Source organism: Cetorhinus maximus, chromosome 7, assembly GCF_964194155.1.
Source record: "Cetorhinus maximus chromosome 7, sCetMax3.hap1.1, whole genome shotgun sequence".
Lineage (NCBI taxonomy): Eukaryota > Metazoa > Chordata > Chondrichthyes > Lamniformes > Cetorhinidae > Cetorhinus > Cetorhinus maximus.
In genome coordinates, this window is record NC_135885.1 from 56,080,412 (window position 1) to 56,152,500 (window position 72,089).

The window sequence follows — 72,089 nt, forward strand, 5'->3', positions numbered from 1 at the left end:
AGTCGCTATGAGAAGCCTGAAGGCCCACTCCTGGCCCCTGAGGACCAGCATGCTGACCATGCCCCCGTGTCACACCCTCTCTGTCAAGCAGGCATCAGCGCAGTTACCAGCACCTCGATGAGAATAAGGGAGGCGTCAAGCATCTCAGCGCACATTTATGAGGGCACTTCACACTCATTTGAGGTGCAGGTGGAGGCAGAGAGTGCCCAGGGCACCGAAAATCAGGGGACTGCTGGGGACCAGGACAATGCTCAGTCGATGGCTGATGATGGGCCTCTGGAGTCATCCATGAGGCAGCAGCAGCTGGATGTCCAGCAGGGTGTGCAGGAAGATCTGGCAGAGATACATGAGGGTATGTGTGCCATGGTGTCCGTTGTGGAGGTGTCCTTGTGGAGCATGACAACTGCGTTGACCCTCATGGCCGAGTGCAATGCCTCCTCCATGGAGACAGTGACGACTCTCATGGAGATGCTCCTCCAGGGACTCAATCAGGGGTTCCTAGGGATGTGCTCAGACCTGCAAGCCCTCACACAGGCAATGACCTCAGCTGGTCAGTGTCAGTGTGGGAGATGGATTGGGCACCCAGTATCCCAGCTAGATGCCCATCCATCAATGGTGAGCAGGGAGGTCAAAAGCAACCTCATGTTGGCTCATGAGCTGCCTGTTATCTCTGCGGGCTCCTCTCAGGGTGCTCTGGATGATGGCAACAGCTCCTCCGCCCCTCTGCCAGTGACTCTGACATCTGCTGAGCCTGCAGCGACTGGGGAGATGCCAACCATGGCACTGGCTGCTCCCTCCCAGGCAGGGCCAGCACAGGCTCCACAGGCCAGAGGACGCTCACGAAGGTCATCAAGACCAACAAGACAGCAGAGTGAGCAGGCTATCTCCAATGTTGGTGCCAGTGAGGGGGGAAGCACCAAGACATAGCACCGGCAAGTGAAAACTTAAAGCAACTTAAACACTACACGGCTTGATAACAGGCGATATTTGTTTCCCCCATTTTTCTGTTTTTTTAATGGTGTGATGTAAAACATTTCTGCAATGTTTGTCACTCAGCAGTAAATGAGATGTTATTTTGTGCATCTGGCCTCTGGATGCTTCATTTGTTCTGTAGGCGCGGGGTGAGCCATGATATTATAATGGATGTGTGACTCCTTAAACTTTATTGCACTGGCACATAGCGTATGTTGTTGACCAAGGAACTGTTCCTGTCAAGGATCGAATCTGGAGCCTGCAGCCCTGGCATGTGATGGTGGTTCTTATTTGATAGGCTAGCTGAAGGAGCATTGGGTCAAAGTGTCCTGAGTGTCCCTGCCTCCCCGGAGGTTACCCAGGTCAGCGTCTATATCCTCAGTGTTCTCCTCGGACTCACTACTGGACTCATCATCTGTTGCCTGTGCAGCTGTGTCAAGATCTTCTTCCTCCACTGCGTCCCCCCCTTTCCAGTGTCAGATTGTGGAGAGCGCAGTATGGAACCACTATCAGCGACACACGATCTGGGGGATATTGGATTGCGCCCCCTGAACGGTCCAGGCATTGGAAATGCATCTTGAGAAGACCGATGGTCCTCTCAACGCCTCCCTTGTGGAGCATGGCTCTTATTGTAACACTGCTCTGCCTCTATTCTTGGGTGGCAGAGAGGCGTCATAAGCCACCTTTTGAGGGGTAGCCCTAGTCACCCAGCAACCATCCATCCAGCCGGGCTGGAGCACTGAAGCGCCTCGGCCTGGGAGTGTCTGAGTATGTAAGGCTCGTGGGAGCTGCCTGGGTACCTTGCACAGACTTGCAGAATCTGCATCCTGTGATCACACACTATCTGCACTTTCATGGAGTGGAAGCCCTTCCTGTTGACGAAGGCACCGGGCTCACCTGCTGGTGCCTTGATGGCCACATGTGTGCAGTCTACTGCACCCTGGATACAGAGAACCCAGCAATTGCTGCGAAGCCTCTGGCTCACTCTGCCTGGCTGGCCTCGTCTGTATAGTAATGAATGAAAGTCAAAACACGCCTGAACAGATCTTCTGTCACTAGTTTGATGCAACTGTGAACAACTGACTGGGAGACTCCACACAGATCCCCCACTGAGCCCTGGAAAGAGCCAGAGGCGTAGAGGTTTAGGGCCACCATGATCTTCAGAGCCACTGGCATGAGGTGTCCACCCACACATTCGGAGCTGATCTCAGGGCCGATCATCTGACAGATGGAGGTCAGTGTTTCCCTTGAGAGGCGGAACCTTCTTTGGCATTGCACCTCAGACATATTGAGGTAGCTGCATCGCCGCCCCTAAACCCTGGCAGTAGGATAATGACGTCTTCTGCGGCCCCTTCTGCCTTGGCCTTCTTGTTGGCCCTGCGCCCTTTGTGCATGCGCCTCTCCTCCAACAGGTAGCTCCCGTGGAAGCTGCATAGGGACACCTCGCCTCCTCCCCCTTCTGGCCCTCTCTTCCTCTTCAGAGGAGGTGCCTCCAATGGAGACTGCAATCCCCATTACCAGGGTAAGAGAAGGCAGCCTGATACCTGGAAGGCCCCACACGGTGTGAACCGTCCGGGGACCTGGAGGACAACACTGAATCCTGAAATGAAGCCTCTAAATGCTCTGAATGCAGCTCTGAAGCGAAATGAAGCTGTCCTGTTCACAGAAGCAACCAGCAGCAAGTGACATTCTAAACTCCTCACTAATCACTTTGACAAGGCCACTGACCCCTCTTATCCCGCCCGTGGATAACGTTTTGCAAATTGTAACCTGCCCGCCTGCCTGTTTTGTCCATGCGATGGCCTGAAAATTGCATGGACTACGTAAACTCGGAGTCAATTGGTCTCTCAAAGGCCTTAACTGGCCACTTAATTAATGGCGGGCATGCCTCCATCTTCATCGCGCACCCACCTAACGAAATATCGCGAGAGTGCGCTTTGAAGTCAAGGCGCTCGTCCAACGTCAATGTGCTTTATTTCACGCACGGGCATGTCGGGCGCGTGCCCACCAATGGTAAAATTCTGCCCTGGATGGGCTTTAAATTGATTAAGAGGAGGAATTAGAAAGGCTGGCTGTACTTAAAGTCGCTAAGTCACTATGACTGATCAGATGCATCTGAAAATGCTGAGGGAAGGAAGGGTGAAAATTGCAGAGACACTGGCAATAATCTTTCAATCCTCCTTAGATACGGGGGTGGTGCCAGAAGACTGGAGAATTTATTAAAAAGGTGCAAGGAACCAGCAACTACAGGTCAGTCAATTTAACCTTGATAGTGGGAAAGCTTTTAGAAACAATAATGTGAGGCAAAATTAACAATCACTTGGACAAATGTGGATTAATTAAGGAAAACCAACACAGATTTATTTAAGGCAAAATATTTTTAATTAATTTGATTGTGTTTTTCAATGAAGTAACAGAGGTTTGATGAGGATAATGTGCTGATGCGGTGCACATGGACCTCCAAAAAATGTTTGATAGAGTGCCACACATCAAGCTTGTCAGCAAAGTTAAAGTCCAAGGAATAAAAGGGACAGGGGCAGTGTGGATACAAAATTTGCTGAGTACCAGGAAACATAGATTGATAGTCAACAGATGTTTTTTGGACTGGAGGAAGGGATATAGTGGGGTTCCTAGGAGTCAGTAGCAGGACAACTGCTTCACCTGCTCTATATTAATTACCTAGACTTGGGTTTGCAGGGCACAATTTTGACACAAATTGGATGACACAAAACTTGGAAGTATTGTGAACTGTGAGGGGGATAGTGATAGGCTTCAAGAGAATGTGGATAGATTGGTGGAATGGGTGAACACATGGCAGATAAAATTTAATGCAGAGAAATGTGAAGTGTTACACTTTGGTACAAGGTAATATATAACAATGGGTGCAATTCTAAAAACGTGCAGGAGCGGAGGGACCCAGGAGCATATGTGCATAACCATTGAAGGTAGCAGGACAGATTGTGAAAGTGGCTAATAAGGCGTACAGTTAACAAGGCAGTTGACAGGGTGTAGAAAATATTTATCAGAATGGTTCCAGGAATGAAGGACTTCAGTTATGTGGATAGATTGAAGAAGCTGTGCCTGTTCTCATTAGAGAAGAGAAAGTTGAGAGGAGATTTGATAGAGGTGTTCAAAATCATGAGGGGTCTGGACAGTGCAGATGGGGGAGAAATTGTTCTTACTGGTGGAAGGGTCAAGAAATTGAGGACATTGATTCAAGGTCAATGGCAAAAGAACCAAAGGGGACATGAGGAAAAACTTTTTTTACGCAGCATGTGGTTAGAACCTGGATTGTACTAGCTCGGAGTGAGGTGGTGCCAGATTCAACGGTAGTTTTCAAAAGTGAATTGGATTATTATCTGGAGAGAAAAAAAAATTGCAGGGCCACAGAGAAAGGGCAGGGGAACGGCTCTAACCGAGATGTTCTTGCAGAGAGCCAGCACAGCAGACATGAAGGGCCAAATGGCCTCTTTGTGTGCTGTAACCATTCTATGACGCCATGACAATTATGCTACGTCCAAATTTCCTCAATTTTTTACACAGTTCTAACTATCCCTGCACCCAAAGGTATCTCAGTTTATTGTAATGTCTCTGTCCCCAGGTAAGGAGGCATACTTGCAAACTTCCTACAATTCCACTGTTAAAAACAGCAGTAGATTTATGGCCGGAGTTTTTTAACAAGAAACAAAATCACTTTTTGGTGTTTTATTATGATTTTTAAAGTTCATAGTCATTGAAACCATTCCAAGAATACATTTTTATGGCATCTACATGAGTCACTTTAAAATTAAAAAAAGCTCCATGATTTAATGTTTGTAAAGATGCTATGCCTAAGTTGTATGAATGATAGATAGTTTGAAACTTTAAATTTCATACAAAAAAAGAAATATATTGTGCGAGGGCCATTTGTTATGTGATTGTTTAGGCAATTTCTCTTACTTGCCTAGATTAATGATATTTAGGCACAAGGTGACATCAGAAAAACGGACATATGAAACGGGCCTGATTTTCCAATTACGCCCCAGCACAAAATTGCATAACCTAATGGCGAGTTTTATATTGAAAGAGTAAGGGGGTTAGTTTCCTCGATTTTATTAACATGTATTTAATTTAGAATATCCCTGTGAAATTATTTTTAACATATTAACGTTATAGTAACAGAGCTTTTAATGTGTTTTGACTTGGAACAATGCAGAGCTGAGGTGAAGGAGAATACCATCAATGGAGCTCCCCACCCATCCCCAGGAAGGAAGTGCCACTATAAATATACTCTCTGTAAAACAAGCTCCAGATGAATGTTTAGATCAGTTCAGTAAGATTGCTTCATTGATTCAATCAGGCAGTGGAATTTAGCAATCTCTCAGACGCCTGGCAGCAATGGGATAGAGAGAAAGAAAACAAATTCTCTCTTGTTTTTAGGTTTGCCTATTTCGCTCATCTTCCTCGCAGTTTAATTCATTGGCCTGCCAGTGGATGAAACCTCTTCACCCTCAGTCTACATTCTTGTCTTAATTTACCTGGACTAATGTTGAGGAAGAAAAGACCTGCATTGCCTTAAATAAACTTGGTTCAGTTTCCTTGAATAAAAAAATCCACATCTGATGATTGTCATCTGTTTTGTGTCATTTTAATTCAGAACTTATAGAAAAATTGTCCCTGATCATATTCCTAAATACCTCCCCTTACAGATTGACTGTCATAACTTATTCACCATTTTATTAAGTAACTAACATAAAAGTCACAGTGAAGGATCTCTGTCCCATCGAATGAAATAATTTGTACTTTATTGTGCAGTCTCAATTCTTGTTCAGATATAATCTGAGATAGATGCAGGACCTCCTGCAGAGCTCCCATAGTGCAACCGACCCTCATAGGATCACTGCTCTCATAGTAAGGCAATAGTTTTAAGGTCTATACCTAACTTTTAAATGTGCTGGATTGATTTTGAGACCCCAAGAGGGTCAGAGAGGAATTTTTCAGAGTCATTTTTCCCTTTTCTCCCTTATTGATCTTGTTTTGTATCTCCTGGGAGATTGCATGACTATGTGAGAGGGTGGGTGAGAGGGGAAGTGTTCAGTCATAATGGTCCAGCCATCTTGGTAATGGACAGGCTTGAAGGGTCAGTTGGTCTTTTCCTACCCATCAATTTTGTACGTTTGTGGTATACTTGAGTGAGATTACTAATTTATTACTGGTTATAACCTATTTCTAAAAGGAAGTTGGTTGACAATGCAGAAACTGTTTGACCTGGATTTTCCACTAAAAGTAATGACTATCACTGATCACTATTACTAAAAGTTAAATTGGACATCAAATACCAGTGACCACACATGCGCAGTTAAAAATGGCAATCAAGAAATTGCCATCCAAGTTGCTTTGCTCCTCTCAAAGCTTTGCTATATCAGTACCTCACAACAGACCTGCCACTGAAATACAAGGAATGGTGTGAAGTTGCTGTGCTTGCATGATATTTAGCCATTAAACATGTCAGGAAAGGTTAGGCCTTGCTCATTCCACTGTAAGTAAATTTTTTAATAGCATGTTAGGTATTAATTAATGAAAAACAACCATTCTAGCATAGAAAAATAACTTTTAGAGGTGTGCAGTCTCATTCCTTCAGGTTTAAATTATTGTTGGAGAGGTTAAAAACACAGTTAAATACATCCACTTTTTAACTTTTTCTTCTTATTTCCCTCTCTTAATCCCATCTCTGTTTCCCTCTCTTTGAGTGGAATCTTGTGCCCTCCCCATAGCCAGTTTGGAAGCAAGAGGCATTCAATCAGGTGGAAGGATGACAGGTGAGGATCTCGCCATATTCCCGCCTCCACCCCAATTAAGTCCAGGTCAGGAAGGTCCTACTGCCAATTGAGACTCTTAAGTAGGAAAGTAATGCCCATCTTGCCTCCGCTGGTATTGACCCAGCAGCAGGCAGAGGCTAACTGTGCAGGGACCATGACAAGCAAACTCTGGCACGTTTGCTTGCCGGATTCTAGGGGAACGGAGGATCCCTCATTCATAGGTATTTGGGACCTGACATTGGGAAGGGGAGACCCATTGTTAGCCATCACCCTGCACTTGCTGCCAAATTCCTTCCACCACCCCCTCCCACAACCCCCTTCCAGCAACCCCCTTCATGCCCTCACTCACCTGTGCTTGGATCACTCCTCGATCTGAGACCTTCACAGAAAGAAAAGCCAGTTTGGACCAGTCCTCTTATTTCCCAGTTTTTACTGTTTTCTCCTTCTGGGTTGGGTGGGTGTTGTACTGGCAGAGGACATCATCTCCCCAGTGGTGCTGCTGAGTACAGAAGAGCGGGTGGCCTCTGATCGGCCAGCAGCTCTCAGCAGGCAGGACTTCCCCTCTGAGGTCCTTGGCCCTGAATGAAGCAAAATATAGCCTTCCCAAAAAGAGGTGACAGGGTGGTCTTGCAGGGGCCGAGTCCCCATCACCTCCACAAGATTTTGTGTTTATCACAAGATCTGGCAGGAATGAAACATTCTAACTGGCCCTTCCTGGGTCAGACTCTTAGTGGGTGGTTAACATGAGTCCTGATTCTACCTTATGATCCCAAGTACATTTTTTTCTGGTGTGCATGGCAGAGAAGTAGCTGTAGCTTCACTATCAGGTGAAGACTGGGGAAATGGAGCTGGGATCAGAAGAAGCCCAAACAGTTACCTGCTGTAAAAACTGATCCAGCCACGTACCTGCTGTCAGTTGGGGGCCTCCAATTCACCACCCTTCCTGCCAACTTCTGGTAAGTTGACTGGTGATGTTTAAGTGAAGACCAGGCCTCATTTCTGGAGCGGTTTATGACTGCTACCTACCCACTCAAAATCCACCCGGGGTGAATTGGGACCCATGTAGGTACCAATGACATAGGCAGGACAAAGAAGGAGGTGCTGCATAGTTAGTATGAGGACCTAGGCATCAAATTAAGAAGCAGAACCTCAAAGGTCACAATCACTGGATTATTACCTAAACCACCTGCAAACTGGCATAGGACAAATCAGATTAGGGAGATGAATGTGTGGCTCAAAGGCTGGCATGGGAGAAATGGGTTCCAGTTTGTGGGGCACTGGCACCAGTACAGGGGAAATTGGGGTCTGTACTGTTGGGATGATCTATACCTGAAACGTGCTGGGACTCATGTCCTTGAGAGCCACACAACTAGGGAAGTAGAGAGGGTTTTAAACTAAATAGTGGGGGAAGATTGATAAATCAATTTGGGAAGATGTGGTAAATCAAAGAGCAGACACAAGGCAAAAGAAAAAGGTATTATTACAGGAAATAAAAAACAGATTATGACAGGAAAGGATAGAGAGTACAAATCTAACGGTAAACGAATGGATGAAACTAGAGGTTATAAAAAGAATAAAAGGATAAAACTAAAAGCTCTGTATCTAAATACACGAAGCATTCAAAACTAAACAAATGAACTGAGAGCGCACATAGAAATAAATAATTAGGATTTGATAGCCATTACGGAGATATGGCTGCAGAAGGACATGGATTGGGATCTGAATATTGAAGGGTACAGGGTATTTAGGAAGGACAGAAAGCGAGGGAAAGGTGGAGGGATGGCTCTGTTAGTTAATGATGATAGTAGCACAATAGAGAGGGATGATCTAAGTTCAGGAAACCAGGATGTGGAAATGGTTTGGGTAGTGATGAGAAATGGTAAAGGCAAGAAGTCACTTGTGGGAGTTGTGTACAGGCCCCCTAACAGTAACCACATGGTAGGGTGGAGCATGAAGGAAGGAATAATTGGAGCTTGTCAGAAAGGCACAGCGATAATCATGGGGGATTTTAATTTACACGTAGACTGGAAAAGCCAGATGGGCAAAGATAGCCTAGATGAGGAGTACATTGAATGTTTTCAGGATAGTTTCTTAGAACAGCATGTTCTGGAGCCAGCCAGATATTGTGGTCTGATATTGGGCAATTAGATGGGGGTAATTAATGACCTCATAGTGAAGGCACCCTTAGATAGCAGCGATCATAATATGATTGAACTTCACATTCAGTTTGGGGGAGAGAGGAGTGGATCTGAGACTAAGTTTTTAAACTTAAAAAGGGCAATTATGAAAGCAGAGCTGGCTAAAGTGAATTGGCAAATTAGGTTAAGGGATAGGTCAATAGAGATGCAGTGGCTAATATTTAAGGGGATTTTTCAGAATGCACATAATAGATACATTCCAACAAGTAAGAAAAAGTCCAAGGGACAGACACACCATCCGTGGTTGACAAGAAAGGTTAAAGATGGTATCAAACTTAAAGAAAAAAACATATAATTGTGCAAAGACAGCTGGCAGGTCAGAAGATTGGACAGAATATAAGGAACAGCAAAGAATAACTAAAACACAGGAGGGAAAAATTAGTGTGTGAGAGAAAGCTAGTCAGAAATATAAAAAGAGATAGTAAGAGTTTTTATAAATATGTTAAAAAGAAAAGAGTTAACAAAGTGAGTGTTGGCCCTATAGAAAGTGAGTCTGGAGAATTGATAATGGAATTGAACAGGTGTTTTGCATTAGTTTTCACTATAGAAGATACAAGTAAGATCCCAGAAGCAGCTATAAACCAGGAAATGAAAGTGGGGAAGGAAGTCAGGAAAATTACAGTCACCAGAGAAGTGGCACTGAGTAAATTGTTGGAGCTGCGGGCTGACAAGAGCTTGGGTCCTGATGGACTTCATCTTAGGGTCTTAAAAGGAGTGTCCAGTGAGATAGTTGATGCATTGATTTTAATTTTCCAAAACTCTCTAGATTTAGGGAAGGTCCCATTAGATTGAAAGATAGCAAATGTAGCTCCATTATTCAAAAAGGGAGGGAGACAGAAAATGTGAAGCTACAGGCCAGTTAGCTTAACATCTGTTGGAGGGAAAATGTTAGAAGCTATTAGAAAAGAAGTTATAGCAGCGCACTTGGATAAGCTTAAGTTCATCAGGCAGGGTCAACATGGTTTTGTGAAAAGGAAATCATGTTTAATCAATAACTTATTGGAGTTCTTTGAGGAAGTAACATATGCTGTGGATAAAGGGGAATGCACTGTACTTAAATTTCCAGGAGGCATTTGATAAAGTGCCATATCAAAGGTTATTGCAGAAAATAAAAGCTCATGGTATAGGGGGTAACATATTGGCATGGAGAGAAAATTGGCTGGCTAACAGGAAGCAGAGAGTAGACATAAATGGGACTTTTTCAGGTTGGCAAGTTATAATGAGTAGTGTGCCACAGGGATCAGTGCTGGGACCTCAGCTTTTTACAATTTACATAAATGACTTGGATGAAGGGATTGTAGGGACGGTTGCCAAATTTGCTCATGACACAAAGATAGGTAGGAAAGTAAGTTGTGAAGAGGATATAAGGAGAGTACAAAAACATATAGGCCAGAATTTTTCTGTTGGCATGCAGGGCCAGGCCCCGCAAACCCACGCGCTATCACGATATTTGGGAAGGCAGGCGCGCTATAAGTTCAGATGCACGCCTGCCATCAATTAGTAGGCCAGTTAAGGCCCTTGAGACAGTAATTGATCTTGGCTTTTTGCAGCTCATGCGATCTTCAGGATGTTGCACGGGTGCAACGGGCAGGAAGGTCGGAGACATTTGTATAAGCCTCATCCATGGGTGGGATAAGAGGGGTGAGTGGGGTTGCAAATGTGATGTTTGAGGGTTATAAGTGTGAAAGTAACTTTTGCTTGCCTGAGTGAGCAGGAAGACTTCAAAACTCATACCAACTGCTAGGTCAGGAGTAAAAGCCTTGGTCAGGACTCTACAGTAGAAATTATATCTGGGGCCTGCAGCTTTCAGGAAGCCTTCCCTTAGCCTGGGGATGGGAGTTGTGCTCTCCACTGGAGGCACTTCCTCTGAGGAGGAAGGGAGGGCCAGAAGGGGGAGAAGGCCAGGAGTGCACATTCAGTCTCCAGGGGAACCACCTTTGGGAGGAGAGGTGCAGGCACAAGGTACGCAGGGCCAACAGGAAGTCCAAGGCGGAAGGGGCCGCAGAAGACGTCACTATCCTGCTGCCAGGGTTTACAGGCAGCGAAGCAGCTACCTCAATATGTCTGAGGTCCAGTGCCGAAGGAGGGTCCATGCCTCAAAGGAGACAGTCACCTCCATTTGTCAGATGATAGGCCCTGAGATCTCTGCAAACTGTGTGGATGGGCACCCCATGCCAGTGGCTCTAAAGGTCACAGCTGCCCTCAACTTCTATTCCTCCGGCTCTTTCCATGGGTTGTTGGGCGATCTCTGCAGAGTCTTCCATCAGCTGTCCACACTTGTGTCAAGCAGGTGACAGATGCTCTATTTAGGCATGCATTGACTTTCATCGACTACCGCTGGGACTATGCCAGTCAGATAGAGCAAGCCAGAGGCTTCGCAGCCATTGCTGGGTTCCCCAGCGTCCAGGGTGCTATAGACTGTACACATGTGGCCATCAAGGCGCCAGCAGGTGAGCCTGGTGCCTTCGTCAACAGGAAGGGCTTCTACTCCATGAACGTGCAGATAGTGTGTGATCACAGGATGCAGATTCTGCAAGTCTGTGCTAGGTACCCAGGCAGCTCCCATGACACCTACATCCTCAGACACTCCCAGGTGCCAGGGCTCTTCAGTGCTCCAGCCCGGCTTGATGGATGGCTGCTGGGTGACAAGGGCTATCCCCTCAGAAGGTGGCTCATGACGCCTCTCCACTATCCAAGAACAGAAGCTGAGCAGCGGTACAATAGGAGCCACGCCTCCACAAGGGCTGTGGTGGAGAGAACCATCGGCCTTCTCAAGATGCACTTCCAGTGCCTGGACCGTTCAGGATCTCCAGTAACCCCGAGATCGTGTGTCGCTGATAGTGGTTGCATACTGCGCTCTCCACAATCTGGCACTGGAAAGGGGTGACGCAGTGGATGAGGGAGACGTGGACACAGTCGCTCCGGATGCAGACGATGAGTCGAGCAGATAGTCCGAGGATGAGCATGCACAGGAGAACACTGAGGGGGTAGACGTTGACCCAGGCAAACTCCAGGGAGGCAGGGACACCCGGGAGGCTTTAATCCAAAGAACCTTGAGCTAGCCCACCACGGATGGACCTTCAACTCATGCCAGAACTGCAGGCTCCACATTCGATACCTGTGTGCTAAATCTGCCTGGATAGGAACTTTAACTAAGGCCCTTGTCAAAAAAGCTCAATGTTAAACAACTCAACATCATGGGTTCCAGTACACATGCAGAAGTAAGGAATCACCCTGAGGCATGGCAATATGTCAAAATTTATTGAGTAAACAAAAGTAAATTCATAAAGCAAAAAAAAGTGTTGGACATCACACCAAGTCTTCCTGAAACTACTATAGGCCAACATAAAAGCACCAGTGAGAAACCCGTGGTGTGCCTATGGTGCCTTAAATTTACGCTTATGGGTGCTATGTCTAGGTGCTCTCCCTTCACTGGCACTGGCATCTGAGACAGCCTGCTCACTGTGCTGTCCTGTTGGCCTCGATGACCTTGGCGGATGTTCTTTGGCCCGCGAAGCATTTGATGGCCCCACCTGGGATGGAGCGGCCAGTTCCACAGCTGGCTTCTCCCCAGTTACCGCAGCCTCATCGGATGCCATGGTCACTGGCAGAGGGGCGGAGGAGCTGCTGCCCTCCTCCGGAGCACCCTGAGAGGAGCCTGCAGAAACGACAGGCAGCTGCTGTGTCGACTGTAGATGGATGGGCACTGAGCTGGGATACTTGGTGCCTAGACCATCTCCCACACTGACACTGACCAGCTGTGGCCAATGCCACTGTGAGGGCTTGCAGGTCCGAGCGCAACCCCAGGAGGCCCTGATTGTTCTCCTGGAGGAGCCTCTCCACAAGAGTCACAACTCTCTCCATGGAGGAAGCATGGCGCTCAACCATGAGGCTCATTGCATTGGTGATGGTCCACTTGGACACCTCCAGCACGGGCACCATGCCATAAATACCCTCATGTATCTTTGCCAGATCGTCCCGCATACCCTGCTGCACTTCCAGCGTTCGCTGCCTAATGGACGACTCCAGAGGCACATCATCAGCCACCGACCGAGCAAGTACCTGGTCCCCAGCAGCCCTTTGACTGCCGGTTCCCTGGGCACTCTCTGCCTCTGCCCACACTTCAAGTGATTGTGAAGTGCCCTCACCACCGTGCCCTGGGACACTAGCCGAAGATCAAATTCCCACCGAGGTGCAATATCTGCGCCGGTGCCTGCCTAGCTGAGATGGTGTGACGCTGGAGAATGCATTTGCTTGGGGGCTTCATGGGTGAGAGGTGGGCCCTCTGTCTCCTCCTCCTGGCCCTGCTCCGGTGATGCTGAAAGGGAGAAAAAAGATTAGTTACAGTGCAGACAATGTCAATTTGCATGCCGCTCCCCCAGATCATTGTGCGCTCATCCTTCCATAATCAAGGGCAAACCCATGTTGCTAACTTCAATCATGGAGCATTCAGCAGTGCCATGGCTTCTGTGACACACATGGTGACCTGAGTGCTTGTCAAACATAACTCCCCGTGGCACCCCATCCTCACCGCCACCGGTGGACCTGGGGACATGGCGCCTCTCAAGATCCATGGCCTGCTGTTCGAAAGCCGTTAGGATGGCCAACTGGGCCTGCCCTCCACCAGTCCACATTCGTTCCGATGCATTGTGCGCAGTCTTTTCCTGAAAAGGAGAGAGGAGCATTGATTAGTCCAGTCTGCACCTGAATTCCCATCGCATCCCTGCCAACCCAGCCAGAGTGGGACATTGCTGGACTGCAGTTCTTCGTCACCCTGCAGCTGCCGCACACTCAGCCAAACAAGCCAGGGCCGACCACCCCCCTCCCCACATTGCCCAAATGCTGCCTCTTTCACATGTGGCACCACAAGGTGTCACTTTACTAAGCAAGGAGGCACAAGCACATGGAGCGCAAACACCAGAAGATGGATTGTTGCCCCTCCAACTGGAAGCTCCCCTCCCAGCATGTTAGCACCCTGACTTTGACATGCTTCGCAGTTCCAGCACTCTGCCTAGATGCAGACCCTTGACTTTCAGCCCCATTCTATATTCTGGGTGTCAGTGTCACACATGCTGCGGATGCAGAACAGATCCTCGCTCAACCCTCTCAGGTTGAACTGGGCATGGGCAATCTCTGCTGTTACACCCAGCGAGGGATCCATGCCGTGAGGGATTCAATGACGTTACTGTACTCAGAGTTGGCGGGGAGTTGGGGGTTTGGGGGAAAGAGTGACAGCTGCATTAAATGACTTGAGGCAACATGGTGCTCACCCTTTCTGAGCGCAGGAGATCATTGAACCTTTTGCGGCACTGGAGCCATGTGTGCTGCACCACATCATGGGAGCTAACTCTCTCAGCCACCTCCTCCCACGCACGTTTGGTCAGGTGGGGGAGCCTCCGCCTCCTGTCCCTCGGAAGAAGGATCTCCCACCACGCTGCCACCTCCTCCAGGAGGGCAGCTAGGCACTCATCTGAAAAATGAGGGGCACACTGCCCTGCTGGTCTACCCTCTGGCCTGCCCTGCCCCGATGGCCTACCTCCGAATTGCGTCACCAACATTGCCCCTCTGCAGAGCCCTTCTCCCAGCCATTGTGAGCAGCCTTTCCAAGACTGCCAGGCCTTCATTTATACAGGCCGCCGGGCTGCCATTGGACCCGGTGGTCTGAGCGCGCCTGCCACTGCCCGCCCTCTCCCGCTATGCACAGGAGTCGTGAAGTTCGCTGAGCAGGCCTTAGTTGTCCCACCCGTGTAAAATGGTAGCGCAAACCCGATCATGGGCAGTGATTGGATCTGCGCCCGCCCGTGCCTGCTCCCAACCAGCCCGCCTGACATGGGGAAAATTCTCCCCATAGGTAGGTTAAGTGAGTGGACAAAGATCTGGAGAATGGAGTAAAATGTTGTAAAATGTGAAATTGTCCATTTTGGCAGGAAGAATAAAAGAGAAGCATATTATCTAAATGGTGAGAGATTGCAGAGCTCTGAGGTGCAGAGGGATCTGGATGTCCTAGTGCATGAATCACAAAAGGCTAGAATGCAAGTACAGCAAGTAATTAGGAATGTTAATCGAATGATAACATTTATTGCGCAGGGAATTGAATACATGAGTAGGGAGGTTATTCTTCAGTTGTACAGGGCACTAGTGAGACCAAATATGGAGTACTGTGTACAGTATTGGCCACGTTATGTAAGGAAGGATGTAAATGCTTTGGAAGCAGTTCCGAGAAGGTTTACCAGACTAATACCTGGAATGGGCGGGTTGTCTTATGAGGAAAGGTTGGACAGACCTATATCCTCTGGAGTTTAGAAGAGTAAGAGACAACTTGATTGAAACATATAAGATCCTGAGGGATCTTGACAGGGTAGATGTGGAAAGGATGATTCCTCTTGTGGAAGAATCTAAAACTAGGGGTCACTGTTTATAAATAAGGGGTCACCCATTTAAAACGGAGATGAGGCGAAAGTTTTTCACTCAAAGGGTCGTGAGTCTTTAGAACTCTTTTCCTGAAAAGGTGGTGGAAGCAGAGTCTTTGAATATTTTTAAGGTAGAGGCGGATAGATTCTTGGTAAGTAAAGGGGTGATAAGTTATCGGAGGTAGGTGGGATATAGACTTCAGGTTACTATCAGATCAGCCACAATCGTATTAAATGGCGGAGCAGGCTCGAGGCACTGAATGGCCTACTCCTGCTCTTGTTTGTGTGTTCGTATGTCATAAGCTGTTAATGCTGCTCATCAATTGAGATAGTAGTCATCTATCTTTCTTAGACCGCTGTCTACAGAGTATCAAGTGGTGCCGCCTGGATAGTCCTAAACTATGAGATGAATTCTCTGTCTGGCATGATTGGTCCTGCTGCCACAGAGCAAGTTGACAGGGCCACAAAATCAGATCGGTCTCCAGTTTTGCCAGTGGAGAATGATCATGTCCTGAATCTTAATTTCCATAAACAGGTGAGTTTTTGTCAGGTTAGAATGCAAAACAATTTGAAACAGGAACCCAACCCGCCTCAAATCTGCTTACTTCTAGTTTCAATGGAGAAGGGCGAGGGGCAGGTAATTTAAATATTATAATGAGGTTGCCTACCTTCATTTTAACACTCATTCTATTTCTAACTCATGTCAGTCGGGCTTGGCAGGCCACTGAAGGCAGCATGCAGTTGAAAGCAGGCGAGAAGAGCTGAAACCTTGAGGTAGGTGCCTTTACAGCACTGCATCTGGGCCAGGAGGAGCAGGAGGGCTTCCTAAAGACCCCGCACGCTACCCAGTAAACCCTGTATCCATCCTGCAATCTGTCATGTTCCATGCCTCCACCATCAGACCCCCCGCAACAGACTACCATGGTAACCCCTGACAACCATCACAACACGTTTACCACGATCTGCTTGCCCCAATTACCGTCTGTGTTCCCGACCACCATTAGACCTCTTCCCGCACCCTCCCACCCCACCCCACCCCCAACCCCAACCACTATCAGCGGGCATCGTCGCAGATGGGACGGGAAAATTTGGAGTCAATTGACTTTTGGCCACTCTCCAAATTTTCCTGTCCCACCTGGGTTGTTGCCTGTGGCTAGTGGGACCAGAAAATCCCAGCCTTGAGGTCATTATGAAAATCTACCTCATAAAGAACCATTAAACTGCAAAGTATGATAGCTAACTAGCAAAAATACAGTTCCATCGAATCATACAAATTGATACAGCCTAGAAAAAGACCATTTGGCTGTGCCAGCTCTTTGGTAGCATTATCCAATTAGTCCCATTCCCCTGCACTTTCTCCAGAGTCTTGTAAATTTGTTTTCCTGCAAGTATTTATACAATTCTCCTTCAAATGTTCCTGTTAAATCTACATACGCCAGCCTTTCAGGCAGTACATTCCAGATCACAAAAACTCGCTGTGAAGAAAAATGTTTCCTCATGCATCCTCTGGCTCTGTTGCCAATCACTGTAAATGTGTGACCTTTCTGCCTCTGGAAGCTGTTTCACCCTCTTTGCTCTGTCAAAACGTTTTATGATTCTGAACACCTCTATCAAATCTCCTCTTTACCTTCTCTGCTCTTAAAATGTTTCATGGAGCGGAATCTTGTGCCCTCAGTTTGGAGGCGGAGGCATTTAATCAGGCGGGAGGGTGGCAAGAGGGTCCCTGCCACCTGCCCATCTCCACCCTGATTAAGTCAGTGGCAGGAAGGCCTGCAATTAATGTCCACTTAAGTGCCTCAGCCGCCGCCCCTAATATTAACCCAGCAGCAGGCAGGGGGCATGTCATGAGTGGAACATGACAAGCAAACTAGCAGGATTCTGGGGGGTGGTCCTCCCTGGTGCCTGATTGAGGGACCTGGCATCGGGAAGGGGGACGCCTGCTGAAAGCCATCCCCCTGCCCTTACTGAAAACCCCCCTCAGCCCCTCCCCATGACCCCCACCCCTCGACTCCCTTCTCACCATTCTCACATGTGCCTGGGACCCTCCTCTGTCTGAGAACTTGTGTGGGTGTAGTACTGCAGTAGCCTCTTCTTCCCTGGTGACGCCGGTTAGTAGAGAAGAGCTGCCAGCCTCTGATTGGCTGACAGCTCTCAGCGAGAGGGGTTAAGGAACCTTGGGGAAGGCCCAGCACTGGCCTGTTAAATGCCTGAGTAGCACAAGATATAGCAGGTCTTCTCAAAAAGTCACAATGCAGGGATACTGCCTGCTCTCCAGCCAGTGATCAGGACCCCTGTTGCCTCCACAAGATTATACCCATTGGGCGGAATCATCCCAGTCTTGCACTAAGTGCAGTAGCGGGCGGGAAAAAGGACGGTATACCCGCCAGCCTCAATAGCGGCTTTTCGCGCCATATCATCCCATTCCCGCTGCATCCTGCCTCATTAATTATATATTCCCGGGAAACACGTCGCCCCGCTGATGGGGCAGCCTCTGATTCACCCGCCCCCTCCGTCACCTCAGGCCTTCAGTAAACCAGGTAACCACAGTTGGATGAATGTGGTATTTAAAAAGAGTATTCCATCACCAGATTTTCATCTTCCTCTTTCAAAGCAATACTACAGAGTGATGAGTGATCAGTCTCAATCTCATGTTTTTCTGGTCTAATTTTTTCACTGTGCATTCATTATGAGTGGACTGCCCCCATTCTAGATGCCCTCTTGCTAAACAGGTGGACTTTTCAATCTCTGTGAAGAGTGTCAAAAAGTCAGGGTTGAAGTCGCAACTCAGATCTTCATTACAGTTGGATAGTTTCAGGGATTAATTTCTAAAGTCACCTTTGGATTGGATTTTTGCTGATTCACATCTTTCACTTTCCTCATAAGAATGAGGTCTATACAAGCTCTTCTAGTTAAAAGGTAGAATTCCTGCTTCAGTAGAACATACAATGTTTCCCATATCTGCTTCCCCTTGTACTGGATTGTTACCTGTAAGTTTTCCTTGACTTTTAGTTCAATCCCTCCTGGACCATATAGCTGGGTTCCTGTTAGTTGCAGGCAATATGTTGGTAACCATGGTTTGTTGTCTAATAAAACTGTTACACTCTCTCCGGTATCTAGTTTAAAGTCAGTGATATGTCCATTGACATATACGTCTGCATTCCAGAATATGTGATTGGGGTCATTGATCTCACCCAGGAAATATTTTGTTTTTCTTCTGGTGGAAATTCTTCAACTTCATTACTAACATTATTTGTGAAGACTTTTTCTTTGAAACCTGTGAAGTTAGAAGTTTTACCTCAACACATCTTCCCGAAAAGGTCAATTCTTCTCCAGAGAAAGTATTCTGCAATGTTTGCAGGACACTATTTGTGCCTATGGGTCTCTTTGGTGCAACAGCACAGACAGGGTTTTATGGCATGTTGTACTTTCCCTCCAAATTGTACCTTCTATCCTGGCACTTCTTTTACATTCCTGGGCTTAAGGAACTGTGTGGTCACTGAAAATTTCCTCAGCCAAGGTTTTTCTTCACCTCTCAGTATTGCCCTGTTCTGTTTATGGACCTCTGTTTGTCTCACCAGCTGTGTTGCTTTTTTTAAGACGAGGTCTTCCTTTGCTTGCAATTAATCTGATAGGGATTGATCAGTGACACCAACTACAATACAGTCTCATATTAATTCTGTTTTTAGGTCTCCATACTCGCCTCTTTCAACCAGCCTGCAAAGGTCATTAATAAAAGTATCTATTGGTTACTAAGATAAAAGCAAAAAACTGCGGATGCTGGAAATCCAAAACAAAAACAAAAATACCTGGAAAAACTCAGCAGGTCCAGGGTCATTCGGACTCAAAACGTTGACTGTGCTCCTCTCCGCAGATGCTGCCAGACCTGCTGAGTTTTTCCAGGTATTTTTGTTTTTGTTATCTATTGGTTTACCTGGTTTCTGGACCCTCTTGTTGAATTTGGCCCTTTCCAGAACCTTCTTGTTCTTCAGGTTGAAATAGTGATCAAAGGCTTTTAAGACTTCTTCAAATTTATCAGAGATCTCACTGATACCCTGTCTTGCAATAACATTATTTGCTACTGTTCCTATGGAATAAAATAAGGTGTTGACCTGTTCAGCTTCGGACTTATTGTTTAATCCTGGAGCAATTCGGAACATCAAGAATCTTTATTTCCAAAGTGCCCAGTTTGGAGTTTAATTTGGCCCTTCCATGTGTCCAACACTCTTAGGTAGCATAAATTTAAATAAAAATCCATGGCTTTTCTAAGCTTTTAGGTTTTCCCCATAGTTTTAAATGTTCCTTGCAGTATTTGAAGCCTTCCAAGCTGTTCAGCCTCTCACCAAGATCCACTGCAGTTATTGTATTGCCCTGGGGAATCTCTCAGGTAGACTTGGTATTTATTTCATGAGCACTGTTAAAAACTGCTTTGCTTTAAGTTATTTCAATAATCCCTCACTCCCTTCCTCTGGAGCAGCGAGTATTTGCAGGCACATTTTTTTCTTTTGTGCTGCCTTGCAGCCACCATGTGTAATGGCGCCAACCTCAGACCCAGACTGCAGGGTTCTCCGTAACCTACCCTTGCTAAGGATCTGGTTTTCCTAGTGCTGTCTGCCCAGTGTACCGTTAAAATCAAGTTTCACCCTTTTTTAATGTTTCTCACCAGTTCCACGACCTTTGCTTAGCTCTCCAAGTCAGAGCCTACATCGCTGGATCAGGATTTTCTTCACAGAACCCCATGTGCTGTGGTGCAGTCTTGAGTGACTTTGAAAGTTGATTATCTGACTCCTCCTGCCTCCACTTTATCTAAGAAGCAGCTTTGGAGTTCTTCGACAGTGTGTTCCAGAGTTCTGCAGTTTTGGAGTCACTTTTACAGGCTGATGTTTAATCTTCTTTAAGGTTGAATTTTCAGTGTTTTGGGGTCCATTATCACTATCACCATGTATATATTGGTTAGTCTAGCTTCAGAATGATTACTGAGATATTGGTATGTACAAATAACAACTGGTCTATTTTATACAACTGAACTATGTACAGTGAAACATGGCTAGGACCAGAATTTTGGCGTTGGGCGTCATGGCGAGCGTCAGCAGACAATATGGCGAGAAGGCCAAAAATCAGTTTTACACCATCGTGAAACCAGTTTGTGATCATCCACTTCACCCGTCAATGGCATGCCGCCTTTCCCACCATCCAATGTTGGGAAGGTCATTTTAATACATTTGCATCTAATTGTAAGCACTGCTCACTGGCGAGCTGAACTTCAAGGGGAACTCAGAGGTGAATGCACACTAACATTGTGCAGCGCTCATGAGGATCGACTTCAAGGAAGAGGCGTTGCGCATTCACGCGAGAGCACAGGCAAGTCGCATTTTCCCGGCTGGCTGACAGTGCAGTGCTGGGGCAAGGGCTGCCCTGCAGTTGGTGCGAGTTGGGCGAGGCAAGGCAGCATGGTTTGATTGTAGTGCACAAGCACAGGTGGAGGGGGGAAGTGAAGTAGCCACGCATTAGGGAAACCTTGTATAAAGTGAGCATTCCTCCACAGCTGAGACACTTCAGGCACAGTTTTATTGACATGCTTGGAGTCGGGCCTCTAGCTTATCTGCCCAATCAAGCAACGCAGAGGCATGAAAGTGTCACCAAATACTCCTGAACTTTGCACCCCTCGGGTACAGACTGCAAATTAATGAGCGTTTTTAGTGACTGCAGAACAATTGGATGACTGGGTAAGTTGTACAATCTCCTAGCATGAGGTTGCCATGGAGCAGTCACTAGTGGAGGCGCTCACGGGCCCTTGCAATGTCTTCATTAAGTTTTGGACCAGTCTTCCCCATGGTTCAAACTAACAGCACAGCATTGCAGCGCGGGTTAGGAGAGTGCCTGTGCCTGAGCTGAGAGCATAGTATGCAGTCCAGTGGGTAAAGCTGCCACCAGTCAATCAGGTGGGGTAGGGCAGAGTTGGTGGGGTTTTGGGCAGCCATGCAGCGCACTAAACTCTGGCCTTCCAAGTTTTGCCCAGCACTCTCTGGCATGTGATAAGGGGCCTTGAGACGGAGCCGGGGTTGCACACATAAACATGATAGGTCCCTGGGAGATCGATGCTAACCCACATGTCTCTCTCTTTCAAAACAAAAACAGAAATACCTGGAAAAACTCAGCAGGTCTGGCAGCATCGGTGGAGAAGAACAAAGTTGACGTTTTGAATCCTCATGACCCTTCAACAGAACTAAGTAAAAATAGGAGAGGGGTGAAACATAAGCTGGTTTAAGGGGGGGGGGGTGGTGGGGGGAGAAGTCGGGGGGGAGGGTGGTTGTAGGGACAAGCAAGCAGTGATAGGAGCAGATAATAAAAAGATGTCACAGACAAAAGGATCAAAGAGGTGTTGAAGGTAGTGATATTATTTAAAAGAATGTGCTAATTAAGAATGGATAGCAGGACACGCAAGGTACAGATAGCTCCACTGGGGGTGGGGCGAAATAAGACTAAAAGGGCATAAAAGGTATAGATTTTAAAATAACGGAAATACTGGCACACTGACCTCTACCTCGCGGAGGCTGAGCGTCAACTCGCAGACACTTCCTCCTACCTCTCCCTGGACCATGACCCCACCACTGAACATCAAGCCATTGTTTCCAGGACTGTCACTGACCTCATCTCCTCTGGAGATCTTCCTCCCACAGCTTCCAACCTGATAGTCGCCCAACCTCGGACAGCCCGCTTCTACCTCCTACCCAAAATCCACAAACAGACTGTCCCGGCAGACCGATCATGTCAGCCTGTTCCTGCCCCATGGAACTCATTTCTCGTTATTTTGACTCCCTTCTCTCTCCCCTTGTCCAGTCCCTTCCCACCTACATCAGTGATTCCTCTGACACCTTACGTCACATCAACAATTTCCAGTTCCCTGGCCCCAACTGCCTCCACTTCACCATGGACGTCCAATCCCTCTACACCTCCATCCCCCACCAGGATGGTCTGAGGGCCCTTAGCTTCTTCCTTGAACAGAGGCCCGAACAATCCACATCCACCACTACTCTCCTCCGCCTGACTGAACTTGTTCTCACACTGAACAATTTCTCCTTTAACTCCTCTTACTTCCTCCAAATAAAAGGTGTGGCTATGGGTACCCGCATGGGCCCCAGCTATGCCTGTCTCTTTATGGGGTATGTGGAACATTCCTTGTTCCAGTCCTACTCCGGCCTCTCCCACAACTCTTTCTCCAGTACATCGATGATTACTTCGGTACTGCTTCATGCCCTTGTCGGGACCTGGAAAAATTTATTAACTTTGCTTCCAATCTCCACCCCTCCATCATTTTCACATGGTCAATCTCTGACACTTCCCTTCCCTTCCTTGACCTCTCTGTCTCAATTTCTGGTGATAGACTGTTCACCAATATCCATTACAAGCCTACCGACTCCCACAGCTACCTCGACTACAGCTCCTCACACCCCGCTTCCTGTAAGGACTCCATCCCATTCTCTCAGTTCCTTCGCCTCCGTCGCATCTGTTCTGGTGATGCTACCTTCAAAAACAGTTCCTCTGACATGTCCTCCTTCTTCCTTAACCGAGGTTTCCCACCCACGGTCGTTGACAGGGCCCTCAACCGTGTCTGGCCCATCTCCCGCGCATCCGCCCTCACGCCTTCTCCTCCCTCCCAGAAACATGATAGGGTCCCCCTAGTCCTCACTCATCACCCCACCAGCCTCCGCATTCAAAGGATCATCCTCCGCCATTTCCGCCAACTCCAGCATGATGCCACCACCAAACACATCTTCCCTTCACCCACCTGGCGGCATTCCATAGGGATCGTTCCCTCCATGACACCCTGGTCCACTCCTCCATCACCCCCTACTCCTCAACCCCCACCTATGGCACCTCCCCATGCATACGCAAAAGATGCAACACCTGCCCCTTCACTTCCTCTCTCCTCACCATCCAAGGGCCCAAACACTTCTTTCAAGTGAAGCAGCATTTCACTTGCATTTCCCCCAACTTAGACTACTGCATTTGTTGCTCCCAATGCGGTTTCCTCTACATTGGAGAGACCAAACGCAGACTGGGCGACCGCTTTGCAGAACACCTTCGGTCTGTCCGCAAGAATGACCCAGACCTCCCTGTCGCTTGCCATTTTAACACTCCACCCTGCTCTCTTGCCCACATGTCTGTCCTTGGCTTGCTGCATTGTTCCAGTGAAGCTCAACGCAAACTGAAGGAACAGCACCTCATCTTCCGACTAGGCACTTTACAGCCTTCCGGACTGAATATTGAGTTCAACAACTTTAGATCTTGAACTGCCTCCTCCATCCCCACCCCCTTTCCATTTCTTCCCCCTCCCTTTTGTTTTTTCCAATAATTTATATAGATTTTTCTTTTCCCACCTATTTCCATTATTTTTAAATCCATACCTTTTATGCCCTTTTAGTCTTATTTCACCCCACCCCCACTAGAGCTATCTGTACCTTGCATGTCCTGCTATCCATTCTTAATTAGCACATTCTTTTAGATAATATCACCACCTTCAACACCTCTTTGATCCTTTTGTCTGTGACATCTTTTGGTTATCTGCTCCTATCACTGCTTGCTTGTCCCTACAACCACCCCCCTACCCCCCCCACCACTTCTCCCCGCAACCCTTCCTTAAACCAGCTTATCTTTCACCCCTCTCCTATTTTTACTTAGTTCTGTTGAAGGGTCATGAGGACTCGAAACATCAACTTTGTTCTTCTCCGCCGATGCTGCCAGACCTGCTGAGTTTTTCCAGGTATTTCTGTTTTTGTTTTGGATTTCCCGCATCCGCAGTTTTTTGTTTTTATTTTTGTTTTTATGTCTCTCTTTCATCCTGCCGAAGTAGTACATCAGGAGCATGGAGCCTGGTGACCTATCTGTATGAGTCATGGCTTACAGGGGGCAGAGGCAAACGAGAAGAGAATGATGGAGGTGCCTGGCAGGGCAGAGGGAGGAGCAGCACCCTCAAAAAGAAGGGGTGGCTGGGGCTGCTGTGCACACTGATGAAGGCTCACTGCGAGCTGTTGTGGGTTGGCGCCCAGCTAGACCCAGGGTCTATAGATGACGCCTATCATTCCTGCAGATGACTGAGAACCAGTATCGCTGAAGACTGAACATGTCCAGGAAACTGGTCGGTCAGATCCTGCTGCAAGATTTGGTGCCAAGGGGACATGGATAGCATCCACTGCCAGTAGCCAAGAAAGTGACCACAACGCTCATTTTTTACTCCAGTGGCTCCTTTCAGGGCTCCACAGGTGATCTGTGCAGGATTTTGCAAGCCTCCATGCACAGGTGCATCCAAAAGGTCATGGACACCAGATTCGCAAAGGCACACAACTTGGTGCATTTCACCCAGGATCAAGAAAGGCAGGAAGAAAGAACACTGGGATTTGCCCAGGTCTCAAGTTTCCCACAGGTACAGGGTGCCATCGACTGCACTCATATGGCCCTCAGATCTCTGTGGGCAACAAGCAGTCAACTATCTCAAGTGCAAGGGTTTCCACTCGCTGAATGTTCAGCTCCTGCGCGACCACCACAAACACATCCTATAGGTCAACGTACGATTCCCAGGCAGTGTCCACGATTCCTATCAGTAGGTCTCAGATTCCATAGGTTCCACAGAGGCTGCATGGTTGATGTTATGTTTTAATACTGGTACTGCCAATAGCTTTTTAAAGATTAATCAATACTCACAGTAGGCATGGAGGTGGTTGAAATTTGTGCTTTCATTTATTTTACTTCAGCAACTGAACTAACAAAACAAAATGGATTCTGCGATCCCATAATGCACTGGCTTGCAAAGTACAGCAAAATAAACAAGACACACAGTACAAAACAGTTGGCTCCTCAGGGACAAGGGCTACCTGCAGAGGACGTGGCTGATGACGCCCATGCAGGGGCCCAGACTGCAGCAAAGAGAAGGTACAATGAGGCTCATGCTGCAACTCACGCCTTGGCGGGGCAAAGCAACAGAATATTGAAAATGAGGTTCCGTTGCCTGGACTGGTCTGGTGGAGCACTGCAATATAGTTCACTTGGAACTATATTGCCATTCCTTCACTGTTGCTGGGTCAAATTCCTGGAACTCCCTCCCTAACAGCACTGTGATGTACTTACACCACATGGACTGCAGTGGTTCAAGAAGGCAGCTCACCACCAACTTCTCAAGGGCAACTAGGGATGGGTATTAAATGCTGGCCTAGCCAGTGAAGCCCACATCCTGTGAATTAATTTTAAAAAAGGGTGTCACGCATCGTCGTCACCTGTTACGTCCTTTACAACCTGGCGCTGTAATGGGGAGAGGAGCTGTCTGAGGAGGAGATGACAGAGCTGCACAGCTCCTCCGATGAGGAGGACATGGATGGGAATGAGGGTGATGAGGTCCTGGAAGGCGAGGAGGTCAATGATGAGGCCACCGCATTGTCCAGTTGAGGCAGGCGCACTCGGGAGGCCCTCATAGCCGTTAGATTCATGGAGGATGATGACAACATGCAGTGAGGAGACACATAGATGCTCGCATTGCATCTGTGAATGTTTGACTCCAGTCCGGCTGATGGTAGCTCCCATACCCTCTATGATAAGGCTCCTGTCATGGAGATGCAGCAGATGCTCATAGTCCCTACATTCCAGGAGGGCGATGACGACGTGCAGTGGGGACACTCCATAGATCCTCACATAGCTTATGTGAATGTCTGACTCCTGTCTGACTAATGGCAAATTGCTTGCGCTCTGTGAACAGGGTCATATCATAGAGGTGCGATGAGGAAATTTTAACTTCTCCTGATCCTATGGCATCCTTCACGAGATGAACCCTTCAGGACCACACGGTCCCCGGTCACAGTTGCTGATGAGATGGGGCCAGCCGCACCTCAAAGGTGCTGGGAACACACAGAGAGAATGACGGAACTCTGTGCCGCTGGCCCAGGACATTCTGGTAGCAGTGATGAGCCCCATCAAGATGCAGGTACAACTGATGTGTCCAGTGAAGGTGCACCATCAGTGTGCTGGGAAGGTTGCACAAAGCACAGGGAAGAGACCTTCTACTGAGACACCTGCCTTTATCTTGTGCAGGAACCAAGCTTTCACAGCTCATCATAACAAGGAGCCATAGGCAAGGAGACATTCTTGGGAGTTTATTTATAATAATGAACAAGTGATAAGCACCCATGCCCAGGCTGGGCAACTACATCTTCTTAACCTTCCTAACCCTGCTGCTATGTCTTGGTGCTCCCCAAACATCCACAGCGGAGGTGGAGACAGCCTGCTGGCTGCTATGCCCTGCCTGTGATGACCTCGGCAGGAATCCTCAGGAGGGCCGAGACATGGAGGGATCCAGCCTGTTTTCAGGGTCCTGCTGTGTGGCAGTGACACCCTCCTCGGCCTGTGGTTCTGGAGCTTCTGGGGTCACAGGAAGAGGGGATTCGGATGGGCTGGACACTCCCAGGGTCACATGGGTGGATGGCCCCAGGGTGTGCACCTGCTGATGGGCCTCTGGCTGGCTACTTGAGGAGAAGGGGTAGCTGGAGTGAGTTCAAGCTGCCTAGCTCCGCTCTCACGCTGACACTGTTGGAGGTCAACTATAGTATCAGTGATGGAGTTCAGCCCGTGCAGCAGCACAGAACAGACTTCCTGGATCAAGGTCTCCATGGCAGCTGCCATGCTACCATTGTTGATCTCAGTGCATCGGCATGCCAGCGCTATCACCTCAGAGTGAAGGTGGATGAACTCCTCTATTGTGCCTTGCCATCTGAGGAGTGCAATGGACATCCCTTCCAGATGTTCCCCAGCTTGTTTGCAGCTTCAGTAACTGAGGTATGTCCGAGTCCAGAGTATCCTCATCTGACTCAGACTCAGCAGATTTCTGGCCTCCAACCATCCTCCGAATGCCGGATACCTGGGAAGTCCCTACCGCCACCTGCTATGGATCAGACAGTACAATGTGCTTACCAGAGACAACTCTAGAACTAGGTCCCACCGACGTGTGCGCCTCTGCGCTGGTGGGGGGTGTGGGTGAGCGCTGTGACAGGTCTTCAATGAGGGTGTCATCAGATTCATCTTCCAAGGTGCCTTCGGGTCTTGAGTCAAGGACCTGTATCATGGAGCCTTTCAGCTGCTTCCCAGATCTGCCTGCAAAAGCAAGGGGAGATAATTAGTGCATAGCAGGGGGCTGCAGAACAGGGGAATTCACTCACAGCATGGTTGTCTGATGGATGTTGCACTGCTGGATCCTCACTTGGTTGAGCACTGCCAACCTCACCATCAGCACAGGAACAGGCCAGATCCTCACCGGCCAGCTGGATGACTCTATTTTCAAAGTCTGTGAGGGCCTTGATGTCAGGCTTTCCTCCAACAGTCTGCAACCTCTTGCTTTTGTTGTGTATCAGCTTGTCCTGCATGAATACAGAAGGAGACAGCATAAGCAGGACGCCTGCCAGGCCAGATGAGAAGGATGCCTGTCATGTGTAGTAATGAGTGGTGCCATGGATGGGTTGAGGACATGGAAGGGCAGATGAAGGCATGTGTGTGAGAGAGTGAATGGTGATATCCCTTGAATTGGCAGTGAGTGAGGTCCCTGTAGATGTGTGATGGGTTTGTGAGTGTGTGAGTTGAGAGTGATGTGAAGAGTGACTTACCCTAGGCGGAATGGGGGAGATCATTCATCCTCTTTCGACACTGGGTGTCTGTCCTCTTTTACAGAGCATTGGTGCTGACCACCGCTGCCACCGCCTCCCATGGTGGATTTGTCACTTTACTTTCTAGCCTTCGCCCAGACCTGGGGTAGAGGACATTGCAGCGGGCCCCCATTTCACCACGTAGGTGCTAGAGGGAGGCGTCGCTAAATTTGGGAGCAGCATGTTTCTTAGCTTTTACAACCATCAGTTCCCAGCAGCTTCCTATTCCTTGGAGGGTGCTATCTCTGTACAGGGGCAGTCTTTAAATACGGCTCCGATTACTGAAGGCCTGAGGTGTCAGTGAGGCGGGCGAATTAGAGGCTGTCCCGCCAGTGACCTGGCATGTTTCCCAGGAATACATTATTAATGAGGCAGGATGCACCGGGAATGGGACAATACAGTGCAAAAAGCCGCCATTGCGGTCGGCGGGTAAAACGTCTTTTTTCCTGCTCGCAACCACACTTAGTGCAAATCTAGGATGACTCCGCCCTAAGTGTTACACTGCTGAAGCCATGAACATTCTCCCTTTCCTTTCCTAGTCATTTGCTCTCTTACATCATTATAGGAGGTGCTATTTACATAGTCCCACACATTAACCCTTACAAACCCTAATAATACAAAACTCTCACCATAACAGATGCTTTGGTTTCAGATTCCAGCAGTCAGCTTTCACATGACCTGTTTTTTGGCAAAAATAGCGTTTTGGACTCCCTGAATCATTCTTATCTCCCACACAGTCTCTTTCACTACTCTGAGAAGTATCTATCTTTTCATTTCTGCTGTTCCCCTCATTGTAATTGGTGTTCTGTTCAATACTGACTCATTAATCTCTCCAGCTACTGTGTGGGTTTACAAACAACGGTTTGCTGCCACCTATGTGTTTGTGGGATAAGTCAGGGCAGTCAGACAAAAGAGCTAGCTCTCTCATTTTAGAAACATTACCATCTTCTAGGTCGGACTGAATTCCAAAAGGAATAGGGTGGAATTTTCCATGCCCGCTGGTGTCGGGCGTCATGGCGGGCGTGAGCAGGCAATATGGCGGGAAGGCCAAAAATCTGTTTCACGTTGTCAGGACACCAGTTTGTGATCGTCCATTCCGTCAATGGCAGGCTGCCTTTCCCGTCAGTGCATGTCGGAGCTTCATTTTAATACATCTGCATATCATTATAAGCCCTGCTTGCTGAATCATACCCCCCCCACCACCAGCTATGCTGGATCATTCAGGCACTTCAGCGTCATTGCACGCCGATGTGTTCACAACTGAAGATAAGCGACTTGCCCAAGCTGCACTTCCCTCAGGACCTTGAGGTTTGTTTTCCTACCTTGCTTCGGCCAGCACTCACAGTCATCAGTGCCAGGCTTCGCAGGCAGCACCACATCACTTTTACAGAAGCTCATGGGCAGGTCTCTACTTACTTATGAAGTGGCCTCCGGCAAGGGAAGAGGCTGCAGGGCGAGGGCTGTACTGGGGAAGAGGGGGTATCCCAGGGTGTGTGTGGGGACACATGTTAATCTGTGCAAGTGGCCTCATGAGGGTGGGGGCTGAGGGCGCAGTGGTATTGTCACTGGACTAGTAATCCAGAGACCCAGAGACCCAGAGTAATGCTCTGGGGGCCTGGGTTCAAATCCCGCCACAGCAGATGGTGGAATTTGAATTCAATAAAAATCTGGAAATAAAAGTCTGATGATGACCATGAAACCATTGTTGATTGTTGTAAAAACCCATCTGGTTCGTTAATGTACTTTAGGGAAGGAAATCTGCTATTCTTACCTGGTTTGGCCTACATGTGACTCCAGACCCAAACAATGTGGTTGACTCTTAAATACCCTCTGAACAAGGGCAATTAGAGATGGGCAATAATTGCTGGCCTAGCCAGTGATGTCCACATCCCATGAAGGAACTTTTAAAAAAGGAGGCAGTCTCCAGAGGAGATATAAGGATGTGTGAGAGAGTAAGTGGTGATGTCCCTTGAGCTGGCAGTGAGTGAGATGCCAGTGAATGTGTGATGGGCTTGTGAGCGTGTGAGCTTTGAGTGATGGGATGGTTGCCTTACCTGGCGGCATGGATGAGATCATTCTTTCTCTTTCCACACTAGATGGTGAACCTCTTCTGTGCAGCGTTGGCACTGACCACCACTGCCACCACCTCCCAAGCTGGAGTGGTGACACTGCTGGGCCTCCTGCAGCCAGAGTGGAGGTAGAGGACATCACAGCGGGCTCCAATGGTTTCCAGAAGACATCCCAGGGATTTGTCATGAATTGCGAGTTTGCCGTCTTCATGCCTTTCGGGGCCATGTCTTCTGTGCAGCAGTCCTGGGCTGGAAACACTCAGAGGTGTGCACGTGGCTACACTTTAAATATGGCATCCGGTGTGAGGAAGTGGTGAGGTGATGGCGTGGGAAGCAAATTGGAGGCCGCCTGCCGGCAAAACAGCGTGTTTCCTGGGAATACATGATTAATGAGGCAGGATTGGGACGATACCGTGCCAAAACCTGCCATTGTGGCCAACGGGTAAAATGTCCTTTTTCCCACCTGCTACCGTACTTAGCGCCGAATGATTCTGCCCACACTGTTTTCAATTCCTCCATTAACAACACATCTCTAAGGTTTCCAAAGTCCTGTACAAGCTTCATTGGTCTATGCAATCAATCAATCGCCATGGGCAGGATTTTACTTTTGTCGGGTGGGCCTGGGAGCGGCCAGGAAAAGGTCCACCGCCCATGATCAGCCCCCGACCCTGAATTCACGCTGACTGGCCAATTAGTGAGGGAGGGAGGTGGGCGAGCGCGGAAGTCTGCGCATGCACGCGGGAGCACGTGCTGAAAGCTCCCTGAGGGCACAGAGCTGCCTCAGGGAGCTGAAGAATTGGAGAAATAAAAATAAAGATTTAAAAGATGATATAAACATGCCCCCACATGTGACTCAGTCACACGAAGAGGGACATGTTTGAAATGAAGTTGAAAAAATTTTTCCCCCAACCGAAAGGTCGTGAGAGTGCACGATGACATTGGGACGTCACTGCCTGTGATTTTGCGTCTGATCACATTGGGAGGGGTGGCCGCCCGACAAAAGTAAAGTCCTGCTCCACCTCTTTTTCTCTTAACAAAGTCCACGAAAGTCTAATTCCTTCTCATCCTCAAGTTTCTAAATTTTTGTTTATAAGCTTCTGGAAATCGTTTATATGCATTAAACTCAGCAATCTTAACTGTATCATAATCTGCAGACTGTTCATCTGAAAGAGTCAAATAAACCTCCAATGCTTTTCCTACCAAAACACTTTGTAATAAGTTGGTTTAAAAGCCACTCTAACAATTTTCTCAAACGAGACAAAATGCATTTCAACTCCATCTTCACTGAATTTAGGCATTCAGCAAATATTCCCTGCTAAATCAAAATCAGGGTTTAAATCTGACCACTTGTCAAACCTGCCTGCAATTCCTTGTACATATAATCATATCCTTTCTCTATCCAATTGAAATTTCCTGGCTTCTCTTTCCTTTGCAATTCAAGGTTTCCCTTTTCCCTCATTCTTTGAAACTCTTTCTTTCTTTTTTCCTTCCCTCTGAAATTCTAATTCAAGTTTTTGCATTTCTGACTCTAATTACAGTCGTTTCATGTACAACTAAATCTCAGCCAACTCTACCTACATTTTATCTGGATTACCTTTTTCTTTCTCAAGATGAACCAATACTTCAACTATTTCTGCTTTTCTAGTGCCTACTTTTAAATCTATTTCTAACTCTTCTGCCACTGCTTTTAAATTAACCTTTGTTAACTGATGCAAGGGACTCAAAGACAAAGCCTTGCTTTTGAGGAAAGCTTTGGTAATAGACACAATTATTCTTACAGCAAAGGTCACTGTGAAATCTTATACATGTAAACTCTGGCTAAATCCACTTTACCCATCTCAACTTGTGGATTCAAAATCCCACAAAGAGCCCCCAATTTTGTTATGATCTCTGTAGAGGCTGTTAACTTTTAAAAAGACATTTGAACTTTCAGTTATTAGCTGAAAGGAAGGCACGACAAGATTTCACATTTTAAAATTTTTCTGTAATAAATGACTAAAAAAGCACCATCGGCTAAACATTATTTTCTTTTTATAGGCAACTTATACTTTCAACTACAGGAAGGAACATTCCCCTTTTACACTTACTACACATTGCACTCTCCACACAATTATAATTTGCTCCCAGTTTCCAATGGGTTCCCATATCCCCATTTCACTGAGCAATAACTTTCAGTAACCATATTGGTTTTTGGAGGGTCTCTTAAATCCACCACCAGCAGTAAAGCCTGTTACAATGATTCGTCTTCCCCCTGGCTATGCCAGAATTAATCTCCTGCAATCCTTAGATGGCTGCAGGATGCATCTCTTCAACCAGAGACCATCCCCACCCTACATCTGGCTTTGGTAGCACACAAAACCAAGCAATCCTTCTCTCCACTGACTATACAAAACTTCTGTTTGTCTGTGATATTCATAGATTTGTAAGGAAGCCTGTAATCAGATCTCAAAAATGGCTTCTGTTGCTCTCTTCCCCACAGAAACATGAAACCTATTATCCTCCCATCTGAGTGGAAATGCTAATTATCTATCCTTGATCCCAATTCCCTTTCAAGTTTGAAATAAATGAGCAGTTTACAGCAGAATTGTCCACAAGCCGGTTTGCAATCTTTTGAAGCTGCAACACATTTCTGGGATTTTGGGAGATTTACAGCAGAATCATCCCCTCCCGCCAGTGGCGAGGTTCAAGGCAGACAGAGACGGACAATATGGCAGGGAGTGCAAAATTAGTTAAAGTACCCACCATCATGGCGGAATAATAATGGGTCACCATTTCCACCAGAGGCCATTGGAACAGGGTTGAACAGACTGGTTTCAGGGGTGATGTTTCCTCTGGCTGGGGGGTCTAGAACAAGGGGTCACGGTCTCAGGATGCAGGATAGGTCAGTTAAGATGGAGATGAGGAGAAACTACTTCACTCAGAGGGTGGTGAACCTGGGAATTCTCTACCACAGAACAGCTGGAAGATTGGAGCGGCTGGGAGGCTGGAGAAGTTGGGAGACTGGAGCAGCTGGGAGACTGGAGCGGCTGGGAGACAGGAGCGGCTGGGAGACTGGAGCAGTTGGGAGATTGGAGCAGTTGGGAGACTGGAGAAGCTGGGAGACTGGAGCAGTTGGGAGATTGGAGCAGTTGGGAGACTGGAGAAGCTGGGAGACTGGAGCGGTTGGGAGACTGGAGCAGTTGGGAGATTGGAGCAGTTGGGAGACTGGGGCAGTTGGGAGACTGGCGTAGTTGGGAGACAGGAAAAGCTGGGAGACTGGAGCAGCTGGGAGACTGGAGAAGGTGGGAGACTGGAGCGGCTGGGAAACTGGAGCGGCTGGGAGATTGGAGTGGCTGGGAGACTGGAGTGGCTGGGAAACTGGAGCAGCTGGGAGACTGGAGCGGCTGGAAGACTGGAGCGGCTGGAAGACTGGAGCGGTTGGGAGGCTGGAGAAGTTGGGAGACTGGAATGGCTGGGAGACTGGAGCGGTTGGGAGACTGGAGCAGTTGGGAGATTGGAGCAGCTGGGAGACTGGAGAAGTTGGGAGACTGGAGCGGCTGGACGACTGGAGCGGCTGGGAGACTGGAGCAGTTGGGAGATTGGAGCAGTTGGGAGACTGGAGCAGTTGGGAGATTGGAGAAGCTGGGAGACTGGAGCGGTTGGGAGACTGGAGCGGCTGGAAGACTGGAGCGGCTGGGAAACTGGAGCGGTTGGGAGACTGGAGCGGCTGGAAGACTGGAGCGGCTGGAAGACTGGAGCGGCTGGAAGACTGGAGCAGCTGGGAGACTGGAGCAGTTGGGAGATTGGAGCAGTTGGGAGATTGGAGCAGTTGGGAGACTGGAGAATCTGGGAGACTGGAGAAGCTGGGAGACTGGAGTGGCTGGGAGACTGGAGCAGTTGGGAGATTGGAGCAGTTGGGAGACTGGGGCAGTTGGGAGACTGGAGTAGTTGGGAGATTGGAGCAGTTGGGAGACTGGGGCAGTTGGGAGACTGGAGTAGTTGGGAGACAGGAAAAGCTGGGAGATTGGAGCGGCTGGGAGACTGCAGTGGCTGGGAGACTGGAGCGGCTGGGAGACTGGAGAAGGTGGGAGACTGGAGCGGCTGGGAGACCGGAGAAGGTGGGAGACTGGAACGGCTGGGAGACTGGAGTAGTTGAGAGACTGGAGAAGCTGGGAGACTGGAGCGGTTGGGAGATTGGAGCAGTTGGGAGATTGGAAAAGCTGGGAGACTGGAGCGGTTGGGAGACTGGAGCGGCTGGGAGACTGGAGCGGTTGGGAGACTGGAGCGGCTGGGAGACTGGAGCGGCTGGGAAAATGGAGCGGCTGGGAGACTGGAGTGGCTGGAAGACTGGAGAAGCTGGGAGACTGGAGCGGCTGGGAAACTGGAGCGGCTGGGAGATTGGAGTGGCTGGGAGACTGGAGTGGCTGGGAAACTGGAGCAGCTGGGAGACTGGAGCGGCTGGAAGACTGGAGCGGCTGGAAGACTGGAGCGGTTGGGAGGCTGGAGAAGTTGGGAGACTGGAACGGCTGGGAGACTGGAGCGGTTGGGAGACTGGAGTGGTTGGGAGACTGGAGCGGCTGGGAGACTGGAGCAGTTGGGAGATTGGAGCAGTTGGGAGACTGGAGAAGTTGGGAGACTGGAGCGGCTGGGAGACTGGAGCGGCTGGGAGACTGGAGCAGTTGGGAGATAGGAGCAGTTGGGAGACTGGAGCAGTTGGGAGATTGGAGTAGTTGGGAGACTGGAGCGGCTGGGAGACTGGAGCAGTTGGGAGACTGGAGTGGCTGGGATACTGGAGCGGTTGGGAGACTGGAGCGGTTGGAAGACTGGAGCGGTTGGGAGGCTGGAGAAGTTGGGAGACTGGAACGGCTGGGAGACTGGAGTAGTTGGGAGACTGGAGTAGTTGGGAGACTGGAGCGGCTGGGAGACTGGAGCGGCCGGGAGACTGGAGCGGCTGGTAGACTGGAACAGTTGGGAGACTGGAGCAGTTGGGAGATTGGAGAAGCTGGGAGACTGGAGCGGTTGGGAGACTGGAGCGGTTGGGATACTGGAGCGGTTGGGAGACTGGAGCGGCTGGAAGACTGGAGCGGTTGGGAGGCTGGAGAAGTTGGGAGACTGGAACGGCTGGGAGACTGGAGTCGTTGGGAGACTGGAGTAGTTGGGAGACTGGAGCGGCTGGGAGACTGGAGTGGCCGGGAGACTGGAGCGGCTGGTAGACTGGAGCAGTTGGGAGACTGGAGTAGTTGGGAGATTGGAGAAGCTGGGAGACCGGAGCGGTTGGGAGACTGGAGCGGCTGGAAGACTGGAGTGGTTGGGAGGCTGGAGAAGTTGGGAGACTGGAACGGCTGGGAGACTGGAGTAGTTGGGAGACTGGAGTAGTTGGGAGACTGGAGCGGCTGGGAGACTGGAGCAGTTGGGAGACTGGAGTGGCTGGGAGACTGGAGCGGTTGGCAGACTGGAGTAGTTGGGAGACTGGAGTAGTTGGGAGACTGGAGCGGCTGGGAGATTGGAGCGGTTGGGAGACTGAAGCAGTTGGGAGACTGGAGCGGCTGGGAGACTGGAGCGGTTGGGAGACTGGAGTAGTTGGGAGACTGGAGCGGCTGGGAGACTGGAGCAGTTGGGAGACTGGAGCAGTTGGGAGATTGGAGAAGCTGGGAGACTGGAACGGCTGGGAGCCTGGAGTAGTTGGGAGACTGGAGCGGTTGGGAGACTGGAGAAGTTGGGAGACTGGAGCGGTTGGGAGACTGGAGAAGTTGGGAGACTGGAGCGGTTGGGAGACTGGAGCAGCTAGGAGACTGGAGCAGCTGGGAGACTGGAGCAGGTGGTTAGTACGCGGTGACTGGGTTTTGGGGAGCGGTTGTCATGGAGGACAGGGAGGGGAGAGAGACGTATAAAGAGGTGGGGCAGATGTGGAGCCAAAAGTAGGTGGGGGGGAGCGGGGTGTGGGGGTGGGGGATGCGGGGTGAGGGTGGAGAATGAAGCCTTGCAGGGGTCTTGGTTGGTCCAGTGAGTGAATGGTCCAGGAAGAGTTGCAATGGTCGTGGGGCAGCAGAGAACGTTGAGTGGGGAGGTGGAGAAGGGGCCCATGAGTGGGGGGGCATTGTAGAAGGTGACTGTGAGTGAGGGGGGGTTTGGAGAAGTTGAATGTGAGTGGGGGTTTGGAGAAGGGGAGCGTGAGTGGGTGTTTGGAGAAGGGGTCCATGAGTGGGGGTTTGGAGAAGGGGACTATGAGTGCGGACGTGGAGAAGGGGTGCGTGAGTGGGGAGGTGGAGAAGGGGAATGTGAGTGGGGAGGTGGAGAAGGGGAGCGTGAGTGGGGAGGTGGAGAAGGGGAATGTGAGTGGGGAGGTGGAGAAGGGGAATGTGAGTGGGAAGGTGGAGAAGGGGAATGTGAGTGGGAAGGTGGAGAAGGTGAATGTGAGTGGGGAGGTGGAGAAGGGGAATGTGAGTGGGAAGGTGGAGAAGGGGAGTGTGAGTGGGGAGGTGGAGAAGGGGAATGTGAGTGGGGGTTTGGTGAAGGGGAGAATAAGTGGGGAGGCGGAGAAGGAGAGCGGGAGTGGGGAGGTGGAGAAGGGGAGCGTGAGCTGGGGGTTGGAGAAGGGGAATGTGAGTGGGGAGGTGGAGAAGGGGAGTGTGAGTGGAGGGGTGGAGAAGGGGAGTGTGAGTGGAGAGGTGGAGAAGGGGAGCGTGAGTGGAGAGATGGCGAAGGGGAGCGTGAGTGGAGAGGTGGAGAAGGGGAGCGTGAGTGGAGAGGTGGAGAAGGGGAGCGTGAGTGGAGAGGTGGAGAAGGGGAGCGTGAGTGGCAGTTTGGTGAAGGGGAGCGTGAGTGGAGAGGTGGAGAAGGGGAGCGTGAGTGGAGAGGTGGAGAAGGGGAGTGTGAGTGGGGGTTTGGTGAAGGGGAGCGTGAGTGGGGGTTTGGTGAAGGGGAGCGTGAGTGGGGGTTTGGTGAAGGGGAGCGTGAGTGGAGAGGTGGAGAAGGGGAGCGTGAGTGGAGAGGTGGAGAAGGGGAGTGTGAGTGGGGGTGGAGCAGCAGCTGGCTGGCTGGAGCAGATTTGAGGCTGGAGCCTCCTTACCTGCCCCATCTCTTTGTGCCTCTCCCTCCCCCCCCCCACCCCCCGTCCTCCATGACCCTCTGTCCCAAAGCCCAGTTGCCGGGACTCATCCACCTGGTCCAGTCGTCCACCTGCTGCTGCAGCCTAACAGAAGCACTTAACACTAACGGAAGCAATAAAAACCAAGCGGACCTCCGTAAAGTGCAACTATACCTATATTTACATGTGTTAAACAACAATGTTCAAAAATAGCGAGCCAGTGCCACCAGAGTGTACTCAGAATTTCTTAATTTTACATTGCCTGCCAGTGTGTCTATTTGCTTCCCCAACATCTGCGGCAGGGGTGGAGGCAGTCTGCTGACCACTAAGCCCTCTTGTCTCAGACAAGCTTGGCGGGCATTCTCTGAAGGCTCAAGGCCTGGAGGGCCCCAGCTTTCTTTGGGTCTCCTGTTCTGGTACAGGTGCACCATCAGTGATCCCAGAAGCTGGAGCTGATTGGGTCATAGACACAAGAAACTCGGAACGCCTGGACACCCTTGGAGAATGCTGAGTGGTGGTCCCAGGGGTGTCTCCCTGATGCTTCTCCTTCCTTTGGGCGACCAAGGTCTTGACTCCTTGAGGGCAAGGGCCACTCAGAGGGAGGTCGAGGTGCCCAGGTGCTCTTGCGTAGCCACTGCAAGAGCTCACCCATGGCTACAGCAATGGCGTGCAGGTCTATGTGCACCTCTGGCAGAAACTGGGCATTCTGCTGAAGCAGGTCAGCCATGGTGAGCCATTCTCCCCATGGAGACCTCAAGGCACACAATGTCGGGTGCCACTACATCAGAACGCAGGCAGACAGACTCTTTTGCCTCATGTGCCACTCTGTTTAGAGCTTCTGACACCTCTGCCTGATGTTCCTCTGCCTCTTGCTGCACCTCCAGCATTTCATCCATGACTGCTCCTAGAGACTCATCACCTGATTCTGAATTAGCAGATGTTTCTTTCCCAGCAATCCTCCGAGTGTCATTTTTTAAAAATTCATTTTATGGGATGTGGCCATTGCTGGCTAGGCCAGTATTTATTGCCTATCCCTAGTTGCCCTTGAGAAGGTTATGGTGAGCTGCCTTGTTGAACCACTGCAGTCCCACAGTGCTGTTAGGAAGGGAGTTCCAGGATTTTGACCCTGCTACAGTGAATGAATGGCAATATATTTCCAAGTCAGGACGGTGAGTGACTTGGAGGGGAACATCCAAGTGTTCCCATGTATCTGCTGTCCTTGTCCTTCTAGATGGTAGTGGTCGTGGGTTTGGAAGGTGCTGCCTAAGGAGCCTTGGTGAATTCCTGCAGTGCATCTTGTAGATGGTACACACTGCTGCTACTGGAGGGAGTGAATGTTTGTGGATTCGGTGCCAATCAAGCGGGCTGCTTTGTCCTGGACAGTGTCAAGCTTCTTAAGTGTTGATGGAGCTGTACTCATCCAGGCAAATGGGGAGTATTCCATCACACTCCTGACTTGTGTCTTGTAGATGGTGAACAGGCTTTGGGAAGTTAGGAAGTGAGTTACTCATTGCATGATTCCTAGCCTCTGACCTGCTCTTGTAGCCACAATATTTATATGGCTAGTCCAGATCTCTTTCTGGTCATTGATAACCCCAGGATGTTGATAGTGGGAGGTTCAGTGATGGCAATGGCATTGAGTATCAAGGGATGATGGTTAGATTCTCTTTTGTTGGAGATGGCCATTACCTGGCACTTGTGTGGCATAAATGTTACTTGCCACTTGTCAGCCCAAGCATGGATATTGTCCAGGTCTTGCTGCATTTGGACATGAACTGCTTCAGTATCTGAGGAGTCGCAAATGGTGCTGAACATTGTGCAATCATCAGTGAACATCCCCACTTCTGACCTTATGATGGAGGGAAGGTCATTGATGAAGCAGCTGAAGATGTTTGAGCCTAGGACACTACCCTGAGGAACTCCTGCAGTGATGTCCTGGAGATGAGATAACTGTCCTCCAACAACCACAACCATCTTCTTTTGTGCTAGGTATGATCCCAACCAGCGGAGAATTTTCCCTCTGTTTCCCATTGATTCCAGTTTTACTAGGGCTTCTTGATGCTCAAGGTCAAATGCTGCCTTGATGTCAAGGGAAGTCCCTCTCACCTCACCTTGGCTTTCCCTGCCTCCTCCTTATGTGGACACAATTCTGCACCGTGACCACCATAGTATGAGACCCTGAGCGTGAGGCCCAGCCTAAACTAGGTCTAATACCCACCGAGATGTGTGTCTGTGAGCTGGTGGAGGGTGCAGGTGACTGCTGTGATGGCCCTACAGGTGAGAATTCGTCATCATCATGATCCTCCTCGGTCCTCTGTGGGTTGGAGCTGTTGCTGGACTCAGGTTTGGTGTCTGGCCTCACCTTCTTCCTGCTGGAACCTGTAATGGAAAGAGGAGAGAATGAGTGACTGGATGGGCTGCCTCCTATGTTGCACCAACATCACCTTTGGGTTTCTATATGCAGAGATTAAGCATGCCTTCTCACTGGATGGCGGGGTTAGAATGGCCTCACCGTCACCACAGGAACGGTTATGGTCCTCCCCTGCCAGCTCAGCAGCCCGCTCTTCGCAATCTGAAAGGCAGCAGAGATTGGACATGCCCCACTCCCGTCTTCTCCCTCTTGTGCCTGTTGTGTGCTAACTTTTCCTGCATAATGAAAAAAGACGGTTAGTGAGTACTTCCAATGCAGGTGTCATTCGCATGCTGCCAGCCTTCACCACCAACCCATTGGCAACTGTGTGCCGTATGAAAGGTGCACTGCCGCGCTTCAGCGGCACCCTCCAGAGCCATGAGCTCTGGCGCACTTACCCTGGTGAAGTGATTCATCCTTTTCCTGCACTGCAGGGCAGTCCTCCTGTGCATGGAGTTGGCACTCACCACCCTGGTGATTGCATTCCATGCAGGAGTGGTAAGAAAGGTGGACCTCCTTCTCCGCCCATCCCTCGGGTAAAGGACGTTCCTCCTGTCTTCCACAGCATTCAAAAGTGTGCCCAATGATGCAATGCTGAATCTTGGGGCCGGCGCTGGTTGACTTCTGCTTGCCATGTCCTGCCCCAAAGCCCATCACATGATGAATGAATCGCTGCCTAGGAGCTTTTTAAATATGGCGCCCAGATATGACGGTGGGGTGTGCGACCTCCTGCCCGCCCCACCATTGGGAAACCCCCAGCTGCATAATTTATGAGGCCAGCATCAAGCAATTCAGCACATTTTCCTGCTAGAGCCTGCAGCGGAAAATACTCCCGTTTCCCATGCCCACAACAGGACTTTGACCAGAGTGGAAGATTCGCCCCTTACAGTCTACTCATTGTACATAAAGACTGCTGCCTTTGTCTCCAAGCATGAATACCTTGCACCTTCTGCTCAATAAAACAATCTAAGCCTTATTTTGATCTCTAACAATCATACCACCCAGGCTTATTGCCAGGCAGACTGCAGAACAGGTCACATGACCTAATTCATTTACCCAAAATATAAAACTAGAGTCCCAAAATATTATAAACTTATAAACCTCATAACTGTAACATTAACCCTTGGACCGTCCTGCTCCGAGTGGCTCAATATCATTTTACCTTCGCTGCCTTCAGGAGATTTGTTACACTATCGTTTTGAATATTCTGATAACCCTGACCCATACTTAGACTTGCAGCCTTAGGTAGTGAATGAATGGATCTATTTTGATTTTGTATTATGAAAAACGATCTTAATAAGAAAAGAAAATCAAAGAATATCTTGAACGTTAGCAGTGAATTCATTGTGAATAGAAATCATTATGAGATGACTTCCAGAAAAGTTGAATTTAAATTTTCAACATTAAAACGATTAGGTTTTCTGGTGGAGATTACTTTACTTTTTGAACATGTTTATTCTAGATCATTGTTCTTTGTTTTATTTTCTCTCAGCTCCATTCCTACCTTAACAGCTGCTGTGGAAATCAAACCAAATGTAATGAATGTGTAAATTGATCTAAGGCAACAGGCACATGCTAAAGGGAGGCATGATAAAATAAAAGGTTGAAATACAGTGCAGATTATAGCTGTTGGGGAGAGACGCCTCACACAGGTGAGATATTTCACTAGTGAGAAAGATCAGATATTAAAACAGTCCAGTACATTCTGACATACCTCCTCCCAATGGATTTTAGAGCACTATTCTGTGATTCCATTAATCAAACCAGGCCTGGAAGCAATTAGGGCTAACCTTTTCAGCTGCTGTATGGTACTGATGTCAGGAGAATATAGAGAAAGATAAAGGGTCGAGAGCTACACAGAATGTTTATGTTGAAATGATTAGATTAATGTATTAACCTGAAGATTTCTGCTGCAGGAATTATGATGATTATAGGGAAGATTTTATTTCAGTAATCCATATAATCAAAGTTAACCTTTACATCGAGTATCATTTTACCCCTTCAGTCATTCTGATGAGATCAGTTATGTAAGAACTTGTATTGTTCCCTCCACCACCTTACTGCCATCCCGCTAGTGTATTTTGGACATTTCCAGAGTGTATTCCTCAGTGTTTATGTAAAACCTTAACTGAATCATTTCTTACCTTTTACCAGCAACTGCTATATTAGATTTGTAAAGAAGTATCGGTTCGATAGAACTCTTCGCAATAAACGTGGGTAGGTTGAAAGCTTTAATTTATTCCAATATAAATTTTATGTGAGATAACAAACACTTGGACAAGATAGTCAATCTCAGTGGTACCTATTAAAAAACATTTAACCTGAGGAGCTGATTAACGGTTATAACGTCAACCATAGATAGGTATAATCAAATGCTGTATGTAACATGATGGCTCTTGAGTTGCTGGGGCCTTGGAAATGTAAACCACTGCAGTTTTGTTTGATTTACATTTGCTGTACAGGAAGAAATTTTCTGAGTCCTTTCTCCTGGTGGAGTGGACTCTCCATAGCCTGTGAAAGGAATGTGCTTGTTGAGCTAAATGGTCGTTTCTTGTAGTGCAGTCCACTTTCATAGCTTATAAAGTCAAGGAAACCTCTTCAATTGAATTACAACCTTATAGCACTTGAATATCTATTCTCCTATGTTTATATGTGAATAATTTTAAGGAATAATAAAATAACTTCTTGTAGAGTAGTGTAAGGGCTTAAAATTAATTCTAATTACACGCGTAGATTTGAAAGTGTGGCCAAAAATTGCAACAGCCAGTTTTACTATTCCAGTAAAAACTGTAATCTTTTTGGTTTGTTTAGATATGAGTCAGAGTACAAACATAGTGGCTCATGTAGTAAATATTTCAAGGAGCACAGAATTAAAAGGCAACACTTCAGTCAATTTTGCAAAATATTTGCCCAATATGCTTATCTAGGCTTACCATAACGCATAAAAAAAGTAATTGTGTCCTGAAGGTAGGTCTCAAATTTTGTCTCAAGCCCTGTCATTAATTGACGTTTAAGCCCCATCCCTTACACCACATTGTTTCCTAAAATACTTCATTTGGGAAAAATCTGACATATTGGTGATTCCATTTTATTGCTATCCATAACTAATTAAAAAAGCATATCCAAAATAAACACAGCTAGACAAAGTAAAGTTTTATTTTAAATACCTGCTGTTTTTGGTGCAATGTCAAGCTCTGGGATTTATTTTTAAATTGCCCATTTTTCTTCAGCAGTGATACTTAAGTAGTTAGTTAAAATACCTCCAAATCTGCAGTTAGAAGTTCATCAATTAATATTACCACAAGCACTGAGGTCTGACTCTTGTCAGTAAGTGAAGAAAATTGAGGATGACTATCAGTTCAAGACTAAATGCATTTAGCGGCTAATTCTAGATGGATTGCCATAAATGGCCACAGAATGATGGTTCAGCCAACTTGCCGCCTATATCTATCTTCCAGGAAGGATAGTCTGGGCCTACACAATGCTCTTTCATAATTTGCTTGACTTGTTAAGATAAAACAGAAAGTGCTGGAAGCGCACAGCAGGTCATTAAGAACCTGTGAAGAGAAAATATAGGTTCTAACGTTTCGGGCTCTAAAGAAAACAGAATAGATCCTTAATGAGAGTGTGGCAGATTTATAGTACACGCTGAACACGTTTGCAAATTTCCCACTTACAACTGAGCACAAAGTTCTTTAGTTTATAAGGCTTTGAAACATAATTGGACTTGAAATAAATAGTTCTCCAGAAAGCTAATGAGCCTGAACCTCCTCAGAGTGGCAATCAGCATCGGATTGCCACTCCACTCCCAGCTTCTTACCCGAAATCCAGTCTCACCCGACCTGCCGACTCAGGCGAGGTGAGATCCAGGCAGTGCAGCATCCTGGGGTCTAGCTTCGAGTGCAGCTTGGTAGAAGGGAAGGAAGCCACATCCCTATTTTTATGGCATTAGCTCAGGGGGTGGAGGATTAAGGCCTCGGAAGGGGATGGGGGGGATCGGGCCTTGAGAAGTGGGGGTTGGGGCTAGGGGTGGTTCGGGCCTTGGGTGGTTGGGGGTGTCGGACCTCGGGAGCAGGTGTGGGGTTGTCAGAGCTCTGGAGGAGATGCAGGGTTGTCAGGTCTCGAGGGGGTGGGGTTGTTGGGCATCAGGGGTTAGACCGCAGAAGGAGGTGGGGGGGTGGGCGGGGTTTGGGCCTCAGTGTGGGTCTGTGCAATAATTATCCAAAGGTTAGAAGAGGTTTTAATTTTTCTAAAATTTTCTGGGCAACCATTAGTGTAACGCAGTCGGAACCATCCAAAATTTGAGATTTAAAATCGCATTTTCGGATGGTTCCCAATGCAGGGCAATTGTGCAGAGGAAGCTTGCACTTCCCAGGCAATTGCCGTGCAAACATTACCTGGGGAGTTTTGAAGGGAATTCCCTGGCACATCTTTGGGGGACCCTCCCCCTATGATGCCCTGGAGCTCGGAAATTACAGCCCATTGTCCCCAACTCCTCTGATCATAAGTGCCCTTTTAACAAACCCATTGTCACTGATGACCGAGGATAACTGCAGTACCGTAGAATGAAGCGCAAATTTCTAAGAGTTGGACATATTTTAACTAAAGAATACATTAGTTTGTCTGAGTAACATATTGATCATGGAGAACTGTACTGGAAGCACTGCTATTCACCAAAATGTCAATAACTTTAAACAGATGACCACCAATAATAGCGCAATACAATTGTTAAATGTATTCTTGGGATGTGGAAAACACTGGCAAGGATTGTCCATCCCTAGTTGGAGCCAACCACATAATTGTAAGACTTTTGTCACCCATAGGCCATTACAAGTAGGGGAGAAGGGCATTTGTGAACCAAATACAAAAGCAAAATACTGTGGGTGCTGGAAATCTGAAATAAAAACAAAAAGTGCTGGCAATACTCTGTAGGTCTGACACCATCTGTTGAGAGAGACAAAGTTAATGTTTCAGAGATTTCTTTGCAATTTTACTATCTATAGAGAGCTATTGAAGTTCATCATTTCTATATTCTCTCTTCCCTATTCTCTATTGAAATTTGAGGCACTGGGAGATCAGGTGCAAATATGTATCAATGAAGACAGACTTAATGAACAAGTGGGACTTGGCATGGGATCCACACTACCTATTCAGTTAGAACTAGAACACCTCTAGCAATGACTCTTCCTCCCATTAGCTTGGGAGTCCTCCAAGGATCAGACTTTGGCTATTTCTTTTTTCCTAATCCTTTAGTGATATGGAATCAGGGACAAGGACACAGAGTTTGTAATGGGGAACAAAAATGATGATTTCAATCTTCCCACTGTTTGGTTGAAAGAAATTATGGCTCATCGAAGACTGAATTTTGAATAAGCAGTGTGAAAGCAAGGATGTGCTGGAAGGACCAAGAAAGGTTGTAGACAGAATGTGCCATCAGTGTATATGTGGAAACTGAACCTGTCCCCCTATATTGTTGCCAAGGAGGAGCTTATAGATAAGAAAAAGGAGGGCACCAAAGATTCATCATTGTAGGACTCCAGCTTTAACAATGTGGGGATGGCGAGGCTGGCCATTTCTAGAAATGTACTAGCTATAATTGGATAAGAGCTAAGAGAGGCCTGTCCCACCAAGTTGAAAATGAAGCAGAGATAGTGGAAAGAAGTTGTGTGGTCAAGATGCAGAGAGGCTACAGTGACAGAGAAGGTGTTTATGATATATGGTGCTGTGGAGGAATGGCAACTGATTGAAGGGACTCAAATACAGAATTCTAGAGAGATGGGCGTGACTTTGAGAAGCAACGATGCATTTAAAGAGTTTGAGTGAGAAACAATGGTTGTCCAGTCCTAGGACATCACTGCATGAGTTCCTCAGGGGAGTGTCCTGAGCTCAAAAATCTTCAGCTGCTTCATCAATGACCTTCGCTCCATCATAAGGCCAGAAGTGGGGATGTTCACTGATGATTGCACAACGTTCAGCACCATTCGTCAATCCTCAGATACTCCAAATACAGCAAGATCTGGACAAGATCCATGCTTGGGCTAACAAGTGGCAAGTAATGTTCACGCCACACTGCTGCCAGGCAATTACCATCTCCAAGAAGAGAGAATCTAATCATTTCCCCTTGATATTCAATGGCATTACCATTGCTGAATCCATCTCTATCAACATCCTGGGGTTACCATTGACCAGAAACTGAACTGAACCTGCCATACAAATATGGTGGCTACAAAAACAGGTCAGAGGCTGGGAATTCTGTCGTGAGTAATTCACCTCCTGACTCCCCAAAGCCTGTCCACCATCTGCCAGGCAGAAGTCAGGAGTGTAATGGAATAGTCTCCACTTCTCTGGCTGAGTGTAACTCCAACAAAATTCAAGAAGCTTGATGCCATCCAGGACAAAGCAGCCCGCTTGACTGGCAGCCCATCCACCACCTTCAACATTCACACCCCCTCCCCCCACCGACATCACCCACATCCTGTGAAAGAATAAATTTTTTTAAAAGACACTGTGAAGGGAAATGTGGAAGATGATTATGATTGTTGATCCGCGGGTGGAGTACAAAAGGACAGTGGTGCGTGCGGTGAGCGGTTAAGTTAGATCACAGCAGGTATTTCTGTGAGAGTGAAGGATGGGGCTGTTGGGGCTGATGCATATAAGGAGGCAGAAATGAGTATTTAATGTGTCCTTCAGAGAATGGCGAGCATAGAGAGTAGCTCTGGGTTTGCTCAAAATATATTCAAATTTGTCAAGCCAGTTGGAATTCAGGTGATGGGTTGGGATAGGGATTGGAGAAGGAAAATACCTGAAAGGGGAGAAATGAAAGGTAGCATCGCTGAGTGACTGAAATAGGAGGAAAAGGATGAGCCCAAGAAGGGCTGAGAAGAAAAAAGGAGGTAACAAGCATTTTGGGAGAATAGGCCTTTTGACAAGTCCTCTCCCATCACCTAGAATAAGAAGGAATGTGACTTTGTACTCACATAGCTATTTAGGAAAAACCTGTAATCCTATGTAACTCAGAGGCAAAAGAATATTTATCATTTGAATGTTGAAGGTGAAAGGGAAGAGAGATCATCTTCCAATATCATTTGACCTATAACTGAATTTATATGCTGAAAAAATTGTTTTGTAAAGTAATGCCTGACCTGCCCTTCCTTTTGGTGGTTAAGTAAGTTATTAAACTGCACTGGTTTTAGTATAAAACATCTGTCCATGTTTGGAGCCAACTTTCCAATGTGGGTACCCATAATTGTCTGCTTTGTTTAATTCCAGACAGCTTTTTAGTGTGGTTATGATTTTTTTGATGGTATATTTTGGTCATGATGCCCTTAGAAATTAACCACTGGTAGCTGAAATTTCTCCAAAAGACAATTGGAATCTATGATCCGCTCTTACCAGTTACTCTTACCGAGGATAAAAAATTCGGAAGTTAAATGGGGTTTATTTTTAACTACTGACATCAAAAGGGTTGTCTGACAATTTTCTGTTACTCTGAGTCACCTTGCATATACACATCCTTTCCAAACATCCTCTCCAAGACAATTTTTCAGGATATGTCTTAAAACAGTAGCAAGCTAATGTTTTGGTTGGGTAGGTATTATGGTAAGATGTAGATGACTATATAAAGCGGTGTCACTTTTCAGCCATGTCTTAATCCACCTGTAGTAAAATTCGGTCTGGAAAATTACTGTAAATTTCTATTTTAAGCCTGCAACTTTGTAACATAAAAACAATTGGTTAAGCTGCCAAGCTTGGTAATTGGGTTTCTACACCAGCCCAATGATTTAGTCACTAAGAATGGCTGAATTTTACAGGACACAGGTGGTCTCCGGTGCTGCTCCCGCCCCCGCACCCCCCCTTCCCCCAACCCAGTTAAAAAGGCAGAAGAGAGCACGCCCATGATCCTGACGCAAGACAAGATGGCAGTTGTGGAGTCCAATCAGCACCAGACAGGCATGGTGGCCACTGCTGGAACTATAGGCAGCCCCACCACATCGAGGAGCCCAGATAAGTCCTGGGTCAGGGGTCTTGTTGAGTAGAATGGGGATGCCAGGGTCAAGAGGCCAGGGGGTGGGGATTAAAGGGGGGAATTATCTGTTGGGATGGGTGCCTCCACTGGGCCCAGGGAGCCCCCTAAAGGTGGGCAACCCCTTGTCCAACAGCAGCCTACAGAGCTAAAACTGCCGGGCTTCCCACATCACGGTTCTCAATACGCACAAGGGTGGATGGGCCACCTGACACCAAATGCAGGCCGCATGCTGGATTTTATATGCTCCCGGACTCCAAACCTGCCAGCGAGGGAGCATGAAATCCAGCCCCAGGTGTTTTTCTTTCATGGACCTGTTAGAGATTAGTGAGCCATGTACACAATATAAATGAATGTTCCCCTTCACTTTCATGCATCTCAAGCTGATGATACTAAGAAAGCTTGGTGTTCTGATTTTGAATTTATTTAGCAGTAAGGTGATACTTGTGAAAAAAGACACTCTTCTCCCTCTACCATCTCAGTTCAAGTTATTCTTCTTTTCTAGCTGACATCATCCTCCCCTCTCGGTTCATGCTGACATTCTTATCTTTCCTCCTGTCTGCCCTGTAACATGTGTATAGGCATCATGGATCGATTTGCTTGTTGAGTTTTATCTCTCCATTCACATACCAATCTCTGTGTGGAATTTGCTTTCCACTGCTCAGTGATGCTACTGGGCTGGAAATGGAAATTCGTCTTTTATGAAATTCCCACGGCCCCCAACACCTCCCAGCAGCAGTTCATATAGGGGTCAAGCCTCTGTTGAGAGGATGAATTCCTGGCCTTGTAAAACTACTGCGAGAGTTCCAACCTATAGCAGCATTACATCCACTGGAGGACCAGCAGCAACAGCATTAGGTAAGATGCAGGAGGGACAGACCTGGAAAGCAGCACTGATTTTCATCAACAACACCGACAACTGGAACATGACCTCCAAAATGCCAACTGTAGATGTTTGGTTGTTACACAGGGAAACTTGTCTGCTCAAATGATAAAATGGTAACTTTTGCTAATGGAGCAAGTGCACACACCAATTGAGAAAACAGGCAAAATCTAACATCTCTCTTCAGGTACCATGTCCTAAGAGGGCATTGGCGACCATGGACCTCCATGTTAATCTTGCTCTGGAGGTGTGGACCATCTTTGCTGGTGGATAATTCACCCAGTTTGCGAGGTTTTTTAGAAAGATTGTTCTTTGTCTACCTCGATCTCTTACCATCGATCTTTCCCATTAGCACAAGACTTTCTAAATCATGATTTCTTATTACATGCTCAAAAATCTGACATAGTTACAAAAACCTGACAACAGAGCAGGCCTGAAAAAAGGGCTAAAGGAGAGAATTCTGTTCAAGAATGTTTTGTTTATTTACTGTATGTAAGCAGATATTACTTATTCAAAAACTCTGAGGCACGTTTTAGAATTTCTACAAGGTTAAATCAGAACTGACTCTGAAGTTTCAATTCACCCAAATAAAGGAATTGCAGACAGTCAGACTAGATGTATAAATGAACTGGAAGGCAGGGAATGAATTAGACCCAGACTGGCAGTGAGTTAAACAGGAGAAACATTAAAAAGACGACGTTGGATAGGGAAACAGGATTTTTTTCTTCTTTTCTTGAGATGTGGACTTCGCTGGCTAGGCCAGCATTTATTGCCCATCCCTAGTTGCCCTTGAGAAGGTGTTGATGAGTTGCCTTCTTGAACTGCTGCAGTCCATGTGGTGTTTGTACACCCACAGTGCTGTTAGGGAGGGAGTTCCAGGATTTTGACCCAGTGAAGTGAAGGAATGGCCAGGATGGTGTGTGACTTGGGGGGGACCTTGCAGTTGGTGGTGTACCCATGCAACTGCTGCTCTTGTCCTTCTAGGTGGCAGAGGTCGCCAGATTAGAAAGTGCTGTCAAAGGAACCTTGGTGAGTTTCTGCAGTGCATCTTGTAGATGGTACACACTGCTGCCACTTGGCATGGATGTTTGAAGGTGGTATAGGGCGTGAATGTTTGTGTATGGGATGCCAATCAAGCAGGCTGCTGTCCTAGATGGTGTCAAGCTTCTTGAGTGTTGTTGGAGCTGATCTTATCCGGGCAAGAGGGGAGTATTCCATCACACTCCTGATTTGTGCCTTGTAAATGGTGGGCAGGTTTTGAGGAGTCAGGAGGTGAGTTACTCACGACAGGATTCCTAGCCTCTGACCTGCTCTTGTAGCCATAGTATTTATATGACTAGTCCAGTTCAGTTTCTGGTCAATATTAACCCCCAGGATGTTGATAGTGTGGGAATTCAACAATGGCAATGCCATTGAATGTCAAGGGGAGATGGTTGGATTCTCACTTGTTGGAGATGGTCATTGCCTGGCACTTTGTGTGGCATTAATGTACGTGCCACTTGTCAGCCCAAGCATGGATATTGTCCAGGCTTTGCTGCATTTGGACATATACTGCTTCAGAACCTGAGGAGTACAAATGGTGCTAAACATTGTGCAATCATCAGCAAACATCCCCACTTCTGACCTTATGATGGAGGAAAGGTCATTGATGAAGCAGCTGAAGATGTTTGGGCCTAGGACACTACCCTGAGGAACTCCTACAGTGATGTCCTGGCACTGTGATGATTGACCTTCAGCAACCACAACAATCTTCCTTTGTGCTATGTATGACTCTAACCAGTGGAGATTTTTTTTCCCCTGATTCCCATTGACTCCAGTTTTGCTAGGGCTCCTTGATGCCACACTTGCTCAAATGCTGCTTTGATGTCAAGGGCAGTCACTCTCAGCTCACCTCAGGAGTTCAGCTCTTTTACCCATGTTTGAACCAAGGCTGTAATGAGGTCAGGAGCTGAGTAGTCCTGGGGGAACCCATGCTGAGCGCCAGTGAGCAGGTTATTGCTGAGTAAGTGCCACTTGACACCTTCCATCACTTTGCCGATGATCAAGAGGAGACTGCTGGGACAGTAACTGGTCCTGCTTTTTGTGGACAGAACATACCTGGGCTATTTTCCACATTGCTGGGTAGATGCCAATGTTGTAGCTGTACTGAAACAGCTTGGCCCGGGGCGCAACCATTTCTGGAACACAAGTCTTCAGTACTGTTGCTGGAATGTTGTCAGGGCCCATAGCCTTGGCAGTGTCCAGTGCCTTCAGCTGGAAGCGAATTGATTGAAGACTGGCATCTGTGATGCTGGAGACCTGAGGAGGAGACTGAGATGAATCATCCACTCGGCATTTCCAGCTGAAGTCTGTTTCAAATGCTTCAGCCTTGCCTTTTGCATCGATGTGCTGGGCTCTCCTATCATTGAGGATGAGGATATTTGTGTCCTCCTCCTCCAGTGAGTTGTTTAATTGTCCACCAGCATTCAAAACTGGACTGGCAGGACTGCAGAGTTTAGATCTGATCCATTGATTGTGGGATTGCTGAGTTCTGTCTATTGCATGCTGCTTTTGCTGTTTGGCATGCAAGTAGTCCTGTGTTGTAGCTTCACCAGGTTGACACCTCATTTTTAGGTATGCCTGGTGCTGCTTCTGGCACGCCCTCCTGCTCTCGTCATTGAATCAGGGTTGATCCCCCGGCTTGATGGTAATGGCAGAGTGGGGGATATGCTGGGCCATAAGGTTACAGATTATATTCGAGTACAATTCTGCTGCTGATGATGATCCACAGCGCCTCATGGATGGCCAGCTTTGAGTTGCTAGATGTTTGAAATCACTCCCATTTAATACAGTGGTAGTGCCTCACGTCACGATGGAGAGTATCCTTGGTGTGAATATGGGACTTAATTTCCACAAGAACTGCACAGTGTTCGCTTACAACAATATGTCATGGACGTATGCATCTGCGACATGTAGATTGGTGAGGACTAGGTCAAGTAGGTTTTTCCCTCTTGTTGGTTCCCTCATCACCTGCCACAGATCCAGTCTAGCAGCTAAGATAAAAGCAAAATACTGCAGATGCTGGAAATCTGAAACAAAAACAAAAATAGTTGGAAAAACTCAGCAGGTCTGACAGCATCTGCGGAGAGGAACACAGTTGACGTTTCGAGTCCGTATGACTGATGAAGAGTTATACGGACTTGAAACATCAATTGTGTTCCTCTCCGCAGATGCTGTCAGGCCTGCTGAGTTTTTCCAGCTATTTTTGTTCAGTCTAGCAGCTACGTCCTTTAGGACTTGGCCAGCTTGGTCAGTAGTGGTGCTACTGAGCCACTCTTGGTGATGGACATTGAAGTCCACCACCCAGAGTACATTCTGTACCCTTGCCACCCTCAGTGCTTTCTCCAAGTGGCGTTCGACAGGGAGGAGCACTGATTCATCAGCTAAGATGGGGTGGTTCGTGGCAACGAGCTGGAGGTTTCCTTCCACTGTTTGACCTGATGCCATGAGACTTCATGGGATCCTGAGTCAATGTTGTGGCCTCCCAGGGCAACTCCCTCCTGTGTACCACTGTGACACATGCTGGTGTCTGGGACACTATCTGTAATGTATGATTTTGTAAGTGTGACTATATCAGGCTGTTGCTTGACTAGTCTGTGGGACAGCACAAGCCCCCAGATGTTAGCAAGGCAGACTTTGCAGGTTTGGCAGAGCTAGATGTGCCATTGATATTTCCGATGCCAGGTGACCTGTCTGGTTTTGTTTCTTTTTGTGGACTTTGGAGCAGTTTGATACAACTGAATGGCTTCCACATTGCCAAGGGCCTGGAGTAAGGACAGCAGATTTCCTTCACTGAAGAGGCATTAGTGAACCAGATGGGTTTTTTATGACAATGGTTTCATGGGCACTATTACTTTTTAATTCCAGATTTATTAACTGAGTTTAAATTCCACCATCTGCCGTGGTGAGATTCGAATCCATGTCCCCAGGCATTAGCCTGGGCCTCTGGCTTACTTGTCCAATGACATTACCACAACACCACTATCCCCTCAATGAATGAGTATGCAATCAATTACAGAGATCTTGAAATCAAATGTAGAACTTTTGCTTCTTTCTTGCTGATTTCAAGAAATTGGCCAACCAGGCTACGCTTGATTGAAAATATAAACAGAGTGCTGAAAGAACCCAGCAGGCCTGGCAGCATCTGTGGAGAGAGAAACAGAGTTAACATTTTGAGTCCAATATAACTCTTCTTCAGAACCCAAGTAAGACATGTTAGACAAGAAATTGTTAAATGAGAGAACAAGTTCAGGCATGCGGAGGAGGGTGGTGGTGCCTGGGGATTGTTCGGGCCTCCATTCAAGGAACAAACGGATAGCCCTCGGGTCGCCCTGGTGGGGGATGGAGGTGCAGAGGGAATGGAAATCCATAGTGAAGAGAAGGTAGTTAGGGACAGGAAACTGGAAATTGTTGAAATGACGTAGGGCATCAGAAGGATCATGAATGTAGGTGGGAAGAGACTGGACAAGGAGAAGAAAAAGAGTCAAGATAGGAAAAATTAAGCTCAGTGGGGCAGAACCAGGCTGAAATAATGGATCTACCAGGTCAGTCCTGTTTGTGGATTTTGGAAAGGAGGTAAAAGCGGGCTGTATAGGGTTGGGAGACCATAAGATGGGAAGCTGTGGAGGGAAGATCTCCAGAGGAGTTGAGATCAGTGACAGTCCTGGAAATAATGGCTTGACATTTGGTGATGGGGTCATGGTCTAGGGAAGGTAGAAAGAAGTGACTAAAAATTGGCGCTCAGCCTCCGCAAGAAGGTTGGTACACCAGACAACAACAGCACCATCCTTTGTTAGCAGGTTTGATAATAAAGTCAGGATTGGACCTGAGAGAACAGAGTGCAGCAAGCTCAGAGGGAGACAGGTTAGAGTGGGTGAGGGGAACAGAGAAATTAAGATGGACAATGTCACAATGAAAAGATCAAGAGCAGGTAAGAGGTCCAGAAGGAGGTCCAGGTGGAGGGAGAATATTGGAGATGGGTGAAAGGATCCATTGAGCAGAGGGAGGACTCTTGGTCAAGAAGTGGGCATAGAGCTGAAGGCGACAGAAGAGGAGTTCAACATCATGCCGAGCCCGAAATTCATTAAGGTGCGGGCATAAGAGGATAAAACTGAGTCCTTTGCTGAACACACATCACTCAGCGTCAGAGAGGGGAAGGTCAGAGGATATTGAGAATGCATGGTGAGAGGTGGGGTTAGAAGAAGGGATGGGATCAGAGGGAAGGGAAGGAGACAAAGGATTTGGAGGGGCGCAGTACCAATAAGTTGTTGGAGCTTATGTTCCTTAATATCTGAAAGGAAGAGAAAATGTTTCTTCTTAAGGTGTCGAATAAGATGAAGGGTGAAATGGAACTGGGGACAAGGACAGCTTTGAGATAGGGTGAGTCAGTGCTGCTGGAGAGAGAGGTTGAGTGTGTTAATATGGCGGCGCATGACACTGAGTGTGGATCTCAGGATGCGACGAGAACAGCAGTCCAAGGAACGTTGTATGTCTCAGAGATACCTATAATTCTGGGTAGATTCGAAGCATGAAGGATGGAACTTCAGTTGGAATCCACATGAGGTAAGTTGGAGCCAGAGACAGTTCCTGAGGAAGGAGATGTGGCTGCGAAAGTGAGTTTTGATAAACACCTTATCAAACACCAGGAGGGAAATGTAAAGCAATGAAGACAAACAAGGTTATAGAGACAAATGGAAATCCGATTGAAGAGAGGAGCAGAACTTTTATTTTTTATTTATTCACAGGATGTGGGCTTCACAGGCTGGGCCAGCATTTATTGCCCATCCCTAGTAGTCCTTGAGAAGCTGCTGGTGAGCTGCCTTCTTGAACCGCTCCAGTCCATGTGGTGTAGGTACACCCATTGTGCTGTTAGGGAGGGAGCTTCAGGATTTTGAATGACAGTGAAGGAACAGCAACATATTTCCAAGTCAGAACGGTGAGTGACTTGGAGGGGAATTTCCAAGTGATGGTGTTCCCATCTGTCTGCTGCCCTTGTCCTTCTAGATGGTAGTCATGGGTTTGAAAGGTGATATTTAAGGAGCTTTGGTGAATTCCTGCAGTGCATCTTGTAGGTGGTACACACTGCTGCTACTGTGTGTCAGCGGTGGGGGGGGGGGGGGGGGGGGGGGGGTGGTGAATGTTTGTGGATGTGGTGCCAACTAACCAGGCTGCTTTGTCCTGGACGGTGTCAAGCTTCATGTGTTGTTGGAGCTGCGTCTAGGAAACTGGGGAGTATTCCATCACACTCCTGATTTGTGCCTTGTAGATGGTGGACAGGCTACAGGGAGTCAGGAGGTGAGTTACTCACCACAGGGTTCCTAGCCTCTGACATGCTCTTGTAGCCACAGTATTTATATGGCTAGTCCAGTTTAGTTTCTGGTCAATGTTAACCTCCAGGATGTTGATAGTGGGGGGTCAGTGATGGATTGCCATTGAACACAAAGGGTGATGGTTAAATTCTCTCTTGTTGGGATGGTCATTGCCTGGCACTTATGTGGCACGAATGTTACTTGCCACTTGTCAGCCCAAGCTAGGATATTGTCTAGGTCTTGGTGCATTTGGACATGGACTGCTTCAGTATCTGAGGAGTCGCAAATGGTGCTGAACATTGTGCAATCATCAGCAAACATCCCCACTTCTGACCTAAAGATAGAAGGAAGGTCATTGATGAAGCAGCTGAAGATGGTTGGGCCGAGGACATAACCCTGAGGAACTCCTGCAGTGATGTCTTGGAGCTGAGATGACTGACCTCCAAAAACCACAACCATCTTCCCTTGTGCTAGGTGTGACTCCAACCAGCAGAGAGTTTTCCCCCTGATTCGCATTGACTCCAGTTTTGTTAGGGCTCCTTGATGCCACATTCGGTCAAATGCAGCCTTGATACAAGGAACTGTTGGAGAAGAAAAAGACCAAAGCTCATGGATCCCTGGAGCAGGTAAGTCTGGGGACTTGAACCAGGACGATTTGGATAGGTTAGGGAGACAGACGGCTGGGAATGCTGGGATGGTGATGAGGGGGTGGGTTTAAGGGAGGGAGTGGGTAAGAAGGAAGGAAGGGGCTCACCGCAGGATCGGCACAGGGCAGCCCCTGACGAGCGACCCTCCCCGCCTTCCTTCCCATCCTTTGAGCATTTGAGTGAAAAAATCGGTATTCCCACCCCTGCCCGACTACCCACACCAAACGTTTTATGGCATGGGCAACATATTATCAAGGTCAATTGGCTTGATAACAAGCCTACTTGATCCTTGATTATTCATTTCAATGTGGCAGCCAGGCTGCCGATTTCAGTGCCCACCCACCCCTGTATTATGGGTGTGAACTCAGAGATGGGCGGGAAGGTGGTGGGAGGTGCCCACCCTATTTTATGTGCCCCCCTGCTCCACCATGGAAAGTAAACCAGCTGGGGGCACATAAGACTCAGCCCATATTCACTGTCATAATGTAGGAAATGCTGAAGCCAATTTGTGCACAGCAAGCTCCCACAAACAGCAATGTATTTATGTTTTTGATTGATATTGATAAATATTGACAACGACATCAGGAATAACTTCCCTGTTCTTCAGAGTAGTGCCATGGGATATTTTACATCCACCTGAGAGAGCAGATGGAGCTTTGGTTTTGTCTCTTCACCAAAAAGACAGCACTTCCAAGGGAGCAGCCTTCTCTTAATATGGCACTAGAATATCAGTCAAGATTTTTGTGCTCAATGTCTCTATGGCTGTCCAGATTGGGACCTGAACCCACAACTAGAAGCTACCAACTGAGCCACTGCTGACACTATAGAGCGTGTGATCAAATGTTGCCTGATAATGTTACTATGAAGTGCCTTGGAACGTTTTAGCATGTTAAAGGGTGCTATATAAATTCAAATTATTGCTGTTGGATCTAGATAAGTCAGCATGGTGTTCCCATGAGTGGTAATTGCCACTTAATGTGGACAAATGCAAGATAAGGCTACAGGGCACAACACGAGAGGGGGTTAGTAGAGTATTGGTTGATAGTTTCCTGAAACCAACAGCAGCATGTGATTGCAGTAAGGAAAGCAATCTAGGACAATTTGTAAATCCCATGAGGTGTTGTTGAGCCTCCACAAGGCTCAGGCTTGGCCATTACTTGAATACAGTGTGCAATTCTGGTTGCCATACTGCAGATATTGGAGGTAGTACTGAAAAAAGTAACCAAATACTTAGCTAGCTTAAGGGATCTGAGCTGCGAGGAGACACTCAAGAGCCCATACTGTTTACTCTGGAGGAGAAAATACAGCAGGCAAGATGTTATTCAAGTATTCATAATCCGTAAAGAAATAATATGCTTGCCAATGCCACAAAACAGGGGATATGAGTCAAGAGGTAAGGTGCATAAACAGTTTAAATTTAATTACTTCATACAGTGGATGGTGAATATGAGGAACAAATTGTCCAGAGAATAACGGAGGTAGAGAGTGTGGAAAATTTAAAGGGAAATTAAATATGTATTTGAGGGAATGAATGATAGCAAGGCGAAGCGAGTGTTAGTTTTTGGAATCTGATAGATAGATTGCGGAATTGTTTTTGGACCTGTATTTGCCTGTGAGACTTTGCTCAGTGAAAAAACCTGTAAGTTCTGGAAACACACAGAAAGAGAAATTTACAGAAAACCATAACAAAGAGAAAAGATGGGTCAACAATCTCACAATGACATTGTCAGTTGGCAGCTAAAAGTTAAGCAATAAACTGCCCGATATGTATGATTGCGTTAGACTTCACTTCTTGGCATATTTGTGTAATTCATAAGGCTTAGGTTAACAAATTGATGAAAAGCCTTAATTTCTATGTATTTTTGGGATGTTGTTAAAAAGTCTTTGAGTTGCCATCTCTTTAAGTGCCAAAATACTTTACCGTAGCTTTAAAAAACAACACGTGGATTTACAGTTAGGGCACATTTGTACATTTGGGTTCCAGTGTGTCTAGCATTAGCAGTAAACAGAAGCCAAGATTGCAATGCTGATTGGCTAGATGCACTAGGGCCTCCAGTCGAAAAAGTACAAATTAAGGTTAGCTTGTTAGAGGAAGCCAGAAGCACTCTGCCCATTGGTCAAGAATTGTAAATATTGGGTACAAGTTAAGGTGTGTTTGTGGTAGGGAAGCAAGAAGCACTCTTCCCTTTGGTCAATAATTGTAAGTATTTAGTTAGGCGTTATTAGGGCTGAATGTTGCAAAAGCTGCCTGTGAAAAGGGTATAAAATAGGGGAGTATCACCAGGGTCTTTGCACTTGCCAAGGGGCAGCGTTTGTTACAGGACACTTGCTGGGAGAATTTTGTCACGAGAGAAGAGTTGGGAATTGGCCACTTGCAGGAAGTTAGCACTTGTGTAGGACATTGCCTGTCAATAGATAATTGTCATGCATTGGGGGTTGCTGTAAGAACCCAGAAGTGACTAAAATAATTGTCACAGGTTGAGGATTGCCATAAGAATGCAGTATAAAGATCAGCACTAAAATCTAGTATCAGCGCTAAAGGTCTTAAGAGAAAGTGAATAGTCTTTGCTTTCAACTTGAGAGAGAGAGGGAGGAACATTCAGCAAACAGCTAGATACGAAATATGCATCTTCAGCTGTTAAGCTTGACTGAGAGCTATGAACGGTAAAGTAGACTAGGAAACTAGAATTGAAGCCTTAAAGCTGCAAAGAGATCTGTAAGTTGGAGTTAAGTTGACTAAATTAAAATCTTTAAGGATGTCATGATTCAAGAGATGATTTTCAAGGAACCAAGAAGTAGAAAAGACCTCAGGAGTCACAGGATCCACAGAAAGACAGACTGATACATGTTGAACCTGTGCATCGTGCCATGTCTCGACTAGTGGAATGTTAAGTATTAATCTTGGTTGTTTAATAAACCTTGTTGGTTTACATTCCAAATTAGTGAGTGTCATTTTTGCCAATAAGGTTATTCGGCAAGAATTTTCTCACTTTGGGGTTTAGTATAGAATCCAAATCCCTACATTTGGACACATTAATGAAAATGTATAGGATATATTCTATTGGCAAACACTGACCCTAATATTTGCCATGACGGAGAGCCTCTCTGTCATGGTGAAAATGGTGAAATGGCCGAAAACCTTAAGTCCCACCCCTGACCATGACAATTCCCATTTTTGTACGAGCAGGAATGGGGGCAGGGCATATTTTATGCGCACGTGTTTTGCGGAATCAGCTGCCATTTAAATCATCAGCTGTCTCCATTCAAGTTGGATTTTGGTAGCCCAAGAGTGTGAAACCCAAATATGCAGAGTAGACCTGGTAAAAGCAGGTCTGAACTTGGCGTATTTGTTTGGATAACCAGGGGACCCCCTTGGAGAGGGGCAGTTACCCCTGTGGCTTTTTTGATTTAAATTTTTATTCACAGCCCAGAAGTGGCACAAACTCAATTCCAACTGTCTTCCTTTAACCCAAGGGAGTAGGAGGGTGGGGCTCCTGGTTTTGCAGGGCAATTTTTTTTCCTCTACTGACTAGTGTGCCCAGCTGCCAGGAAGAACATTGTGCTAGAGAGCATAGCACTTCATATGAAGGAAGATAGAAGATGGACATGGCACCCTCCACATAGATGTCATAGAAGCCAGTCACCATAAGCAGCCAGAGGCCAGAGGGAAGGCACAATGTCGGGAGGAAGCAGCTGCTGCACACACACCAAAAAGGGTGAAGAGGAGAGGTGGGAAATTACTTGTGAGGAGGGTTTGCAGACTCAGAACATCCTACCTCAATCTGACGGAGAATCAGTGGTAAAGCTGACTGATGTTAAGCCGTGAGGTGGTGACAGACATATGTCGCATGGTCCAGCAGCAAGTGAAGCCATCGACCAGCATGCCCTGCCAGTGGCTGTGAGGGCAACCTCACTCTCAACTTCTGTGGGCAGAATTTTCCGTGCCGCTGGCATCGGACATGCTCGGTGGCTTAAGTGGACAATATGGCGAGAAAGCCAGAAATTTGTTTCATGATGTTGTGAAACCAGTTTCCGAAGGTCCACTCAGCCCGTCGATGGTGGGCCGTGTTCCCCACCTTTGGACGCCAGGACCCTCATTGTAATACATCTGCATATCATTATAAGGCCAGCCCGCCAGAATCATCTCCCCCCCGCTGGATCATCCGCCCACGTTGACGTGATTGCACGCTGGTACAGAACACGTCTTGACAAGTGTGACATGCAGAAGTTGGGACTTACCGTCAGGGCCTTGCTCACATCGCGGATCTCTGAAGAGCAGAAGATGCTGCAGCCCAACAGCAACGGCACTGGAGGAATGTCCATGGTGTGCTGGGTGGATTCTCATGGACATGGCTCTGCTGCGAAGCAGCTCACGGAAGTTGAAAAGTCACCGTTGAGGATCTGCTCACAAAGGATAATGGTCAAGGGGTGGAGAGGAAGCTCCAGTTGTGTTTGGGAGAGGAAGATGTACCGGGGGGTGGGGGAGGAAGGCCTATGATCGACTGGGAGAGGAAGAGGTGTCAGGATGGGGTGAGGTTGGGAGGGGAGAATGAAGGTATCGGGGTGGGTTGAGGTTGGGGGGGCAATGAAAGTGCCGTTGTAACAGGGTAAAAGATGGCAACTATGGAGGTAGTTATAAGGGGGTTGGAAGGTATAAGGGAAGGAGTTCAAAGTGGGGAAGGAGTGCAAAGAGGAGAAGGAATTCAGGGGGGGAAGGAATACGAAGACGGGAGGGAGTCCAGGGGGAGGGAGGAGTGCAGATAGGGGAGGGTCTGGGGGCGGGGGGAGTGCAGAGAGAGGAGGGAGTATGGCTGGAGAAAGATGTAAGGGTGGAGAAAGGAGTTGGGAAGGGGGAAGGACTAAGGGCAGAGGAATAAGTAAGGCTGGAGGAAGAAGTAAGGCTGGAGGAAAGAGTCGATGGTGGGGGGAGGACTAATGGTGGTGAAAAAAATGAGGTGTCTGAAGGAGTCAGGAAGAGGGGCGGACTAAGCGGGGGTGGAGTCTGGGGGAGGGAAGGGGTTCCAAGGTGGGGGGGAAGGTGTCCAGAGTGGGGGATGTCCAGGTGAACGTGCAAGGGGGCGCTCTGATGAGTCCATGACTGCCTCCTGGGGAGCGAACTGAGGGTGGGCGCGGAACAAGGGAATGGTGAGGATAACCAAGAGCAGAGTGAGGCGGTCGCGTGGGAGGGTGAGGGTCCGACGGTAACAGTAGAAGGGACGGTGAGCGTGGCTGGTGGGGACTCAGAGGCAGACATGGACACTGGGGGTGGGAAGGAGGAGGTCGGGGAGGTGAATGTGGATGGGGGTGGGATTTTCGAGAAGGAAAGGAATGTGCACGTTCACCTGGACATCCCCGAAAGAAAAGGGCTGTGGCTGGTACATCATGGAGAGGAGGTGGAAGCTGTTGCCAGCGGGGTCAACAGTGATGGAGGAAAGGAAATGGGTGACTGGGGGGAGGGAAGCATGGGGGAGCGCACGAAAAACCAAATCCAGACCATGCTGTCTAAATCGAAAGTGAAATGAGAGTCATGGTGGACGGGATCAGGTGCTGCATGGGAGTGTGATTGCCCACCATGGGTGGGCAATTTTGCAGGTCAGCTTAGATGGACAACTGAAAGCAAACCCCAGCAGGCAGCATTGAAAATGCTCAGGACATTGACGTGAGCGTGATACATGAAGGATCCGTGTGCATGGGAGAGTTCCTGCACGAGGCTCAGAAAGGCCCTGCCACACACACACTTCTCCCTCCAGAAACACTCGTTGGTCAGCTGTTCCATCTGCGGTGTCAGTGGATGAGGTTGAGGGGATCACAGGCAAAAGGGACTCGGAGGGAGAGACAGCCTCTGAGATTCCCGAGTTGATGACCCAGGGGTGTCCAGCTGCTGCTCTTCCTACCTTCGGGTGACCAGGCACCCCGGCCTGACTCCTTCAGGGGAAGGAGCACCTGGAGAGACATCGAGGTGCCCCGCTTCCCCCTCATGTTGCCACTTCAGGAACTCACCCATGGCTCCCGCGATGGAGTGCAGGTCTGTAACACCTCCGTGTTGTGTTGGACCAGGTTCACCATGGCGTCCACCAGTTTTATGTTTTTGGTTATCAGGTTTGCTTTGTCAGGCGAACACTAGCTGCGCTCTTGATGTTAACACATTAGTTGGTTCTTGAAACAATATAGGCAGAGAGACCAATTAACTGAACAAACACTGGTGGTTCATTGGAACTAAGAACAGAACACTAACACCATGTGTGCTTCTTCAATCGCCTCCAGCTTTAGACTAACAGTTACCTTAGAAGCCCACGCTGTATAGCAATTAGTCTATGCCGTCAGATGGTCAACTAACTACATCCTCTTAAAGGTACATAACACTTCATTTTACCACATCCCTCCCCCTTTACTTGAAAGTACAATTGACAAGTAAACGATGGCCCAAGTAAACTACGTCTTTGGCTTGGAAAATACATTTTTCTCGCTTCAAGTGCACCCCAGCTTGTGAGAAGCGTTTCAGCACCTCCTCCAAATTAGCTAAGTATTCTTCATCAGTTCGACCAGTGACTAAGACATCATTCAGATAAACAAAGACATGGGGCAGCCCTGAAGCAGATTTTCCACGGTACACTGGAAAATAGCACATGTCGATGAGACACCAAAGTGTAGTTGAGCATATTGATACAATTCTTGGTGTGTATTGATAGTCACAAATTCCCTAGAGCCTTTTTCCAACTCTACCTGCTGGTAGGCGCAGCACATGTCGCGTTTTGAATGTGTGATGCCTCCTGCCAACTTTGAATATAATTCGTCAATCTTCTGTATCGGGTGTCTATCAAGTTTGGCCGCTCTGTTTACAGTTAACTTATAGTCACCGCATAAATGAACACTTTGGTCTGGCTTCAATATGGATACTATGGGTACCACCCGCTTGGAAAATTGCACCGATTGTAAGATACCCAACTTTTCCTGCCTGTTTATCTCAGTCTCGGCCTTGTCCCATAGAGCATAAGGAACTGGTCTGGCTCTGATAAATCTGGGGGTTGCGTTACGGTCTACGTGGATTTTGTCTTGTAGCCCACGAATCCTTCGTAGCTCATTACTGAAAATGGAAGTGTAGTTTTCTAAAAATTCCTTTAAGTTTCTCGTCCTGATTTGAAAAATCTCGGCCCATTGCAATTTAATCTTTTTGAGTCAGTTGCGACCAATTAAACTGGGGCCCATCCCAGCTACTACTATAAGGGGCAAATTTGCAGACTGATCCCCACACTGCACCAGGACTTGACATATCTCTTTCACTCTTATCACCTGTATATATTTTTAATTTAGTGTCTGGTTCTTTAAAACTTAAAGGATGGACTCCTTTATTCAAGCGTCTGAACATATGTTCTCCTATGACAGACATTGATGCCCCATTATCAACCTCCATCTTGATGGGTTGTTCGTTGACTCTAATGGCTCAGTTCTACCCATTTTTAGGTTGTATAATGAATAAATGTCAGATTCTGCTACCTCTGGTTCTTCAGCGAGACAGATTTCGCTACTTCTACCTTTGCTTTTAAAACGCTGTCTCAGCCTACCTTGACAGTGCCGCATTAAGTGACCATTGCGGTGGCAGATAAAGCATTCGATATTTCTGAGTTGTTGATTGGCTGCTGGATGTATCTCCCTCATTAATGTTGTGGATTTTCACTGTAGCACTGTTGTTCTTCAATGGTCTGTATATAGTGGGCGTTTCCCGCCTTTCTGCGGAGTCCGACGTTTTTGCACTTTTTGTTACCGGCCCTTCCTGGCCTACAAGATTGACAGCACCGTTTTGTGTATCTTTTATTGCCTCTGAGTCTCTAACAGCACTCTCCATGGCTGTTGCCAATTCTAATGTCTTACAGAAGTCTAGGTTAGCTTCAGATAGCAATCACCTTTGAATAGTACCATCCCTGATTCTGCATATCAATCGATCTCTCAACATGTCATTTATTGAAGTTCCAAACTCTCAATATTCCATTAATTCCTTTAAAGCAGCTGTATAGCCAGTGATTGTGTGTCCTGGAAGCCTATTCCTTGAATTGAATTTAAAATGCTGCATAGTGACTGACGGCTTTGGCTTCAGGTAGTTTTTGACAATATTTACTAACTCGTTGAAAGTCTTTGTATCGGGGGTGTTAGGTGACATGAGGCTGCAGATCAGCCCATATGTTTTGCTCCAGCGTCTGGACAAAAGAATTGCCCTCTTCTTGTCCTCCTGCGCATTGTTGTTAGCGGTAAAGAAGAACGCTAAGCGTTCGACATAATGAAACCAGTCATTGGAAATGGGGTCAAATAGTTCAAGATGCCCAAAACTACTCGGTGACTAAGGAGACTGCGCTTTCAAAAGGTTTTCAAGGTAGCAGCGAAGTAACGTAGCTGGCTTACTGCGGCTTTCTTAGTTGCTGTCAATTGATCTGGTTTATCCTCGTCGCCAGTTTTATGTTTTTGGTTATCAGGTTCACGTAGTCAAGCGAACACTGGCTGCACCCTTAATATTAACACATTAGTTAGTGCTTGAAACAATGTAGACAGAGAGACCGATTAATTGAACAAACACTGGTGGTTTATTGGAACTAAGAACAGAGCACTAACACTATGTGTGCTCCTTCAATCACCTCCAGCTCTAAACTTACAGTTACCCAAGAAGCCTGCGCTGTGTAGCGATTGGTCAGTACAGTCAAAACTAACTATGTTCTCTTAAAGGTACATAGCACTCCACTTTACCACAGCCAACCTCCCATGGAGACCTCCATACGTGAACATGTGGGCACCAGTTCATCAGAGAGCAGGCAGACGCACTCCTCCGACTCGCATGCCACTCTGTTGAGAGCTTCCAGCAGTTCTGCGTGATGTTCCCCCTGCCTTCTGCTGGCTCTCCAGAATGCATTGAAAGACCAAATCCAGAGGCTCATCATCTGACTCGGACCTCACAGATGCCTCTTCTCCAGCAGCCCTCCGAGTGCTGGCAAGCTCAGCTGAACCTGCCTCTTCCTGCTGCGGACACGTGTGTCCACGCAGTGACTAGATTGTAAACCCGAGTCTGCTCTAGATCTAGTTATTACCATGATTTGTGTCTCTGTGCTGGTGGAGGATGTGGGTAAGTGCTCTGACAGGCCTTCCAGGCTGCTTATTTCCAGCTCTTCAATGGAGGAGATGTCCTCTTGGGCAGGGCTCCCTGTGAACCAAAGTAGAGATAACTAGTGCATGACAGCAGAGTCAAAAACGGGATAGAGAGCACTCACATGTGCGTTGAGAGAAGGATGATGTGGTGCAGCATCCTCACGAGGATGTTCGCCGCCAACCTCACTGTCACCGCAGGCACGATCCATGTCCTCACCAGTCAGCATGATGGCACACTCCTCAAAATGGGTGAAGAGCCTAAAGTGTACCACTCCACCCCTGGTCTGGGACCTCTCCCTGCTTCTGTGAGTAGGCTTCTCCTGCGTGGAAACAGATGAAGAGAGTGTGAGCAGGTCACATGGCACTGTGTGGAATGTTTGTGTGGTGAACGGAGCGATGGACAGGATGAGAACACAAGCCCCAGAGGGTATGAGCCTGATGGAGATGTGAGGGTGTGTGTGAGAGTTAGTGAGGTTGTCCCTTGAGGTGTGAGAACTCTGTGGATGTGTGATGGGTTTTTGCTTGTGTGAGTTGAGAGTGATGAGCAGAATGACTTACCCTGGTGGAACGGATGAGACTATTCACCCTCTTTTGGCACTGGATGGCTGTCTTCTTTTACAGGGCATTGGTGCTGACCACCACTGCCACCACCCCCCATGCTGAATTGGTGACCTTGCTTGCTGGTCTTCGCCCAGAGCGGGGGTAGAGGACATCACGGCAGGCCTCTGCTGTATCCATTAGGCGCTCGAAAGAGGTGTCACTAAATTTGGGGGCAGTGTGTTTCCTCCCTTTGGCAGCAATCAGTTCCCAGCAGCTTCCTATCCCTTGAAGAGTGCAAGCTCTGTGCAGGGGTGGCCTTTAAATATGGTGCCCAGTTTACTGAAGGCCTGAGGTAATGGTGGGGTGGGCGATTCATGGCTGCTCCACCAGCAACCCGACGTGTATCCCGGGAGTGAATTATTAAAGAGGTGACATGCTGGGAATTTGACAATACGAAGTGAAAATCTGTCATTGTGGCCGGCGGGTAAGACATCCTTTTTCCTGCCAGCTACTGCATTTGGTGCAAATCTGAGATGATTCCACACATAGACAACAAAATTCATTATTGTGTCCAATGTGCCAGTTCAGCCTTTGGCCAACTGAGGAAAAGAGTATTTGAGGACCTGGGTCCCAAACCTGAGACTAAAGCCATAGTTCACTGGGCAGCAGTGATCTCCATGCCCCTATGTGCTTTGGAGACTTGGTCAACCTACAGCAGACACCTTAAAGCATTGAAGAAGTACCATCAGTAATGCCTTCGCAAGATCCTTATCATAGATAGCTCTGCAGTCACAACACAGTCAAACCTTTGTCAAGGTAGCACAAATGTTGATCTGCAGGTTGGTAATGGTTCAAGTGTATACTATGCAACAAGAGTCCCAAAGAGAGGGATGGAAAGGTGTTTGCATGGTTTTAGGTTGCTTAGTCTAGCTTTATCTATAATATGTTGAATCAAACTATTCTTTATTCATTAAAATGAACCATTTGCCAATTTACAAAGACCTTCAGACAAGTATTTATGTTTTGTATCATCGACATTTACATAGATTACTTATTTGTATACGCACAATCTCAGGCAACAGGCCCTGTGGAAAGGAGGAAACTAGCCCACACATTTGGAATTTGTATATACAATGCAACAGGTTCATCCTGGTGGTAGTGACATATGCAATTCCCACAATACCACAAACTTGGATTAAGTGCACGTCCTCCAGATGTTTCATGATGAATTGTCTTTAAATATTACTCCCCACACTGTAAAACAGTTTTTATGGACTCACATATGTCTGCAATACAAATAACATTCTGCTTGACTGCAGTTATAATTAACTTTGTAAATTTTAAAGGTTTTTTATGTCAAACCTGAAACAAACATTCAGCCTCCTGTAGCCAACAGTTTGCTTTAACTAAACAAAAGCTCTTTGGCTATTTCTCTCTTTATCTGCTTTTCATGCATCTAAAAAAAATAAAGAAGATCTTTCACATCCTCAGGACATAACAAAGCACTTCCCAGCCAATGAATTATTGTCACTGTTGTAACGCAAAATGGCAGCCAATCTGAACACAGCAAGATCCCACAAACAACACTGTGATAATGATTGGACAATCTGTACCAATATCTTAAGAATAAAAAAAAACAAAAGATGTGGCTTTATAAAGCACCTTTCACAACCAATGATATGTCAAAGCACTTTACAGCCAATGAAACGCTTTTGAAGTGTAGTCACTTGTAAGGTAGGAAATGCAGCATCCAATTTGTGCACAGTAAGCTCCCACAAACAGCAATGTGATGATAACCTGATAATCTGTTTTTGTGGTGTTGATTGAGGTATAAATATTGGCCGGGACACCAGGGATATCTGCCCTGCTCTTCTCTGAAATGTTGCCATGGGATCTTGTACATTCACCCAAGCAGGCAGATGGGGCATCGGCTGAACATCTCAACCAAAGGATGGCACCTCCCTCAGCACTGCACTGCAGTGTCAGCTTTGTTTATTGCTCTCAAGCCCTGGAGTGGAACATAAACATGAACCCAGAACCTTGGGACTCAGAGGCGAGAGTGCCATCAACTGAGCCATGGCTGACACTAGTAAGGACAATGATCCTTTCTGCTTGATACAAACACTATCCAATAGTTCATGCATAAGGCTGTCATGTTGTGTAAAGGAAGCATGTTAAAGGGGATGCGTTTCTTCAGAGTTTCCAAGCTCCATATAAACTCACCTTGCTAATTTGACCTTCCTAAGCTCTATTAAAAGACAAGTCAAGAGCTATAATACAGTATGGAACAGAATTGGTCCACCACATCTGCAAATCATTCTTCGTAACTTGAAGAACGAAGTCTTGAAATGATCCTCGTTGCAGTTCTTTGAACCTTGTTGACTGTGTTATTTTGAAGGTAAAATGCTGAAAACGTCACAAATTCAGGCCAATTTTCTGACTGGCAAGATTATTCCTACCAGTGTGATTTGGGCAAGCAGCAACCAGGAAATAGCACAAATTCCAATGCTGTCAGCTCCCACTGGATTCACGCAGCATGCTAGTTTCCATCCAGCCTTTTGCACACAATGTGTGTGCTCGATTTCTACAGTTGAATTAATGATGAAAAACTCACTCCGTTTCCAAGTTTTATATATGAATTGTGTACAAGTTTAACCCAAATATTTAAAATGAGCAATAAAGGCCAAGCATGTTCTGGTCATTCAGAAAGGGGGGCTAGCCCTATGTTTTGAGTCTGGGAATCACAATTCATGATTTGCCCATATCCTTTCAGATCAAGTTGTGCAACACTTGAACTTTGTATACTCACCTTGCTTAAATGATTGTAGCATTGGGCTGAGTAGCCCCAGTGCAGCTTTCTACCCCTGAACCCTGTCTGTGGCCTTTACGCACAGCAGGGTGGCCCAGTAGCATTGTTTGCATATCAGTTGGTACAGCCAGCCTGGTCTTCTTAAATTTAGGCTGTATCTTAAAGGGAAGCTGCACAAAATATTGCTGCAATTTCAATTATTGCAAAGTAAACACCAAGGCAGACGGAGGGATCCCTAGTGATGTATGCGGTACTGGAGGCACTAACACTGAAGGTGGGCAGGAAGAAAGGTGCCATGGGCCTGCGTGGGAGCCAGGATAGGCTCAATGGCCATCCTCAGAAGGGAGTAAGAGCAAATGGCCAGGAAGGCCAACTCCCAGAGTCTGGGCCAGAAGACCTCACCGCAGTGCCACAAGAAGTCAAATGATCTCATGTGGGTGGTCAAGGTCAGTGAATGGATCTTCACATGACTTCTCCTGTCCATTGCAGCACCAAACTCTCATGCTTCTCAGTGGCCAACAGTAATGCAGTAGCACTCCCTGGCACTCAGGACTCATGCATAACATCCAGATGCTCCACCTTACCTTCACACAGCCAATGCTGCCAACCTCACACACAACTCTCGCTGCCTCCATATACCTCCAGCTATTCAGCTATGGCAGGCACATCACCCAAACACAATGCCACACAGCCACTGACTTTCTTTCCTCCCTCTTGCAGGAGATGGCACTCAGTAGAAGGGAGCAGAGAATTGCTGGCAGGGGGTAAGGACACCTACATCTCTGAAGCCCTACAAAGGAGATGGTTCCTTGTATCATGGGGTTGGCTATGGCAGAGCCTGTACCATCCAACATTATTGAGAACATTCAGGATGAAGGTACGTACATGACTTATGCTGCTTCTTAAATCCCAGATCAGCCTCATCCTGCTTTCCGGCATGCTGTGCAATTACTGCACATGTTGCAACCATACTCTCACTTCCCACCCCATCTCCTCTTTCCTCAGAGTAACCTTCCCCTTCTGAGTTCCTACTTTCAAATACTGAAGAACCGCTGCCTGTCCAACCACAGGAGCCCATGGAGAAGGAAAGAGAGCAATAACACACCACAAATGAAGAAGCCCACCACTGGATCTGACATTTGCAGCCACCTGCTCAGTTACTGGCATCGCATGTACTTTGGAGATTGGTATAACCTTGGGATCAGCATGTGATGAGTGATCCAGGCACAAATGGGCTGCAGCCAAGCCAGGGATAAAGAAGAGTCATATGAACTCGAAATGTTAACTCTCTTTTTCTCTCTCCACAGACAATGCCAGACTTGCTGAGTTTTTTCCAGCACTTTGTTTTTATATCAGCGATAAAGAATGGTTTGTTTGCTAGCACATGGGAGAGTGAGGTGGCAGACATTTTTTACTGCAAAAGACTCAGATAATAATGATGTACCAAACAGGGTGGATAGAGGGGAGAGCAGTAGGTGTAGTGTATTTGGATTTCCAAAAGGTTTTCAATAAGGTGCCACATATAAGGTTACTACACAAGATAAGAGTATATGGCGTTGGGGATGATATATGAGCATGGATGGAGGACTGGCTATCTAAGGAAACAAAGGGTCAGAATAAATGGATAATTTTCAAGTTGGCAAACTGTAACCAGTAGTGCGTTGCAGGGATCAGCCCTGGGGCCTCAACTATTTACAATCTATATAATTGACTTGGTTGAAGGGACCAGCTGTATTATAGACAAATTTGCTTATGATACTAAGATAGGTAGGAAAACAAGTTGTGAGGAGGATACAAAGAGTCTGCAAAGGGATATAGATAGGTTAAGTGAGTAGGCAAAAATTTGGCAGATGGAGTATAATGTGGGGAAATGTGAAGTTGTCCATATGGCAGGAAGAATAGACAAGCAGAGTATTATTTAAATGGAGGAAGACTGCAGAATGCTACAGTGCAGAGGGATTTGGGTGTCCTTGTATGTGAATCACAAAAAGTCAGCATACAGGTACAGCAAGTAATCCAGAAGACAAATGGAATGTTGGCCTTTATTGCAAGGGGGATGGAGTATGAAAGTATGGAAGTCTCTGCATCCTCCTCACAGCTCACCCTCCCACCCAGCTTTGTGTCATCTACAAATTTGGAGATATTACATTTAATTCCCTCATCTGAATCATAATATATATTATGAATAGCTGGGGACCCAGCACCGATCCCTGCAGTACCCCACTAGTCACTGCCTGCCGTTCGGAAAAAGACCCGTTTATTCCTACTCTTTGTTTCCTGTCTGCCAACCAATTTTCTATCCGTCGCAATACACTACCCCCAATCCCATGCACTTTAATTTTACATGCCAATCTCTTCTGTGGGACTTTGTCGAAAGCCTTCTGAAAGTCCAAATAAACCACATCCACTCTACTAGTTACATGATCTGCATGATTGTTGAAAAGGGTTCATTACGCTATAATGATTTGTTTTATTGTGAAATACTCAGTAAAACATCGAGATCTTCGTCTAATCCATGGGGTGAAAGCTCACTTTTAATATTATCCACCTGCCATTAACTTCTGGAGCCTTCGCATGTACCTTCTACCCATGATCAAACAGGCATTCCATCATCCTTTCTTTATCTCCTCTCAAGTTGTTTTCCCTGATCAATTCCATCCTCCCCAGCAATATTCCATTCCGGCCATCAAACTAACTTTCAGAAGTTTCATTGGTTGTATCTGTCCTGTCATCATTTACTTATGTTCAAATCTGTTCATAAGGCATGTTAAGAACCTACTTATAATGGCCATTTCGTCCATCTGTCCTGGTTTCTTATCAGACTATATTGAACCATGCTGATATAATAAAGTAACTCCTACTCTGTTCCTACAAATCAATTAACATTTGCATTCCAGCAGGCATCCTAATTAAGTAAAACTTAAATGAAAAGCCGAACAGACCTTTGAAGTATAGTTATCTGTTTGTGCATTTACTCAGCTATGGCCATTTGTTTGGGCAAACTAAAATTGCCTAAGAATTATTATTCCACTAGGGAAACAAAGACCTAAGCAGTATCCAGTAAAATGAAATTCTGAATCATAGCATTGTTACAGCACAGAAGGAGGCCATTTAGCCCATTGTTTCCTTGTCAGCTCTTTGCATGTGCAACTCACCTAGTTTAACTTTCCGGCCTTTACCCCTTTTATGTCTTGAGTAAATGAGTTTGTTGGCCAACCGAACTCTAATTGCACGCCTCCCTATGTTCCCATCAATTGCTGCTTGCAATCAAGAATGGGGAGAGATTGATGTAAGAATATAGAGTGATGGTTTACTGGGACATAGGGCAGAGCACCAGATCATATGTACTCACTCAGAAGCCTCCAGAACTAGACTTACACTTCCCAGTTGCCCGCACTGTACTGTGATTCGTCAGTGCTGTCACATGATCAGTACACTTGCATTGCCTTAAAGAGTCACAGTACCTCACTTTACCACAACCCCATCATTCTGCAATTTTTTTCTTCAAATAATTATCCAATTCCCTTTTGAAAACTGTGATTGACTTACAATGCTAACCTACTCCTTTAGCTATTTAAATCTGATTATATATATTCAAACCATATCTCTAATGTCTAACAATTAGGGCTGGAGTTTCCCATCCCAACATGTGGCTCACCCACATTGGGCGAGCTTTAAAAATGGCAGTTGGGCTCTGTTTCTGGAATTCCCACCCCTATTTCTGTTGCCAGATAAGAAGGCAGGTCGTGAACCTGCATTCCGCTATCCTAATATTGACGGTTCCATTGCAGTAGTGGACAGTTCAGAACTTTTCATGGAATCAGGCCAGCTTTTGAAGGCGAATTGGCTCACACCAGCTCGGAAGTGTCATGAACCATGGAAAATCCTGCTTTGGAGGTGGGAACCCTTTAAAAGGCAAGTTCAAAAGGTGTTGTCAACTTCATATGTCATAATGAAATCCTGTATGTCAAGTTATACATGTTATTAATACAGTGATTGATAAATGGGGCTTTGTGTTGAACAGTTAAGTGACTATTAAATTGAATATGATTCTGAAAGTGGAAAAGTCTTCAGATGCATTAGAGTACATTTTCCACTGGATAAAGTGCTA